This window comes from Triticum dicoccoides, chromosome 3B (assembly GCF_002162155.2).
Source record: "Triticum dicoccoides isolate Atlit2015 ecotype Zavitan chromosome 3B, WEW_v2.0, whole genome shotgun sequence".
Taxonomy (NCBI): domain Eukaryota; kingdom Viridiplantae; phylum Streptophyta; class Magnoliopsida; order Poales; family Poaceae; genus Triticum; species Triticum dicoccoides.
Genome location: NC_041385.1, coordinates 314,377,239 through 314,449,327, shown reverse-complemented (window position 1 = coordinate 314,449,327; position 72,089 = coordinate 314,377,239).

Sequence of the window (72,089 nt, the reverse complement as noted above, 5' to 3'; positions counted from 1 at the left end):
TTGAAGAAACGTTTGGTTACATCCACAGTGCTGATTCTCCCAGACCAACGCAAGGATTACCAAGTATATTGTGACGCTTCACGTCGAGGACTGGGAGGTGTGCTTTTGCAGGAAGGAAGAATTGTTTCATATGCCTCACGACAGCTTCGACCTCATGAGTTGAATTATACTACACATGATTTGGAGTTAGCAGCCGTAGCGCATGCGCTGAAGACATGGAGATATTTTCACATTGGAAACCATTGTGACGTATACACGGATCATAAGAGTTTGAAATACATCGTCACGCAGAAGGAGTTGAACCTCAGGCAAAGGAGATGGTTGGACCTCATCAAGATTATGATATGAAATTGCACTATCATCCAGGAAATGCCAATGTCGTAGTAGATGCGTTGAGCCGCAAGAGTTATGTTAACACGCTCATAACCGAAGGATTACCAAAGGTGTTAGAAGATGATCTTCGAGAGCTATGCTTGGAGATAGTACCGAGAGGTTATGTTGTAGCATTGGAAATTCAGTCCACTCTTTTGGCAAAGATCAGAGAAGCCCAGAAGACTGAGAAGGAGATTGCCGAGATCAAGGGAAGGATGAGTAAAGGAAAGGCTAAAGGATTTCGTGAGGATGAGCACGACACCTTATGGTTTGAGGATCACATATATGTGCCTAATGACCCCGAGATCAGGAAGTTGATTCTGCAGGAGGCCCATGAATCACCATGCTCGATTCACCCAGGCAACACTAAGATGTATCTGGATTTGAATGAAAGTTTCTAGTGGACAGGAATGAAGAAGGATATTGCCGAGTATGAAGCAGTATGTGATGTATGTAAGAGAGTCAAGGCAGAGCATCAGAAGCCAGCAGGATTGCTACAGCCACTGCCGATACCCGAATGGAAGTGGGATAAAATTAGCATGGATTTTATCACTGGATTACCCAGGACTCATTCAAGCTATGGCTCTATCTGGGTTGTAGTCGATCATTTGACAAAAGTAGCCCATTTCATCCTGGTGAAAACAACCTATATGAGTGCTAAGTTGGCAAAGATATACATGACCAGGATCGTATGTCTGCACGGAGTTCCGAGGACCATTATATGAGATAGAGGAACCCTATTTACTTCAAAGTTTTGGAATCAGTTGCATGAAACCTTGGGTACCAGGCTAGAGTTCAGTATAGCCTTTCACCCAGAGACAGATGGACAGACTGAGAGAGTCAATCAGATTCTGGAGGACATGTTGGGAGCTTGTGCGCTAGATTATGGATCTAGTTGGGATGACAATTTTCCCTATGCAGAGTTCTCTTATAACAAAAGTTATCAAGCCAGTTTGAAGATGGACCCTTTCGAAGCTTTGTACGGAAGGAGGTGCAGGAGACCGTTATCGTGGGATGAAGTTGGAGACCGACAGTTGTTCGGAACAGGCATAATCAAATACTCAGAAGAGAAGGTTAAGTTGATTCGTGACAGACTCAAGGTATCCCAGTCCAGGCAGAAGAGTTATGCGGATAATAAACGTAAGGACATAGCTTACAAAGTCGGAGACAGAGCATATCTTCGTGTGTCCCCACTTTGAGGAGTGAAACGTTTTGGAGTCAAGGGAAAGCTAGCACCACGTTTGTGGGACCATACAGAGTTTTGGAACGCATGGGAGAAGTTGCATACAAGTTGGAATTGCCAAAAGGATTGTCAGGAGTTCATGATATGTTTCACGTTTCCCAGTTGACGAAGTGCCACGAAGAGATGCCTGATATTCCTCTGAGAGATACAGTGCCAGTGGAAGCAATTCAGTTAGACAGTGATTTGACCTATGAAGAGAAGCCAGTCAAGATTCTTGAGTTTTCCCATCGAGTTACTCAAAGCAAAGTTATCAAGTTTTGCAAAGTTCAGTGGAGCCACCATACCGAGGAGGAAGCCACCTGGGAGCGAGAAGAAGATCTTCGCAAAGACCACCCAAACCTTTTCGCCGACTGCTACGTGTTGAGCTTGCATTGGTTATCCTTGAAGAGGAAAGGGTGATGCAGAAATAGTAGCGTAAGTATTTCCCTTAGTTTTTGAGAACCAAGGTATCAATCCAGTAGGAGGCTCCTCAAAAGTCCCACGCACCTACACAAACAAACAAAGAACTCGCAACCAACGCAATAAAGGGGTTGTCAATCCCTTCACGGCCACTTGCGAAAGTGAGATCTAATAGAGATAGTATGATAAGATAAATATATTTTTGGTATTTGATAATATAGATGCAAATAAAAGTAGATTGGAAACTTATATGATAAAAGATAGACCCGGGGCCATAGGTTTCACTAGAGGCTTCTCTCAAGATAGCATAAGTATTATGGTGGGTGAACAAATTACTGTCGAGCAATTGATAGAAAAGTGAATAATTATGAGATTATCTAGGCATGATCATTTATATAGGCATCACGTCCGTGACAAGTAGACCGACTCCTGCCTGCATCTACTACTATTACTCCACACATCGATCGACTCCTGCGTGCATCTAGAGTATTAAGTTCATAAGAACAGAGTAACGCCTTAAGCAAGATGACATGATGTAGAGGGATAAACTCATGCAATATGATATAAACCCCATCGTTTTATCCTCGATGGCAACAATACAATACGTGCCTTGCAACCCTTTCAGTCACTGGGTAAGGACACTGCAAGATTGAACCCAAAGCTAAGCACTTCTCCCATGGCAAGAAAGATAAATCTAGAAGGCCAAACCAAACTGATAATTCAAAGGGACTTGCAAAGATAACTCAATCATACATAAAAGAATTCAGAGAAGATTCAAATATTTCTCATAGGTAAACTTGATCATAAACCCACAATTCATTAGATCTCGACAAACACACCGCAAAAAGAGTTTACATCAAATAGATCTCCACAAGAGAGGGTGAGAACATTGTATTGAGATCCAAAAAGAGAGAAGAAGCCATCTATCTAATAACTATGGACCCGAAGGTATGTGGTAAACTACTCACAACTCATCGGAGGGGCTATGGTGTTGATGTAGAAGCCCTCCATGGTCGATTCCCTCTCCGGCGGAGCGTCGGTGAAGGATCCAAGATTGGATCTCGCGGATACAGAAGGTTACGAAGGTGGAAATTTTGTTTCGTTGGCTCCCTGGATGTTTTCGGGGTACGTAGGCTTATATAGGAGGACGAAGTACATTGGTGGCCGCCTGAGGGGACCACGAGACAGCGGGGCGCGCCCTATAGGGGTGGGCGCGCCCTACCCTCTCGTGGCCGCCTTGACTTCTTCTTGACTTGCACTCCAAGTCCTCTGGATCATGTTCATTCCAAAAATCACGCTCCCGAATGTTTCATTCCGTTTGGACTCCGTTTGATATTCCTTTTCTTCGAAATACTGAAATAGGCAAAAAAAACAGCAATACGGGTTGGGCCTCCGGTTAGTAGGTTAGTTCGAAAAATGATATAAATGTGTAAAATAAAGCCCATAAACATCCAAAAGGGGTAATATAATAGCATGGAACAATAAAAAATTATAGATACGTTGGAGACGTATCAAGCATCCCCAAGCTTAATTCCTGCTCGTCCTCGAGTAGGTAAATGAGAAAAACAGAATTTTTTATGTGGAATGCTACCTAGCATAATTCTCAATGTAATTTTCTTTATTGGGGCATGAATGTTCATATCCAAATGATTCAAAATAAAAGTTCATATTGACATAAGAAATAGTGATACTTCAAGCATACTAATCAAAGTAATCATGCCTTCTCAAAATAAGATAGCCAAAGAAAGTTATCCCTACAAAATCATATAGTCTGGCTGTAGCTCTATCTTCATCACACAAAGTATTTAATCATGCACAACCCCTATGACAAGCCAAGCAATTGTTTCATACTTTAATAATCTCAAACTTTTTCAACTTTCACGCAATACATGAGCGTGAGCCATGGACATAGCACTATATGTGGAATAGAACGGTGGTTGTGGAGAAGACAAAAAGGAGAAGATAGTCTCACATCAACTAGGCGTATCAATGGGCTATGGAGATACCCATTAATAGATATCAATGTGAGTGAGTAGGGATTGCCATGCAATGGATGCACTAGAGCTATAAATATATGAAAGCTCAACAAAAGAAACTAAGTGGGTGTGCAGCCAACTTGCTTGCTCACGAAGACCTAGGGCATTTTGAGGAAGCCCATCATTGGAATATACAAGCCAAGTTCTATAATGAAAATTTCCCACTAGTATATGAAAGTCACAACATAGGAGACTCTCTATCATGAAGATCACGGTGCTACTTTGAAGCACAAGTGTGGAAAAAGAGATAGTAGCATTGTCCCTTCTCTCTTTTTCTCTCATTTTATTCTTTTTCTTTTTCTTTTTCTCCTTTTTTTTCTTTTTTTCCTTGGCCTTTCTTTTTTTCCTTTTATTGGACTTTCTTTCTTTTTTGTGAAGTCCGAAGTCTCATCCCGACTTGTGGGGGAATCATAGTCTCCATCATCCTTTCCTCACTGGGACAATGATCTAATAATGAAGATCATCACACTTTTATGGATTTAAACTCAAGAATTACAATTTAGAACAAGATATGACTCTATATGAATGCCTCCGGCGGTGTACCAGGATATGCAATGAATCAAGTGCGACATGTATGAAAATTATGAAGGTGGCCTTGCCACAAATACAATGTCAACTACATGATCATGCAAAGAGCAATATGACAAAAGTAATGCGTGTCATATGAACGGAACGGTGGAAAGTTGCATGGCAATATATCTCGGAATGGCTATGGAAATTCCATAATAGGTAGGTATGGTGGCTGTTTTGAGGAAGGTATATGGTGGGTGTATGGTACCGGCGAAAGTTGCGCGGCACAAGAGAGGCTAGCAATGGTGGAAGGGTGTGGGTGCATATAATCCATGGACTCAACATTAGTCAAAAGAACTCATATACTTATTGCAAAAATCTACAATTCATCAAAAACAAAGTATTACGCGCATGCTCCTAGGGGGATAGATTGGTAGGAAAAGACCATCGCTCGTCCCCGACCGCCACTCATAAGGAAGACAATCAATAAATAAAATTGTGCTCCAACTTCATCACAAAGCGGTTCACCATATGTGCATGCTACGGGAATCAAAAACCTCAACACAAGCACTTTTCATAATCCCCTCAACTAGCATGACTTTAATATCACTACCTCCATATCTCAAAACAATTATCAAGTATCAAATTGATCATAGCATCCAATTCACTTTCTATGATAGTTTTTATTATACCCAACTTGGATGCTCATCATTCTAGGACCAAATTTGTAACCATAGCAAATACCATGCTGTTCTAAAAGACTCTCAAAATAATATAAGTGAAGCATGAGAGACTAGAAATTTCTTCAAAATTAAGCCACCGCCGTGCTCAAAAAATATAAGTGAAGCACTAGAGCAAAAACTATCAAGCTCAAAAGATATAAGTGAAGCACATAGAGTATTCTAGCAATTTCTAATCAAGTGGGCTTCTCCCAAAAGGTGTGTACATCAAGGATGATTGTGGTAAACATAAAAGAAAAGACTAATATAATACATAACGCTCCAAGCAAAACACATATCATGTGGCGAATAAAAATATAACTCCAAGTAAAGTTACCAATGAACGAAGACGAAAGAGGGGATGCCTTCCCGGGGCATCCCCAAGATTAGGCTTTTGGCCATTCTTCAATATCTTGGGGTGCCATGTGCATCCCCAATCTTAGTCTCTTGCCACTCCTTATTCCATAGTCCATCAAAGTTTTACCCAAAACTTCAAAACTTCACAACACAAAACTCAATAGGAAATCTTATAAGCTCCGTTAGTGAAAGAAAACAAAACCACCACATAAGGTACTGTAATGAACTCATTATTTATTTATTTTGGTGTTAAACCTACTGTATTCCAACTTCTCTATGGTTTATAAACTATTTTAATAGCCATAGATGCATCAAAATAAGCAAACAACACACGAAAAACAGAATCTGTCAAAAACAGAACAGTCTGTAGCAATCTGTAACTATCGAAAACTTCTGGAAATCTAAAATTCCTACCAAAATAGGAAGTCCTGGATAATTTGTCTATTGATCAGCATAAAAAATAATCAACGCAAAACAACTTTTGTGTGATTTAACAAAACTAAATTCGTGTGTGCAAAGTTTCTGTTTTTCGGCAGAATCAAATCAACTATCATCATAGGTTATCCTATAGGTTCTACTTGGCACAAACAATAATTAAAAGATAAAAACACATCTAAACATAAGGTAGATGCAAGATTTATTACTAAACAGGAACAAAAACAAAAAACACAAAGAAAATTCTGTTGCCTCCCAACTAGCGCTATCGTTTAACGCCCCTAGCTAGGCATAAAGGAAAAGATAGATCTAAGTAGTGCCATAGTAATAAGATAGATCTTGAAAGCTCATCTCATATTCTCTACGTTCGGCAGTAAGTTTTCTTTGAGGCAAGAAAAAGTAATCAAAAGGGCTAAATTTAGAGGGACAAAAGTCCCCAAGATCAATCTCAGGAGGAACTGTTTCCTCCTTTGGCCCTTCATAATGCACAACTAATTCATCACTAAAAGCATTCTTTTGGCAAAATCTCGTGAGCCTATACTCAAGAGAGTATCCTAGCTCATTATTTCTAAGGGCAAAATCATTATTAAGTTCGGTAATTCTATCAACCAAGACATTCGTACGAACCTTTTTTCTAAGGTTTTCATTGAAAGCAACATAGTCCAAAGATTGAAAATGCCTAATTTCCTCTTGATCAAAGAGGACCTCCTCTATGGGAGGACGACCGGCGTCCACCCTATAGTGCGCAAAGATTTCTTTGGCCTCTCTTATTATAAATTTAAACTCATGAGCCAAAAAGATAGTAACAGCGCATTTAACAGAAGAATGCTCAATATTGGAAAATTCCAGAAAAATTCTTTGTATGCAAGGAAGCATATGCATAAATTGTCTTTCAAGTTCAACTACAAGCATAGCAATGGCATCCGCAAGACTACTAGTTCTATGATGAATAGAACCACCCATGGAAGGTAAAGCACCGGCACAAGTAAAGAAATCTTGAATAACACTTTTTCCAATAATGTTACCACTACCGATTCGAAACTTTTAGTATGAAAGATAGGGGGTTCTTTAGCCGGAGCCTCGGAATTTTCCATGTTATAATTATTGTCCATATCGACGATAATCTCCCCAATTTCAGACATAACGGCAAACAAAAGCAAGGAAGAAGAAAGCAAGCGAGAGACAGAGGAGAATATTGGGAAAGAGAGGGTGAATAAAACGGCAAGGTTGAAGTGAGGGAGAGGAAAACGAGAGGCAAATGGCAAATAATGTAAGTGCGAGGGAGATGAGTTTGTGACGAGTACTTGGTATGTCTTGACTTGAGCGAAGACCTCCCCGGCAACGGCGCTAGAAATCCTTCTTGCTACATCTTGATCTTGCATTGGTTTTCCTTGAAGAGAGAAAGGGTGATGGAGCAATAGTAGCCTAAGTATTTCCCTTAGTTTTTGAGAACCAAGGTATCAATCCAGTAGGAGGATCCTCAAAAGTCCCACGCACCTACACAAACAAACAAAGAACTCACAACCAACACAATAAAGGGGTTGTCAATCCCTTCACGGCCACTTGCGAAAGTGATATCTAATACAGATAGTATGATAAGATAAATATATTTTTGGTATTTTATAATATAGATGCAAAAAGTAAATATGCAAATAAAAGTAGATTGGAAACTTATATGATAAAAGATAGACCCGGGGGCCATAGGTTTCACTAGAGGCTTCTCTCAAGATAGCATAAGTATTACGGTGGGTGAACAAATTACTGTCGAGCAATTGATAGAAAAGCGAATAATTATGAGATTATCTAGGCATGATCATGTATATAGGCATCATGTCCGTGACAAGTAGACCGACTCCTTCCTACATCTACTACTATTACTCCACACATCGACCGACTCTTGCCTGCATCTAGAGTACTAAGTTCATAAGAACAGAGTAACACCTTAAGCAAGATGACATGATGTATAGGGATAAACTCATGCAATATGATATAAACCCCATCTTTTTATCCTCGATGGCAACAATACAACACGTGCCTTGCAACCCTTTCTATCACTGGGTAATGACACCGCAAGATTGAACCCAAAGCTAAGCACTTCTCCCATGGTAAGAAAGATCAATCTAGTAGGCTAAACCAAACTGATAATTCAAAGAGACTTGCAAATATAACTCAATCATACATAAAAGAATTCAGAGGAGATTCAAATATTTCTCATAGATAAACTTGATCATAAACCCACAATTTATCAAATCTCGACAAACACACCGTGAAAAGAGTTTACATCGAATAGATCTCCACAAGAGAGGGGGAGAACATTGTATTGAGCTCCAAAAAGAGAGAAGAAGCCATCTAGCTAATAACTATGGACCCTAAAGTCCGTGGTAAAATACTCACAACTCATCGGAGGGGCTATGGTGTTGATGTAGAAGCTCTCCGTGGTCGATTCCCCCTCCGGTGGAGCGCCGACGAAGGCTCCAAGATGGGATCTCGCGGATAAAGAAGGTTACGGCTGTGGAAATTGTGTTTCGTTGGCTCCCTGGATGTTTTCGGGGTACGTAGGCTTATATAGGAGGAAGAAGTACGTCGGTGGCCGCCCGAGGGGCCCACGAGACAGGGGGGCACGCTCTATAGGGGTGGGCGCGCCCTACCCTCTCGTGGCCGCCTTGGCTGCTTCTTGACTTGCACTCCAAGTCCTCTAGATCACGTTCGTTCCAAAAATCACACTCCAAAAGGTTTCATTCCGTTTGGACTCCGTTTGATATTCCTTTTCTTCGAAATACTGAAATAGGCAAAAAAACAGCAATACAGGTTGGGCCTCCGGTTAATAGGTTAGTCCCAAAAATGATATAAATGTGTAAAATAATGCCCATAAACATCCAAAAGGGGTAATGTAATAGCATGGAACAATCAAAAATTATAGATACGTTGGAGACGTATCACTGACCAACCCGAATCTCGAGCGCGAGATTCATCTTAAGGGGGGTAGGTTTGTAACATCCCAATTTTCAATTTGGATGTTATACATAGATCATCATATGCATATCATATTTATCCTTGCATTCTATTGGGGTCATAGAAATCTCAAGAAACTCAAGGACCCAAGGAGAGAGTTGAAGGTTTCACAAAATTCATATTTGAATTTATTTCACAATTGAAGAAAGGATCAATTTGATTTTATTATTTTTCTCTCCAATTATTTCCAACATTAAAAATAAATGAGAGAAGATAATATGAGTTCTTCAACCTAAGAGAAATATTGGATAAAGAATTTTAAAATCAAATTATTTATTTATTGGCGTTTTATTTGAGTTAGAAAAATATTGCATTTTTGAAATTGCATCTTAGTCGAGAAAAATGTTCATCTTGTCTTAAATATTAGGTTTGGACGGTGAAAATTGTTTCTGGAATTTTTGGAATTTTCTTTATATTTATTTAGGATATTTTTTCCATCACGGCGAAATTGTTTTATAAAAAAAGTTTCAGACCGACTCGGCCGAAGCGCAGCCAGCCCAGCAGCCAGCAGGCCGCCTTTGCCGCGCCGCATACGGGAGCAGGACACCTCGGAGTCCGGGTCGGCCTCGCGCCCCCTCGCCCAAGGCAAGCCCCCCGAGCCCCTTTATAATGCACCGCCACCCCGCGCCGCCGTCGTGCCGCTTCCCACCGCCCGCGTCGCAGCCCCGCGCCGCCGTCGCTTCGCCTCGCCTCGCGCCGCCGCTGAGTCGCCGCCGCCGTCGTTGATCCTCGTTCGGTAGTTTTAGATCGGTTTTTTAGGTTTTCTTATTTAACGAACGTTCGTTCGTTCATTCGTTTTAGCTAACAGTTTTCATTGAATAAGTTCTATTAGCGAACGTTCGTGTCGTAGTTTTTTTCTTTTTACTTTATTTTCGGCCAGGGACCTATCCGCAAATAGTTTTATCGCGATTTAGCCCCTGACGTTTAAACTATCATAACTTTTTACTCGTTTATCCAAATTAGATGAAACCAACGCCTAAATCTTTGTATCGTTCTGTTCTTTCCAGTTAACCAACTTGAACATGGTTTTGGTACTGTAAAATTTGAGTTTAGTCCAGATTAGTAAACGATCTTGTTTCGTTCATATTTTGAGTTTCGTTTCTCCAATTAAGTTGAATCTTTTTGCAAATCGTAGCTAATGACATGTACCTATTATTAATATCTAATTCACATGATAATAATGCTGTTAGGGTTGACTTTTGGTTAGTTTTAGCCGTTTGCTTGTTTCATGTTTGATTTGGATATTTTCTCGGTTTTCTCATTGCTTCGTTTGAGTGATTGCTTATGTATGCTACTGTTTGTCTATGCTAGATTACCTGGAGTGCGAAGCTTGTTACTACGAATATCAAGAGTTTGTAGATCGTCAGCGAGGCAAGTTACACTTCGATCATACCCTTTCATACCCAGTTTCTACTATGCATTAGTATTGTTCCGCAAACATTTGGATGAGTAGGATTGGGAATATGTGGTTTGGTTGTAGTGCTTGATGTAGGAACCTAATACCTTTTGATCACCCCGGGAATATATGTTATGCTTATTTATTGCTTAGCCATGTTCGTAGATGGGGATTGGTTCGACATTTTCACATGGAAGTTTGAGAGTTATTTAATCATGGATAACATTAAGGTGGCAACTTTTATATACATCTGGGTGGATTGGTTGAAGCACCTAGGAAACCTAGTGTTGCATGTTTCACGGATATCCCGGAGTACCCGTGTGATTTTTCCTGTGGTTCGCCACCCAGGCTCAAAGGCATCATAAGATTATTCATGCTAGAAACTTCCGTGTGCAGCCACAAGCCATTATGGGCTCTGGCATAGTTGAGTAAGTTGCATGAGCTCTTGAAGAGGTGGACTAGCAGATGTAGGGGAAAGTACGTGTACCGGTCCGCCCGGAGTAGAGAGTAAGTGCTTCAGAAAGACTATGTCTCAATCATCCAATCATGGATGCGGCCGAGTCTTGTGCGGAAAAGTGCGCAAAACTCTGCATAATGTACAAACTAATCATGGTTAGCCGTTTCCCCGGTTATGGACATCTTGAGTATCTAGTACTTGAATCTATTGATGTGATCTCATCACTTTACTTAATGAATTTATTGGGTTAATGATGTTACTTTTAATTGGGATTTGAGTTGGGGTTACCTTCTCAAATATTGGGTAACTTGGGAGTAGTTAAGTAAATTTATTCCTTTGTTGTAGGGAAAAACTAGCTTTATGCAAAACCATAAACTTACAGCCTCCACCAGCCCAATATTGCATGTAGATATAGTTCTTGCATTTCATTGCTTCACAGTGTAACTCTGCCAGCATATTCAATCTACTGACCTACATGGCTGCAACATCTCATGTTGCAGACTATTCAAATGACGAATAAGGTGCGATAGGTCGTTGTTTTGCACTCAGCTATGCCTCTAGAGTTGGTGGACTCATTTACCTTCGAAGCTTCTGTAATTTTTTAGTTTAGATGGCCTTCACCCATGATATTTTTATGTAATCATACTCTTTATGAGGACTCGATTTAATAAGTGTGTTATTGAACTCTGTTATAATTCCTCGAGTGCTGTGCGTGTCAGCATTACCGATCCAGGGATGACACTGATGCACAGAGGCTTGACCGTTTGAGGTCGGGTCGCTACAATGTTGGTTATGGAATCATCATTATAAAATAGATTGTGCTACCTAGACCATTTTCCTGGTGCACTCTTTGATCAATGAGTTAGGATTGCCAACCCCTTGCTTATTTGATCATATCGTCTTTCCCTAGAGAGCAAGATTGATCTCGAGCTTAGTAGCACATCGGTGGTTCGCGATTTTCCAAATATCTTCTCGGAAGTATTTCCAGATTGTCACCAGACCGCTATGTTGAGCTCGTGATCAAGTTGGTTTCTTGTAAACCACCCCTTCTCCAAGAATCTATGTTGGATACCCTTGAACTAATTGGTTAAGCTAAACAACAACTTGGAGAGTTGGAAGATAAAAGCTTAATCCACTTAGTTCACTCCAAAGGGATATCTTGTGTGTGTGTGTGTGTATGTTGAAGAAAGATGATATCTTCATCGATTGATCCTCGTGATCAACTGTCGATGCTGTTATATTATCCCATCCTTGATTTGAGTATGGGCTATCATCAAATCAAATCTGAACCAATGATGTTCGTAATGTTGTCTTACTAGCGGTTGTCCCTCGAGCATACATCATTATATCTTTTGGGTCTGACCAATACTATGGCCTTGTTCACATAGTTGTGGAATTCTATCTTCGTGGGATTCTTGATGACTTGGTGAGCTCATCAGTAGTATTTTATCTTGTCCATGATTTATGTTGAACATCTAAGTTAGTGTTGGAAACTTTTGAAAGCATTTTTTCATGCTAGCTCATGAAGTTTATGATTGATGGAAGAAGTGACTTCCCCTAATTCATGTGCATATGATGCAAGTTGCTGCCGTGAATCCGAGAAAGTCGTTTTTCTTCATTTGGAATTGTCCCAAGTTAGTCATGCATGTGCGAAGTATTATATGGTTTGATGGACAGATCATCCCCATTCCATATGTATTCCTAGCACACAAAGCCACTGATTGATTCGTTCCAGGAGAAGAAGTTCCTTCTTAAGAGCATGCCTTATGCAAGGACTTCGATATCCTTGATGATGATTCCCAACCAGAACTCGATAGTGTTTTGTTGTAAGACTTCTACATGGTCATGGTTGTCTTGGATAGCGTGTTCACATGTATGTAACACTGTTCAAGAAATCTTCTGATTCATCGATTAATCTTCCGATTTATCGCTAATCGGGGGGTGACCGATAAAATTGTACCTTATCTTTGTTGTTTATCTATTGGACTGATTTATCGTTTTGACAAGCAATTTATCGGGAATCTATCGATAAATCGGACCTATTCATAGCATGATGTTTGCAAAAACTAGGTTTATTTATGTTTTGTGGACCTTGTTATGGAATATGTACTATTGTCCTATTTTGTTTGGCATTATACAAGGATTCAAAAGCTAGAAATCAAGGTAACACTTCTATCAAATATTGTTTTGGTGTTGAATATAGCGTATTTTAGTGTTGGGAACCTGATATTTGCAAAAAATATCCGATTAATAGTCCACCGATAAAATCAATTAATCGACCGATTTCTGATTAATATCTAATTCCTAGCTGATTGAGACGATAACGATGAGCGATATCCTGAACATTGGTATGTAAGAGAACCTCTCATGCTTTGGAGCTTGATATCGTAGTTCATTCCCGAGAATCTCGCAACGCCATCTTGTCGATTTGTGTTGCAAACTTTCATTTTTCTTTCTAGACTTGATGAGTCTGGAATATCCTGACACCAAGTAGATCTAAATCTCAGGCAGATATGATGCTTGGAACGTTTCCCAAGAATTATAATATTGGTCTCTCGGTAACCTGGTAAAGTGGGTGTCATGGACAACACGCCCAGCCGGAAGACGTATTATTGTAGTATCTTGATTGAGGAAGTTGGCCACCTCCACATAAGGATTTCATGTGCTTTACTCGAGTAGTTGTTCCTTATGGATTCTTGTGCTCCCGAAGTCTGACCTTTTACTTGATGTTCCAGATACCGAACCATACCTATAAATGGGTTACGCTAGCACATCAAGGAGAACATTAGAATCGGAGTGCTAAACGTCTCTCGGTCGATCATCCAGAGTTTGTTTCCTTGGCCTTGCTAAGGTGAAATTTGAGAAGGTGTTACCTTCCTTTGCATCTACATCCTCCACAAATATTCATCATCGTAGTATAAGATGTCACCAAGATCTTGGCATAGATGTTGGCAAACCTTGATGAATATGGAATTCCTCAAGTTCTTGAGAGCACGTGCAAGCACTAGGTTTTATCGTCGATATTAATTGGGATTTTCTCTCAGTTTCTTTGATCATGCTATAACCATTCAAACAGTGGAATCACTCTCTACTGTTGAGTTTTCCGCTAGTTACTAGAATCATTCCAGCACTTGCATTTTGTTCCCAGCTTGCACCCGCCATTGTGCTATTTTACTATGGTCTGCCTTCTCAGTAATTGTTACTCAAGATCATCCTCAAAAGTGGTCATACCCTGGGCCCTATCCTTTCTCGATGATAAGACTAAATAATACATCACGTTGTCTTCAACAAGGTAGTCCACATCATCCATTCCAGCCTGAGTATATCATTCTCTCGAACTCCATCAAACGATCATTCATAAATTGTCTTAGGCTGTTATGAAGATTCCAATGATCTATGTAACAAAAGTAATTCTTTTTGCCACTTAAGAGAATAATTCTATGAGTCACCTTCCCTGAGGTGCCCCATTACGGAATCATGGAAATCAACTCCTCGCTACCTTGAAACCTATGCACCATCCTACTTAAGTGTGGGAGTGTTGTCTACCCATCTGTTCTCTCCATCCCTCCGGGTGTGTGTTGTGTCTCAACTCAAGTGATGAGTCAACTCGGTGTTTTGTGAGTTCACCGTGAGTTGCTCGACATTCAAGAAGATTGATTCTTCTAGAGTTTTCCCTTTCTTCCGTTGTCATATTGGATGGAGTTCTCAGAGCAAGACATCGAGACAAAGATGATGATTGAATCAACATTCTTATGAAGTGCAACCTGGAGCGTGAAGATTGTGCTAGCTTTATGTCCCCTCTATCTTCTTACCTCACGTCTTGAATATCGGGACGAGATTATTGTTTAGTGGGGGTGAGTTGTCACAGCCCTGGTTTATTGCTTGCAAATAGTTGCATTAGTGAGAATCATCATGCATCACGTTAATTCAAAGAAATTGGAATTGAGGAATATTTGGAAGCCTTGGGAAATCGAAATAAAAGAAGGGCAAGAACCCTAAATATTTCATTCAAAGTTTCCAAAAGTTTCTTCTGTAATGTTTGATAATTTTGGCAAGGGTTTTGGTCGCAACCAAAAATAGTGAACATTTTTGAGGAATTATTTGGGCTTTGAATTAAAATAAATATTCTATTTGAGTTTGGATTTATATTGATAATATTTAGAATTTAAATTCAAAATACCCTAAAATAATTTATGTACATTTGTGAATGTCCAAATGAGCAACATAAATTATACTCAGTGGTGTTCGGCACTTATTTGAATTTTTATTAAGTTCAAAATAGTGGCAAATGAATTAAATGAAAACAGAATAAAAGAAAGCAGAGAAGAACTAACCTGGCATCCCACTTCCCTCAGAGGCCCAGCCCGCGAGGAGCACCGGGGTCTTCATCCACCTATGCCATTAGGCAGAGGCGTGTCACCCGCGTGCGCCCGAGGAGTCCACCTCCTCCCTGCCTGCTTCCTGCCGACGGCCTAGACGCCGTGGAGACGCCACGCTAACCCCCCAGACCCGTCTGGATCGCTCTTCCTCTCCCCCATTCTCTCCCTTGTCTGCTCCGTGCTGTGGCCGAAGCCACCGCAACCTTGTTGTCGCCGTTCGTGTAGCCACCGCATCCCCCTCAACCTCTCGCCATGTCTGAGAGCTCCGCCTCGACGTCCTCGTCCTCTCCGCCGACTCACGCGATGGCGGAAGCCTCGTATCGTTGTCCTTGGCCTTGCCTCGAAGCTCCGGCCGCCGAGATCGCCTGCGCCGTTTTGCCTCATCACACCCTCCCTGAGCTCACTGACAACGCCTCTGGATCCTTTGTGAGCCACCAAGTCGACTCGCCCTTCACCCCTATCCTCCTGTGCCCTCTAGCTACCCTGCCACACGAGCCGAAGCTCAGCTCCGCCATTCCCGCAGCACGCACACTACTTGCGCTCTGTTCGCTGCCGTCGTGCAAAGGGCGTGCCCTAGAGCGCCCCTGGCGCTGACGTGCAGCCCAGGCAGCTCAGTACTAAGCCCTAGCACAGCACCCGCACACCACCGAGCTCCGCCGCCACATATGCTCACCGCCGCCCCTACACGCCGTCCCCGGCATTCCCACGACTACCATTGGATGCCCCGCACCACGGGCTCTCCAACGCGCCTAACCGTGCGCACAGCAGTGGCCGAAAATGGCCGGTCGGTGATCGTCACCGCGTCGGGTCATCACTGACGTAACCGCGCTGACGTGGCACAGCCATTAGGGGCTAATCCCACTAATTAGCTGCCCTTCGGCCACTGAGAGTGGGCCCCGCGAAGAGTCAAGGTATGAGTCAACGCGGGATTAGTAACCGTGTCACTAACAGTGGACCCCACTAGTAGGTTTGACTCAGTTGACCGTTGATGTCACACTGATGCTAGGCTGTCGCAATAAATCCTTTTCTGGATTTATTCTAATACGAAATAATCATAAAATTCCAGAAAATAGCTAAAACTTCCAAAACTCATATAAAATCAACCGTAACTCCAAATGAAATAATTTATATATGAAAAATTATCTGAAAATTATGAAGAATCTGTTTATGGCACTTTCATGCATGTTTGAATAAGCTAACCTCACTTAATAGGATAAATCATGATTAGGGCAATTTATGAATTAGCATTTGGAGTTGGAGTTTAACATTGTTTGAAGTCAACTTCTCTTAACCTGGCTAAATGATGCACTACGTCAATTCAGTAGCTTAATATGACATATCATTCATTTGGGTGTGCATTGCATTGAATGTGTGCTACCTTCCTATTGCCAGTGCTTGTTCCCTCTCGCTAGCAGACTTTTCCGATGTTGTGATCATTGACACCGATGACAAGCTATACTATCTTCAGAAGTGCTAGGCAAGCAAAACACCCTTGATCACTCCGATACAATCCCACTCTCTCTCTCCTACTCTCTTTTACTTCATTAGGACAACAACAATTCAACTATTACATGTTGCGGTAGTTGAACCCCTTTCCTCTGCATGACCTGTCTTTGCCATAGTAAATAGTTGAAACCCACTAGCATGAGTGGGATTTGTTTGAGCCATGATGTGCCTACTCATTCATGCTTGGTTGTCATGCCTGCTGCTGCTTAGAGTTGAGTCAGGTCCGATTCCTCGGTGACGAATTGGAATGTTGTGAACATGTCCTACTGTTAAGAGCTAAGTGTGTGAACACGATTTGGTAGAGGAAGGAGTGAGATGCCATGTAGGAGTACATGGTGGGTTGTCTCATTCAAACTGTCCTGAGGAATTGAGTTCCATATGATCCAAGAACAGCTACTACCACACCGTGGGCCCTGAAATATGACCCCGCTTGACTTATTAACCCCCCTTGTCCTATGTCCAGGAGTTGCAAGTAGTTTTTTGTGTTTGTAGCATGGGTCGAGGTTTCCACTACGACCCTGAACGATGTGTGCAGGGTTCCCTAGGCACAAAACGGGCGACTCGGTACACCGTGCCACTTCCCTACCACATCATAGCCCACCCCTCTGGTCAGCACTATGCACAGCCTCCAGCATGCCTCAAACACCAGAAACTACTTGCAACTCCTAGACAGAGGACAAGGGGGGTTAATAAGTCGAGCGGGGTCATATTTCAGGGCCCATGGTGTGGTAGTAGCTGTTCTTGGATCATACACATGGAACTCGGTTCCTGAGGACGGTTTCAATGAGACAACCCACCATGTACTCAGTGCGCCACCTTAAAAGAGCTACCAGCTATTGCAGTATAGGATGGCCACCGAGTCAAAGCTGGCTTGCTGTAGTTAAACTCCACCACCCTTTTTGTTGATACTGATGCATATGTAGCTAGTTTGATGTAAGTTTTGTTGGGTACATTCTTACTCACGTTTGCCTAATTTATGTTTTTGGAGAGATACTTCAGTCTGACTAGTAGTTTCGCGTGGACTTCGATGTTTAGCTTGTTACCTCAGCTACGATCTTGTACCCTTGGGACGGTCTTGTAGATAGTCAGGCTTCTAAGCCCTTTTCATTTGTAGTTGTCCGTACTCAGACATGTTATGCTTCTGTTGCCTGTATGCTCTGTATATTGGGTCATGTGACCCATGATTGTAATTATTACTATGTCTGACTCTTCGGAGCCTAATGAATAAATACTTTGAGTCATAAAGTTTTGTAGTGATGCCATGTTGTATTTGCACATATCGAGCATATTGTGTGTATGTTATTGAAATGATTGGTCTGTGTGGGATCCGACAACCTAGTTGTTTATTCTTGGTAGCCTCTCTTACGGGGAAATGTCTCCTAGTGCTTCCACTGAGACATGGTAGCTTGCTACTGCTCCAAAACACTTAGGCTTGCCAGCATGTGTCCTTCGTTCCTGTGTCTGTCCCTTTGGGGAAATGTCACGCGTTGTTCCTTTAAGTCCTTGTAGCTTTCTACGACTTGGGTACATACGTTGATGATCGACACATTCATTGTTGGGTCATGTATGCCTGTTGCTGTAAGTTAGCGCCACCTTGGGTTTACGACTAGTCATGTCGGCCTAGGTTCTTTGTCATATGGATGCTAGCGACATGATCATACGTGAACCAAAAGGAGCAAACGGCCTCGGGCCAGGTAAGGTGGCACCCATGGGAATACCGTACGTGAGGCTGCAAAGTGATATGATGTGTTACATGCTAGATCGGTGTGACTTAGGATCGGGGTCCTGACATCGGCAGTAATTTGTTCACCCACTGTATTATTTTCTATCTCGAGAGAAGCCTCTAGTGAAATCTATGGCCCCCAGGTCTATTTTCCATCGTATAAGTTTCTGATATACCATTGTTGCAATCTATTACTTTCTGATCTATAAAACAAAAATACCAAAAATATTTACTTTATCATTTATCTATCTCTATCAGATCTCACTTTTGCAAGTAACCATGAAGGGATTGATAACCCCTTTATCGCGTTGGGTACAAGTTTGTTTGATTGTTTGTGCAGGTATTCGGTGATTTGTGCGTTGTCTCCTACTGGATTGATACCTTGGTTCTCAAACTGAGGGAAATACTCATCTCTACTTTGCTGCATCACCCTTTCCTCTTCAAGGGAAAAGCCAACGCAAGCTCAAGAAGTAGCAGGCTTCCACTAGGCGTGGACATAGTCGCTGATTGACCATCTCGTCCGCCAGCCCGGAGCATGGGGCTTCCACTTGGTCATGGGTGGGAGCCCCCGTAAGGCTCAAGGGCAACACTCAGGAGACTCCGGGGCATGTACAGCCCCACTCATTATTACGAGAGAGTGTCACAGTCGTAGACTGGAGGGGTGCAAGGCGGCCGCCTTCCTCCCCTGCGAGGACCCCACAACTGGCCTACGGATCGCGCGCCGGCGAATCCGATGCGTTGGCATCCCTAGGCGGAGTCGCCGACCTAGCGACCACTAGCAGGAGGCACAATGCGCCTTCTTTCCGGCCGCGGGCTGCCTGACTGGCTCACGGCGGAGGTTTCAGACTCCTCCTGAGACTTTGGCTCTCCGAGCCCCCAGCGTTGAGCGGTTGCGGTGCAGGAGACCCCGGAACATCGTGATGCGCCCTTGCCTCATCGGCCCCTCAGGTCCATGGCTCCCCTGGGGCCCTTCCCTTACTCGGGGCGGCGCCATACACCCGGCCTGCCTTGGCACACCTAGTCTGGCCGCTATTTCCCCAGCGCGCTGCAGAAAACGTATTTCACCTGCATCCAAAACTTAGCAAACACGTTCTGAAAATACTTGTTGCAGCGGGGGAAGGGCGTTTAATAGCGCGGTCGAGGCCCTAGCGTGGGCACGCTTGTGCCATCCGGGGCGTCGCCCTTCGGCTTCGCCAACCGCCACCCCTGTCATCGGGTCACGACGGCCACGAGGTTGCCCGTCATGGCGCCTCCCATGGGGGGCATCCACCTTGCCAAAGCTCGGGAGAGCGCTTCTTGGGCTGGGGGAAGGACCCCGCTGGCCTCCCTTTCACCACTCGCCCTACCAGGTCCTCCTTCGTGGGGTGATCAAATGCAGGAAGGGAACACCCAGGCCCATGGCGAGGATCACGGCATGGGCGGGGGACACAGGGGGTATGAACCCTGGCAGACGATGTCGAGTAGCTCAGCGACCCGGTTGAGCAAAACGGTGTGGTTATCGCTGGCGGGGCGATAGCACAATTATTTGGGCGTCGCGAGGAGCGCAGCTTTGCCGCCCGTTTAGCCCCCATGCGACACGGAGGGACGACGCTGCGGCGACGCTGGCAGGAGGCGTAGTGGCACACCCACCATGTCGCGTGGGGGGGGGGCTATGGCGATGAATCCTGCCGTTGGCGACGGCGTGATGAGGAAGGCAGGGCCCGGCGAGAAACGTCACGGTCGTATGGTGTTGTCTGATCAGAGCGCATGGCCCACCGCTCGGTGCGGGCTCGGCTGCCCCTCTTCATAGGTGTGGCAAGGCGAGGATGGACCGTGGATGATGAGGACGCAGGACTTCGACTCATCCCTACCTAGCGCGGCAAATGTCGGAGTCAGGGCTCTGCAGACCCAAGAAGGTTCGAACTGAGGGCGTGTATAAAGATCTCAACCTCTCAAGCTTCGAGATCGGCGCCCCCACGGCCTAGCCTAGACGGATTCGTGAGAGTGAGGAAGAAGATGGACACGACAGTTTACCCAGTTTTGGGCCACCTTGCGGTGTAAGACCCTACTCCTGCTTTGTGGTGGATTGGCCTCACGAGGGGTTGAGGATGAGCTAGTACAGTGGATGAATAGCCTCATGAGGGCTATGATGGTGAGGGTGGAAAGGATTCAATCCCCTCCTACGGTGGTGGCTAACCTATATTTATAGTAGCCTTGGTCCTCTTCCCCCAAAACTTACGCCGGATGGGATCCCACAACAGCCAATTTGAAAGGGGACAAATAGTACATCTAATCCTGACAAAAGGTGCTCTTTGCCTGCAAAGCTTCTGGTCATGACGCAGCGGTGGGCTCGGTGATGACCTCCTTCCTGCCGAGCATGTGGTCTTTGGTCTTGTAGCACCGGAATGGAAACCTTTGGGAGATTCCTCGGGAAACCACGCATGTCCGTGCCTCCTTAGCACCAAAGAGGAAATTTCCTCCTCTGCGCTAGCTGGCGCCCGCCTGTCCTTAGTAGTCATGGCTCACGTCATCGCAGCCTCGTGTGGCTGCGTACCTACATAGAAATCTCCGCTCCTCGGGAGGCCACCTGGGGAGGCTGCTCCCACGGCAGGTCTTGGTGTCGTCAGCCTTACGAGGCCTGGCCCCTCGTGAGGGTCTTGTCTTGGTGGTCCTGTAGATGGGTCGTACCAGGCCGTTGAGGGAGCCATGTTGTGGGCTGCAGGCAAGCAAGTCTGGGTACCCTGGTTCCCAGAGCACCGGCAGTGACATAAGAAAAATTGGCAACAAATTAAGAGTGGCGAAAACTAATTTTCCCTAATATAATTAGACATATATTTCTTAAGTTCCATATAGCATCTAAATGTGCACGCATATAGTGGCACTTAAAGCTTCACATGAGTTCACATTTTCTGACACTTAGGACATCACAAAAAGTTCAAATGCATATCTTGCCACTTCAGCAATGGCAGACAACAAACATGCATAAACATAGCCTTGTACATTACTAGTTCCATAAAACAATAGGCATAATTACTAGGGTTCAAGCATCTCCAGCATCTCCAGCACCTCCAGCATCGCCAGCCCCCGCAACAGCACCTCCAACACCTCCACCATCGCCAGCCCCTACAACAACACCTCCAGCATCACCTTTAGTGTCTTCATCATCTTCGTCATCAAAAGCATTATGAGTGACATGCATTTTATGACAATCCTTGTGATGTTGTACAATTCCGGGGGTTTGTGGCATCATGTAACATCCCAAAATTCTAAAATTTGGATGTTATATTAATTAAATAAATATGAATGATTGTTTGATTGTTTGAGTGATTGATTGTGTGAAATTTGAAACTTTTGAATGTTGAACGAGAGGGAATGGAATAACTTTCCCAAACTACCACTTTGCATTATGATCACCATGAGTTCAAATTCATTCCCAATGCAAAACCCTTGAGTAAAGACAACATGACCTCTTCCATTTGAAATGAAAAGGGTTTTTGAAAATATTTGAATTCCATCTGAAAATATTTCAAATTCAGAAACATTATGCAACTCAAGTATTTTCATGAGAGAAGATAAAACGACTTCTTCAAATTATGTGAAATGTGAGTTGGAAGTTTAAAAGAATCAAATTGAAAGTCCCATTGAAGGTATTTTGAAACCTACTATGAATTTGGAGTTATTTGAATTCCCAAATTCCAAAACCTCTCGAAATATTCAAAAGAGAGGAGTAATATGACACTTCAAAAATTCAGAGGCATTTGAAATATATTTGGCTAAGAAAAAAAATAAAGTTTTTGAAATTGGTTTGAAACTAAAATTCAAACCTAACTAGGAGTTATTATGTTTGTATTCAAATTATTTTCATACAAAAATAAAATATATGGAAATTTGGATAAAAGGATTCCCTTCAACAGAAAAATGGAGAAAAATAAATTTGAATTCATTTTGGTATTTTAAAATAATTTTAATTTGAATTTTTAATGCAGCAGTAGCACTGTTTGCATTATTTGAATTTGTGCATATTTGATTTGAACTTGAAAAATAGTTCATGTTTTGGGATTTACTTTTCTGAAAGTTTTGATATATTATATGCCTGTATAGTATTTTTATTTTGTTTTTTTCTTTTGTTTTTATTTTTGTCTGAATTTTTTTTGAACAGTGTTAGGCCATAGCCCAGCACTGCTCTCTGTCTCTCCCATCACCCCATTGGCCCACTAGCCACCACTCGCTGGCCCAGCAAGGCGCACATTCCCGGATTCCCTTCGGACCGATCGCCCGCACCTCTTCCCCGCGCCCGCTGCCACTAATGCCTGGGCGCGCCTTCTTTCTTCTTCCTCCCGATTTCCTCGAGATCGCGATCCCCGGCTTTCCCCTCGCGCCTGTCTATGTCCCTATAAAAGCCCTCATAATCCTCTCTCGAAACCCCTTAAAACACACACGAATTTCCGCCCCAAATCGCCCGTGCTTGCCGTTCGGATCTCGGTGGAGCCGCAGCCGTTCGTTGTTGTTTCCCACGCTAGTGAGCTTCCCTGATGCCCCTCCCTCTGTCATTTGTTTCGCTTCGCCTTTGCGCATCGCTTTGACATCTTCTTGACCCCTCTCCTCCACCATAGCATCGCCACCGTCAATCCCTAGCATCGCCGGAGCGCCAGAGTTCACCTGAGCAACCCCGAGTTCGCCCCGATCGCCACAGTCATCCCCGAACCTAGCCGTCGCCATCCACGATCTCGCCGGGCTCCACCACATCCACTGAGCCGCTCCACTATCACCGAGGACCCCTGGAGCCGCAGCTCCCTTCACCACTGACGCCATCGCCGGAGCTAAAGCTTGTCGAGCTTTGCACGCCACCGTTCATCGTCTTCGACCTGTTTCGACACCTCCTTCAGACGCCCCTTGCTCCGCCGCATAGCCCCGACCACTCCACCGCCGCCAACTACCACCAGAGACCCTGCCACCTCGACCACCGAAGAACCTCGCCGGCGACCTCGTCCCTGCCTCCGTGGTACGTTCTCCTCCATTAGATCGCCGATGTACGGTGTAGATTTACATTTTTAGCAATTAGGTTTTCTTCTTTAGATCAGATTTAGCTATGGTTTTATTCTGGTTTAGGTCGAACTATGTCGCAATTTTTCTTTTTCTAGCCGCCGTTGCTGAGTCTCTTAAGTACCGACCGTTCACCCGTAAGCTCTAGCACACACACCCGACTGCCACTCATAACTTGCCACATGCACCCAGACTGATCCGTAGGCTTTTTTTGATCTGTTTTATTTTCATAATTTGTTCTGATCTTAGATCTTTAATATCTTTTAGGATATTTAGTGTTTTTGAGTGATTCCAATTGCACTATGTCACAACATTTATGAAGTTTCTCTTGGTGCACTTAGTTTTCAAATTTGATTAATTTAAATTTGAATTATTCCAAACTTGTTCAAATCACTATTTTGGCCATATCTTGAGTTTTAAAATATTTTTTGATTGATTCTTTTTGCTACTGTATTATTATTGTTTTGTTCACGCATTTGCATATAGTGATTTATTTTTAGTTTGTTTTAAATTAGGTTTATTGCAAAAATTGTACTAGTTTGCTTATATAGTTGTTTTACTCATTAAATTATTGTTTTTATTTACTTTTAGTTAATTCTTTTTGTAGCTTTTTACATGTTGTTCTATATTTCTGTTAGACTACAGTGGATAAATTTTTATATTGAATTATTTGTATTTAGCTACCATTTTTGTATTTTTTTGCTTCGCTCACAACAATAGTTGATAGAAATAGTTCTAATAGTTTCAAACTAATACTTTTTGCCACTTCAGCTTAAGTTATCATTGTTTTTTATTTAGAAATAAATTAGGTTTTATAATTATTTTATTATTGTTTAATTTTGTCTTAGTGTTTTCCTCATTGTTAGAATTGTTTTAGTGTTAACTAGATAGTTATAATAGCTTTTAAAATAATTATTTTTGCTAGATAATAATTTAGTAGATACTGTATGTTGTATTATTAAAAGTGTATTTTCTTTGCTGTAGAAATGTTATTTAGAATAATTTAGTGTTGTTATGAGAGTTATTTGCTGATATTGTGTGAGTTGATTTTCCCTAGTTTTTTCTTTAAAGTTTTCTTTGGATTTTTATTTTTGGCTTTGTTTGATTTCGTTTTTGTTTTTTTATTACTTTTATTTGATGGAGTGTTATTTTGTTTGATCGCATTACTTGCTAGATGTGATTGCTTATGTGAATACTATGTTTGATTTTATATAGATTTTCTCGGAGTGACGAATAGTTTTATCAAGTTTCTGAGAGCGTTGTTATCTTCATCAACTTTCCTCGCAAGTTCACCTTGACCATAATGTTTTATACGTGTGGTTCTACTTGCATTTAGTGCCACTTTTTCATCAATTCCTCCAGTAGTGATATTGAATTCTTGTAGATGACTAGAATGCATGAGGTAGGAACCCATCTCCCTATAACTAAGCCCGAGACATTGTTTAGTTTCGATGCTATGCTATAATAGACGGGGTTTGCTATGAGTGTTCGGAACTGGTGTGAGAAAGAGCACTCTACATCAAGACGACTACTTCATGATGGCATCTTCAAGGTATGCATATTTAGGACCTCAAGACTTCAAGACTCAAGACAATATTTCAATACACACTATTGGGTGAAGGATGGATTTGATGGGCACCCTGGAGCAAGCAGTGGATGGCCGGGATGCCTGGAGAAGCACCATGGCATCTAGAGATGGAAGAATACTTAATGCCCAGAAGCTTACCTACGCAGCCACAAGTCACTATGGGTTCTGGTTTGGTTGACCATAGTGTGACTCTAGCTGGGACAGTGCCAACAGATGTAGAACAACAGTAGGATAAGATAGGCATTGGACCAAGGTTGTCAGAATCGAGATTCTGAATCGGATCAGAGCTCTAATGGCAGGATCGCAAATCACAGAATCTTCACTATCAGGATCGTAAAAACATAGATTCTATGAACAAAAATCATAGAATTAGAGGGGTTAGTTTGGATCGTAAAGTCGTAGAATCGTATTACAAAATTGCGATGCTAAGAACCTTGCACTAGACAGTGGTTAGAGGAACTCTTTGGAAGACCATGTTTCGTTCGCCCCGTTCTCAAACACTGATACGTCCATTTTGCAACATGTTTTCCTACTGTTATTTATAGTGTTTTATGCAATATAATACTTTGTAGAGTAATTATAATGGCTTTTCTCTCATAATATGCAAAGTTTACACAAAGAGGGAGAATACCGGCAACTGTAATTCTGGACCTGGAAAAGCTATGTCAGATAAACCTATTCTCCACATCTCCATATGAGCTAAAATTTTACGGGGAATTATTTTGAAATAAATAAAAAATACTGGAGAAATGAACTACCGGAGGGACCACCTAGGTGCCCACTAGGCACCAAGGTGCATTGATGTCGCTCGAACTACGTCGTTATTTCCCAAAAGAGAAAGGGATGAAGCAGCACAGCTATGGTAGGTATTTCCCTTGGTTATGAAACCAAGGTATCAATCCAGTAAATGGTACATGCACACAAAGAACAAATACTTGCAACCCGACGCGTATAAGGGGTTGTCAATCCCTTCTCCAGGTAACGGCGCTAGAAATTCTCAAGCTGACGGGATAAAATTGTGATAGATTGGATAAATAGATCTCGATAATATGCTAAATGAAATAAGTAACAAAAAAGTGCAGCAAGGTATTTTTTGGTTTTTGGAATAATCGATCTAAAAATAAAAGTGGCAAATAATAGATCAGAAAGCAAATATGGTAAATAATAGACCCAGGGGCTATAGATTTCACTAGTGGCTTCTCTCAAGAAATAACACACGGTGGGTAAACAAATTACTGTTGGGTAATTGTTAGAAAATCGAATAGTTATGACGATATCCAAGGCAATGATCAGTATATAGGCATCATGTTCAAGATTAGTAGACCAACTCCTACCTGCATCTACTACTATTACTCCACACATCGACTACTATCCAGCATGCATCTAGTGTGTTAAGTTTATGGAGAAAAGGAGTAATGCAATTAGAATGATGACATGATATAGACGAGATCTATTCATGTAGGAAAATCCCCCATCTTGTTATCCTTAATAGCAAAGATACATGCGTGTCTTGCTGCCCCTTCTGTCACTGGGAAAGAACACTACACGATCGAACCCATCACAAAGCACCTCTTCCCATTGCAAGAAAAATCGATCTAGTTGGCCTAACTAAACCGAAGATTCGAAGAAGAAATACGAGGCTATAAATAATCATGCATATAATAGATCAAAAGAGGATTCAAATAATATTCATGGATATAGATCTGATCATAAACTCAAAGATCATTGGATCCCAATAAACACACCACAAAAAGAGTTACATCAAATAGATCTCCAAGAGACCATTGTATTGAGAATCAAAAGAGAGAGAGAGAGATGAAACCATATAGCTACTGCCTACGGACCCGTAGGTATATGATGAACTACTCACGCATCATCAGAGAGGCACCAATGAGGATGATGAACCCCTTCGTGATGGTGTTTAGATTGGATCTCGTGGTTCTGGAACTTGGGGTGGCTGGAATTATGTTTCGTCGACTAACCTAGGGTTTCTGAAATATTTGGGCATTTATAGGGCGAAGAGGTGGTGCAGGAGGCTACCGAGGTGGGCACAACCCACCTGGGCGCGCCTGGGCCCCCAGGCGCACCCTGGTGGGTTGTGCTCCCCTCGAATCCCCCTCTGGTACTTCTTTGGCCCAACAGGTCTCTTCTGGTCCACAAAAATTCTCCAAAAAGTTTCTTTGTGTTTGGTCTCCATTTGGTATCGATTTTCTATGAAGTAAAAACAAGCAAAAAACGGCAACTGGCACTGGGCACTATGTCAATAGGTTAGTCCCAAAAAATGATATAAAATTGCTATAAAATGATTATAAAACATCGAGGAATGATAATATAACAACATGGAACAAGAAAAAAATTATAGATACGTTGGAGACGTATCAGCATCGCCAAGCTTAATTCCTACTCGTCCTCGAGTAGGTAAATGATAAAAACATAATTTTTGATGTGGAATGCTGCCTAACCTGTTCGTCATATTTTCTTTTCTTTTGTATCATGGACATTTGGTCTTTTATATGGTTCAAAGCAATAGTCTAGTTTCTTTTTATTTCAACATGATCAAATTAACTATCACCCAACATGATCCCAAAGGCTTTACTTGGCACAAATACTAATTAAAACATAAAAAACAAAATCATAAAAGTAGCATAATTGTGCAAACACTCAAGAACAGAAAGAAAAAGGCAACAATAAATTTTATTCATTGGGTTGCCTCCCAACTAGTGCTATCGTTTTATGGCTGAAAGGATCAAGAAGAGGTGTCTAGAAGGGGGGTGATTAGACACTCAACAAGCAAAAATAGCAGTTTTTAATTTCTTCAAGTTGAGGTTGTAGATTAGCACAATTTTAAGCATTACCAACACACTTCAAGCAAGCATGGCAAGAGTATAAGCAGCAGAAATAGTAAAGCATGCTAGTTGCAAGGAAGTAAAGGGATGTGATTGGAGTGTGTAAACGCAATGAAGACATGAAGATTTTTGGCGTGGTTCCGATAGGTGGTGCTATCGTACATCCATGTTGATGGAGACTTCAACCCACGAAGGGTAACAGTTGCGCGAGTCCACGGAGGGATCCACCCATGAAGGGTCCATGAATAAGCAACCTCGTCTATCCCACCATGGCCATCACCCACAAAGGACTTGCCTCACTTGGGTCGATCTTCGCGAAGTAGGCGATCTCCTTGCCCTTACAAACTCCTTGGTTCAACTCCACAATCTTGACGGAGGCTCCCAAGTGACACCTAACCAACCTAGGAGACACCACTCTCCAAAAGGTAATAGATGGTGTGTTGATGATGAACTCCTTGCTCTTGAGCTTCAAATGATAGTCTACCCAACACTCAACTCTCTCTCACAGATTTAGCTATGGTGGAAAGATGATTCGAGTGGAAAGCAACTTGGGGAAGGCTAGAGATCAAGATTCTTATGGTAGGATTGGAATTTCTTGGTCTCAACACATGAGTAGGTGGTTCTCTCTTAGAAAATGAGTAGTGGAAATGTAGGCATGTTCTGATGGGTCTATCACAAATGGAGGAGGGCTGGAGGGGTATATATAGCCTCCACAATAAATCTAGCTGTGACACACATTTTAGAAAACTTGGTTAGACCGAATAGAGAAACTCGGTGAGATCGGTTCATTTAAAAATGTGAACGTTAGGAATGTCGGTGGGACCGACGAGATCAACTCGGTGGGACCAATGTGCTAGGGCTAGGGCAAAACCTCATCTCAGTGAGACTGATCGCATGAACTTGGTAAGAACGATTTCAGCAAGTAATCAAACAGAGAGTTGGTCAAGCAAACTCGGTAGGACTAATTACACATTTCGGTTAGACCAAAATAGTTGCACTAGGCAACAAAGAGTTTACAAGGCCATCTCGGTGAGACCGAGATCCATATCGATGTGACCGAATTGATTAGGGTTTCTGGCAGTGGCTATGTCAAGTGAACTCGGTGGCGCCAGGTGGATCAAATCGGTGGGGCCGAGTTTGACTTTGGGTTTTGGAAAAAATTGGAAATGAGAAAGTGGCTCAAGGTTTTAGAGCAATATCACTAAGCATTTTAAGTAAGCAAGCCATTAAGCAACAACTCATCTCCTTTTAATATTATTGGCTTTCCTATGGACTCAGTGTGATCTTGGATCACTAAAATGAAAATGAAGAGTCTTGAGCCTTTGCCAATCTTTGCCCTTAGCATTTTGAAGGGGTTCCACATACTCTTGTCCTTGTCACTCCAATGTTGGACTTATCTGAAATGCACTTGATAAAAACATTAGTCCAACAAGATATATGTTGACATTAATTACCAAAATCACCCAGGGAGCACTTGTGCTATCAATATCCCCTTTTTGGTAATTGATGACAACATACATCAAAGCTTTAGATAAAGATATAAATAGCAACAGGTAAAGCTTTGGAAAGACATGTAACATGCGTAGGCTCCCCCTACATGTATGCAATCATGTAATGATGTAATGTAAGAACATGTGAATGCATAAGCATGTCAGAGCAAGCAATGAGTTACATGTATCTTGGCTATATGCATCAGAGCAAATGATGTAGATAGAATAGGTATACCTTCATGTTCATGAATCCTTCTTGCAAACAATATGTGCAGTAGCAAGAGATCATCATGCAGATGAGTGTGATGCATATACTTACCTTGTGGTCTTGAGCTGGCTTTGGAAGAGATGAGCTTGAGAAAACAAGGTTAGATAACACAAGAACACTCTAAATAAAGTAAGTTCAGGAAACCACAAGAGTACCAAGACTGGGATGACATGTAATGGGTGAGTACTTAGTAATCTATTTGGATATAGACATGTCCCCAAAGTTTAAAGATATGCAATTAGATGCAAAGATTTTCTTCCCTTCGATTTGAGCTCTTTCTCCCCCTGAATCTGATATTGGATAATGGTAGAAGTTAAGGTAAGAGAAAATCAGAGAAAAGAAGAAAAATAAAATCAGAGCAAGAACCAATAAAAAAAGAAATGGTTCAAACAAACAAGTCTCAACATGTCTTTCCCCTCTTGAAGACATGTGGCTTCTCTCCTCCATTGACACCACCCGGGGAGGCTAAGATGTCTCCCTCTCCCATGTGATAAGCTTTGATGTGGTCTGTCTCTCCCCCTTTGACATCCATTTCCAAGAAGGGATCTTCTGGAGTATGAGTCATTTAGGTTTGGTACTCGAGACACAAAGCAAACCAGCATGTAGATTATGACGTGGGTTGAGGATAAGAATCATTGAGTGGAGCTAGAAAAGATGTGCAGAATGCAATGGCAAAAAGTTTTCTGCAGCACTGAAATCGGTAATGATTCGTTTACGTCGGTGACACTGAGTTGGCGGGGTCACAGAAGATCCTGATTAGTGCAACTGAGTTAGACTGTGTTAGTTGGACCGATGATCTATTCACAAGGATACCTTGTGTTTCAGTTAGACCGATAGGTTTGTATCGGTTAGACCGAGTTCAACACAGAGTAAACATTTTATCATCTCACCTCACTAGGCAAATAAGATCACTTAAGGATTTGCAAGGAATTTGGCAAAAAGAAATAAAGAAGAAGGGATCAAGATGAAGTTTTTTTTGAAAAATAGAAACACAAAAATGGAAATAAACAAAAACAACAAGCAGAAACACTAGAGAACTTCATAGAAGGGGTCGGCGACAATGTCACCTATGTTAGAGTATACTGACTTAGGAGTCAAGTGAAGTCACTTGATCATAGGTCATACTCATCGTTTAGGCTCAAAATGGGGTTACCATTTTTCGTTTAAGCACTTTGATGTATTCACATCTTGTTGAGTTGCTTTAACTCATGACTTGGGTTAAAGCTTCTCTATGATGGAATGACATACCTTGGGTTGTGTTGATCTTGGTCATGTAGTTGAACTTGTGTTGGAAGATCAAGGTTGATGCAGTCCATCAAGAGTTGAGAGCATCACTTGAAGTTTGACTTCATCTTTCTACATGGGTTAGTCTTGTAAGGAAGAGCACTTGTGTATCTAAAAATGTCACATGTAACTTGATACCAAATGAAATTTGATATATAGAAATTGTCAAAGGATATATTGAGTGAGATAATTCTTCCTTGTATTTCACAACCATATAGTAGAAACTTGGTGATGTAGAGATTGCTTAAGATGTGAGTGACTTGCAATCTCATGGATTTGAGATCATCCAAGTACCTACAAGGGTTAGATAACATGCAAGGGTACAAGTATAGATCCAAGACATATGATCATTATCATAAGAGAAATATCAAGGATTAATCATAGAAAGGCGCATGCCTTGCATGCATCTAGATAAAGTTTCTACTCCAAGTTTTAAGCATCAATGATGTTCAATTCACCTCTCAAACAACAAAACACTTTCTCATAAAGCAGTTTGGTGAAAATATCCGCCAATTGCTTATCGGTACGAACATCCTTAAGATTGGTGTCACCTTTAGCAACATGGTCTCGAATGAAATGATGAAGAACTTCAATATGCTTAGTCCAAGAATGTTGCACGGGATTATAAGCAATCTTAATAGAACTTTCATTATCATGAAGAAATGGAACATGTTTCATATCTATCCCATAACCTTTAAGAGTTTGGGTTATCCAAAGTAATTGAGCACAACATGATCCAGCGGCAATGTATTCTGCTTCAGCAGTGGATAAGGATACCGAGTTTTATTTCTTGGAGGACCAAGATAGAAGAGATCTACCAAGAAATTGACAAGTACCCAAAGTGGATTTTCTATCAACCTTGTCTCTGGCATAGTCCGAGTCAGAGTAGCCAACAAGATCAAGAGAAGACCTCTTAGGATACCAAATGCCAAAGTTTGGTGTATGAATTAAGTATCTCACTATCCTTTTCACAACCTTAAGTTGACTTTCTTTGGGGGCCACTTGATATCGTGCACACATGCACACACTTAGAATAATATCGAGACGGGAGGCACATAGATATAACAATGAGCCAATCATAGAGCGGTAAACCTTTTGGTGAACCAGTTTGCCATCCTTAGTCAAGTCAAGATGTCCACTAGTAGGCAAGGGTGTTTTCATACCTTTTCTCTCTTCCATGTTGAACTTATTGAATAAGTCCTTGGTATACTTTGTTTGGGAAACAAAGGTACCTTCCTTAGTTTCCTCGATTTGCAAGCCAAGAAAGAATTTGAGTTCACACATCATAGACATCTCAAACTACTCCGACATTAGCATTTCAAACTTTTCGCTAGAAGGAGGGTTAGTTGAACCAAATATGGTATCATCCACATAAATTTGGCACACAAATAATTCACCATCAACCCTTTTAGTAAAAAGTGTAGAATTAATTTTTCCCATCTCAAAGCCTTTTTCAATAAGAACTTTAATTAAGCATTTATGCCATGCTCTAGGAGCTTGTTTAAGAGCATAAAGAGCTTTGTGAAGTTTGTAAACATGATCAGATTTCTTAGGATTAACAAAGTCGGGAGGTTGTTTAACATAAACTTCCTCCTCAATTTCACCATTTAGAAAAGCACTTTTCATGTCCATTTGATATAAAGTAATGTCATGATGATTGGCATAAGCAAGTAAGATGCATATGGACTCAAGTATAGCAACGGGGGAATATGTCTTACCATAGTCCATACCTTTGACTTGGGTGTATCCCTGAGCAACAAGATGAGCCTTGTTGCGCACAACTTGTCCATCTTCATCTTGCTTATTCCGAAACTCCCATTTGGTTCAATGACATTTTGCCTCTCATCGGGCTTTTCAACCAACGTCCATAGTTGGTTCCTCTCGAAATTGTGTAGCTCTTCATGCATAGCGTTCACCCAATCCGGATCATCAAGAGGCTCTTCAACCTTCATAGGTTCAATACTAGAAATGAATGAGTAATGTTCACAAAAGTTAGCCAAACGATTTTTAGAGCGAGTAATTCTCCCGGTTTGAATATCATCGAAGATTTGTTCGACGGGGTGATCTCTTGAGGCTCTTGCTCGAACTCGTGAGAGCTTTTGTTTGGGTGGGGGTGGAACATCCTCTTCATTGCCTTGTTCTTACTCTTCTCTTTCTTCATTGCCGTTGGCGTTGTTGTTCTCTTGTGGACGTGGAGAAGGAGGTCGATGAGGTTCATCTTGTTGTACATCCTCGTTTCCATCATCTTGATGTGTTCCACTTGTTGATGCCTCCAAGTCAACGTGTGGTTCACCTTGGCATGAAGTTGAGGCTTCCACTTGAACGGACGAGGTACTCTCCTTCACCTCCGTTGGGCGAATCTTGCCAGTAGACAAGTCTTGAATTGCTTCCGAGGGATCTTTATCTCCTACATCAATCGACAATTGCTCTACTTGCGAGTCGTTAGATTCATCAAACTTCACATCTACCGTCTCTTCAACCTTTCGGGTGAAATTGTTGTAGACATGGTAAGTGTGAGAGTTTGAGCTGTAACCGAGTAGAAAACCTTCATGAGATTTAGGGCCAAATTTCAAATGTAGATGCTTATCAAGAATGTAACATTTTGAGCCAAATACTTGAAAGCAACCAAGTTGGGGCTTGTTACCAGTGAGAAGCTCGTACACCGTCTTGCCAAGAAGCTTGTGAAGATATAGACGATTTGTTGCATGACAAGCTGTCTCAACCGCTTCTGCCGAAAAATGTCTTGGCGTCTTGTATTCATCAAGCATCATTCTTGCCATCTCAATGAGCGTCTGGTTCTTCCTCTCAAAAACTCCATTTTGTTGAGGCGTGTATGTAGCCGAGAACTCATGTGACATCCCTTCCTCATCAAGAAAGGTATCCACATTGGCTTTCTTGAACCCCGTTTCGTTGTCGCTTTGAACCTTCTTGATTTTCACTTCAAATTGATTTTGGGCCTTCCTAGCAAAGTTTTTGCAGATCTTTTGGACCTGTGATTTATCATCAAGAAAGAACACCCACGTAAATCTAGAAAAATCATCAAAAAGGACCAAACGGAATGAGTTACCACCAAGACTGTTGTAGGCGTTGGACCAAAGAGATCCATATGAAGCAGCTCGAGTGGTCTTCTCGTGGTCATGATGTTCATCACGGGATAACTTCCTCCAACTTGTTTTCCTTCTTGACAAGCACTACAAAGTCTATACTTGCCAAATAGAACATCTTTAACTCCAAGGATATGATCCCCTTTAATAAGCTTATCAATATTTCGCATGCCCATGTGACCTAACCTTCTATGCCACAACCATCCTTTAGAAGATTTAGCAATTAAGCAACTTCTAGGTTGAGCCTTTTTAGTGAAATCAACAATGTATATATCACCTCTATGTATACCGGTAAAGACCATATTATGATTATCTCTTTGAAACACTTGACAATCTACTTTAGTAAAGAGGACATTGAAACCGAAATCGGCTAGTCTAATTATGGAAAGAAAATTGTAGCCAAGAGATTCAACAAGCATAACATTTTGAATGGAGTTGTCATGTGAGATGGCCACCTTACCGAGGCCAACCACCTTACCCTTTGAGTTATCACCAAAAGTGATATACTTTCAGGGACCATTGTTTTCAACAAGCTCACGAAACATATCCTTGTCACCGGTCATGTGATCGGTACATACACTATCAAGAACCCATTCCTTTCCTACGACCATGTAACCGCGAAGGTTAGCCATAAGACCAAAGTGTCTCATAGACTCATCGAGATCAAAGTCACTATCATCATCCTCATCATAATATCCATGTTCAACATCATCTTGGGATTAATCATCACCTAGAGAAGGAGATTCATTAGATTTATGTTCATGACAATGTGCATCTTTGTGAATTCTAATGACTTGAGAAATGATGCTACTAATGACTCCAAAATCTCCTTTGGCACGCATGAGATCACAAAGCTCAAATAGGCAATCATCAAATTTAGGATCACTAGGTTTCATCTTATGAAAATCTATGGACTTTTGAAGAATCTAATCTAGATTTTTCAAAGAGTAGTTTGGAAAGCGTTCCCCTAGATATTTCCAAATAGTATAAGCACAATCAAAGGTAGGCAAGCATGCAAGCAAATTCTAGGCAATCCTCTTATGATAAGATTGATAGTCCTAAGATTACGGGTCATGTCAATATACTCATCAGGGGTAGGATGCAAGGGATTAATAGGAGGCGCACAAGGCTAGTAATGTACTTGCTGAAATCATATTCATTGAAAATCTCAAGCATCTCATATTTACAAGAAATAAAGAACTCTCCCAAGCAGAGGCACTCTATGTCTTATACTCCCAATCGTAGACTCATACATCTTCCTCCAATGGTGATTAAAACAAAGCAATGGAGACCAATGCTCTGATACCTATTGAAAGGATCGAGAAGATGTGTCTAGAGGGGGGTGATTAGACACTCAACAAGAAAAAGTAGCAGTTTTTAAGTTCTTCATGTTGAGGTTGTACATTAGCACAATTTTAAGCAATCCCAAAACACTTCAAGCAAGCATGGCAAGAGTATAAGCAGCAGAAATAGTAAAGCATGTAGTTGCAAGAAAGTAAAAGTATGGAATTGGAGTGTGGAAACGCAATGAAGACACGGAGATTTTTTGCGTGGTCCTGATAGGTGGTGCTATCATACATCCACGTTGATGGAGTTTTCAACCCACGAAGGGTAACAGTTGCGCGAGTCCACGGAGGACTCCACCCCTGAAGGGTCCATGAAGAAGCAACCTCGTCGATCCCACCATGGCCATCGCCCACGAAGGACTTGCCTCACTTGGGTAGATCTTCATGAAGTAGGCAATCTAGTTGCCCTTACAAACTCCTTGGTTCAACTCCACAATCTTGACGGAGGCTCCCAAGTGACACCTAACCAATCTAGGAGATACCACTCTCGAAAATATAATAGATGGTGTGTTGATGATGAACTCCTTGCTCTTGTGCTTCAAATGATAGTCTCCCCAACACTCAACTCTCTCTCACAGATTTGGCTATAGTGGAAAGATGATTTGCGTGGAAAGTAACTTGGGGAAGGCTAGAGATCAAGATTCTTGTGGTAGGATTGGAATGTATTGGTCTCAACACATGAGTAGGTGGTTCTCTCTTAGAAAATGACTAATGGAAGTGTAGGCATGTTCTGATGGCTCTCTCTCAAATGGAGAAGGGGGTGGAGGGGTATATATAGCCTCCACACGAAATCTAGCCATTACATACATTTTACCAAACTCGGTCAGACCGAATAGAGAAACTCGATGAGACCGATTCAGTTCAAAATGTGAATGTTAGGAATCTCGGTGGGACCGATGAGATCAACTTGGTGGGACCGATGTGCTAGGGCTAGGGAAAAACCTCATCCCGGTGAGACCGATCGCATGAACTCGGTGAGACCGATTTCAGCAATTAATCAAATAGAGAGTTGGTCAAGCAAACTCGGTGGGACCGATTGCACATTTTGGTGAGACCAAAATAGTTGCCATAGGCAACAGAGAGTTTACAAGGCCATCTCGGTGAGACCGAGATCCATATCGGTGTGACCGAATTGATTAGGGTTTCTGGCAGTGGCTATGTCAAGTGAACTCGGTGCCACCGGATGGATCAAATCGGTGGGGCCGGGTTTAACTTCAGGTTTTGGACAAATGTGGAAATGAGAAAGTGGCTGAGGGTTTTGGAGCAATATCACTAAGCATTTTGAGCAAGCAAGCCATTGAGCAACACCTCATTCCCTTTTAATAGTATTGGCTTTCCTATGGACTCAATGTAATCTTGGATCACTAAAATGAAAATCAAGAGTCTTGAGCCTTTGCCAATCTTTGGCCTTAGCATTTTGAATGGGTTCCACATCCTCTTGTCCTTGCCACTCCAATGTTGAATTTATCTAAAATGCACTTGAAAATACATTAGTCCAACAAGAGATATGTTGACATTAATTACCAAAATCACCCTAGGAGCACTTGTGCTTTCAATGCCCCTAGCTAGGCATTGATAATTTTAACGATGCTCATATGAAAGACAAAAAATTGAAGCACAAAAGAGACCATCATATAGCATGTGAAAAACAAGTTTAATTCTAACATACTTCCTATGCATAGGCATTTTATAGGGATTTTTTTTATCAAGACAAGCCATTTCTAGCATATGCAAATAGGAAGAAGGAAGCATTAATAATTTCAACACAAAGAGAGGTGATTTAGTAACATGAAAATTTCCACAACGATATGTTCCTCTCTCATAATAATTACATGTAGGATCATAATGAAATTCAACAATATAACTATCATATAAAAGTTTCTCTTCATGATCCATATGCATAAAAGTTTTAATATCTTCCAAGATAGTGGGATCATCATTAAATAAAGTCACGACCTCTCCACACCCACTTTTAATATTATCACAAGCATATTCATCATGAGGTTTAAGTAAATTTTCAAGACCATAATAATCATTATCACCCCAATCATGATCATTGCAATAAGTAGCGGACATAACGAAACAAGCATCCCCAAGCTTGGGGTTTTGCATATCACTAACACAATTGACATTAATAGAATTTATAATAACATCATTGCCATCATGCTTTTCATAAAAGGAGCTATCATGAATCACTTTATAAATTTCTTCGTTTAACACTATCACAATTTTCAGATTCATTAATCTCAAGCAAAACTTCATAAAGATAATCTAGTGAACTCAATTCACTATCAATTGGTTCATCATAATTGGATCTTTAGAAAAGATTAGCAAGTAGATGAGGATCCATATCAATAGGTATTTAGCAAGCAAATAGAAGGCACATGGTAACACAATTAGAGATAGAAAACAAGAGATCTAACAAGAAAAAGGCAAACAGAAAAGAAGGCAAATATTTTTGTGCTTTTGTAAAATGTTTTAGAAATGGGGGAGATGAGAACGAGAGGCAAATGGCAAATAATGTAATTGCAATGATATGAGATTTGTGATTAGGAACGTGATAGATGTTGATGATCTCTCCCCGGTAATGGCGCCAGAAATTCCTTTTGATGTCACTTAAACTACGTCGGTATTTCCCCAAAGAAGAAGGGATGATGCAGCACAGCTATGATAGGTATTTCCCTCAGTTATGAAACCAATGTATCAATCTAGTAGGAGAACCAAGCAACACTATGTAAATGGTACCTGCACACAAAGAACAAATACTTGCAACCCGATGCGTATAAGGGGTTGTTAATCCCTTCTTTGGGTAACGTCACCAGGAATTGTCAAGTTGACAGGATAATATTGTGATAGATTGGATAAATAGATCTCGATAAAACGCTAAATAAAATAAGTAATAAAAAAGTGCATCAAGGTATTTTTGGATTTTTGGAATAATTGATCTGAAAATAAAAGTGGCAAATAATAGATCGGAAAGAAAATATGATAAAGAATAGACCCGGGGTTGTATATTTCACTAGTGGCTTCTCTTGAGAAATACCACACGGTGGGTAAACAAATTCTTGTTGGGAAATTGATAGAAAATCGAATAGTTATGACAATATCCAAGGCAATGATCAATATAGAGGCATCACATCCAGGATTAGTAGACCGACTCCAACCTACATCTACTACTATTACTCCCCACATCGACCGCTATCCAGCATGCATCTAGTGTATTAAGTTCATGGAGAAACAAAATAATGCAATAAGAACAATGACATGATGTAGACGAGATCTATTCATGTAGGAATAGCCCCCCCCCCCTCCATCTTGTTATACTTAATAGCAATGATACATGTGTGTCTTGCTGCCCCTTCTGTCACAAACCACCTCTCACTACATGAATCAGGGACTTTGTCGTCTACCATGGCTGACGGGAAAGGCATGGCTGGTGGACGACAAAGGCCTTCGCCGTCAGCCAGCAGATGGCAAGACATCCGGCTGAACTGACTACGACAAAGGGCTCTTTGTTGTTTGCTGGCGGAAGGCAAAGATGCAAAGGTCTTTGACATCTGCCAGCAGATGGCAAAGGGCCTGGACGGCACACGTGGCAGCTTAAGTCCGTTAAGAGGTTAACGACGCGCTTTGTCGTCTACCATGAGAGGCTAGCCCAGATGCCCCCAAGTAGCTGACACGTGGCGTACTTTGTTGTCTGCTGGCGGACGGCAAAGACCTTTGCATCTTTGTCGTCCACCAGGAGACGGGAAAACATGCCATATATGCAAGCCCAATGCACCCCAGGTTGCACAGGTGGCTGACACGTGGCATATTTGCCGTCAGCTGGCTGATGGCAAAGCTGTTTGTCGTCTACCAGCAGATGAGAAAGTGCCTGTATAGCCCCTGTTTTTTCTGTTTTTTCTTAAATTCAATCAATTTCATAGAATTTCACAGATATATATACACACACATATGAAAATACTTTCAACAAGCATAGCAACACATATACATACCAAATCATATCCCTGCCATATGGATATGATTATCAAACACATATACATAGCAAATCAAAAGTCCATATGCAACATATATAGCTAGCCAACATATCCAACAACAAGCATACAATGGTTTCATCCATACATACATATATAGGTAGCAAGTTTCACATTGTTCATCCTACAAAATCAAAACAAAAAGGAAGCATAAAGAGAAGAGTAAACTCCATCAACGCAAGCTTCCTCATCTAAAGCAATTCTGCAAATTGGGAATGAAGAAAGTTTGAAGAAGAAAGTTAGAAGAAGAAGAAGAAGACTAGCTAGAAGAAGAAGAAGAAGAAGAACAAGAAAAGGAAGAAGAAGAAGAAGAAGAAGAAGAAGATTTTTTTTCTCTTTCTTTTTCTCCTCTCCTCTTCTTTATCTTGTTCTTCTTCTAACTAAGGTAGGTAAAAATGCCATTTTATTTCTAAGCTAGGTAAAAATGCTAAGTGTAGGTCATTTTAGAGCTAAGCTAGGTAAATAGGTCATTTTGGAGCTTAGTAAGGTTATTATGTCATTTTCGAGGAAAATAAGCTAAATCTATGTCATTTTGGAGGTAACAAAGATTATCATGCCATTTTTGACCTAAGTATGCTAAGTATGCCATAAATGAACTAAAGAAGCTAAGTATAGCTCATTTTTTTATCTAACTTAGGTAATTATGCCATTTAGAAGGAAAGTAAGCGTAGTATGCATTTGTTAAGCAAAACGCTAGAGAAAACTAACCCTCATCACAACAAATGCGATAAAGATCGCAACTAAGGTAACAATTGATCCAACGGCATAATGATGCCAAGCCTCATTATCAATGGCATATTTTCTAATCTTCTTAATCCTCAAGCGCATTGCGTTCATCATCACCTTGTGATCATCGACGACATCGGCAACATACAACTCCAATTTCATCTTCTGTTCTTCAATTCTTTTATTTTTTTCTTTCAAATACTCATTTTCTTTTTCAACTAAATTTAACTTCTCGACAAGAGGGTCGGTTGCAAATTCCGGTTCACACACCTCCTAGATTAAAATATCTCTATGTCAACTTGAAAGCCATAATTGTCATAAATGCGAAATGCAACAAATAGTTATAAAACAAAATTTACCACATCTGAATCATAACACGGGCGAGGGCCAATGTGTCACGACCGGATTTTTGGGGTATTAATTTCTCAGAAAATGGCCCTTGTGCTCACCAGCCCCAAGATTACTGTTAGCTGATGAGGCACCAACTTGATACAGAAACTCCAAGAAAAATACATAATATGTAGTACAAGACCATTCTGGCCTATGAGTACAACAATTGATTTCTAGTGGCTGATGGCGGAAGCGGTTTGTGGTTCATCAGCGACTATGGGACTCCATTTCCCACAGGAACAGCTGATCTGGATAACTCCTATCTTCGCGAGGTTGCTATGACCATTGCTTAGGTTCTGGGGTTGTCATCGCAACACTCCTTTCCATGCAAGAATCTGGCCAAGACAATAGCCAGGGACAAGCCAGTGAGTACTTTGAATGTACTCGCAAACATTATGAACACGGGTATAATATAACAAATGATAATCATGCTCTGAAATATTCTATGATCACAACGTCAGTCATAAAATAAAATCCCTGATGCATGCAAGCAGGTTATTTATATACAACATGAATATGCAATAACAGAGTAGAAATAAAATGCACCGATCGGGTGTCTGAAGCGACGCCTCGAAAGGATAATAATTTAAAGCATGCCTCAGTCAGGCGTCTGAGCGACACCACATAAAGGGCTTATAAATAATAGAAATAACAAGCATGCCATAGTCGGGCGTCTCAGCGACACCACATAAATGTCTTATAAAGTAAATAAATAACAAGCATGCCACAGTCGGGTGTCTCAGCGACACCACATAAAGGGCTTATAAATAATTTAATCACAGTGAATATCCAGGAGGTAGAACCGTCCCAGGGATACTCAATAATTCAAATAATGTAAATGGTTAGTCCATAATAATAATAATCATAATCATCATAAGTCACAAGTCATGATCCATGTTCTGGTTTAGCAGTTTCTCCTTCGAAGACCGACACTAAGACCGACGCTTGACCCATCGCAGACTGTAGTCCTTAACCATGGACACGGCTATTCGAATAGATTTAACCTCTGCAGAGGGTGTACTCTTTACCCACGACTAATGGATTCCTTTAGTCCAACGGGACTAATTCCATTTACAGTCTTTTAAATGAAAACACACCTGACCCGCACACACCAGCTTAACTTACCGTTGTCTGGAATCACCCATGACACCTGTCAAGCAAAACTCTAAGCGGGGACACTACAACCTCGATTAGCATGGGATCAAATTTATACCACGCGCTACTAAGGGGTTCCCCCCTCTCGGTCCCAACTGGAAACACCCATGCCCCCGGACCAGGTGGCCTGCCTACCGGATGCAGCCGGTATCTTCCACCATGGCCTCTCTGTACGGTATGTGCCAAGAAAGGGGTTGACAATTTACTGAACTGTACCCTACCTGCGGCGGGGACAAGTGGTAGTACAAAACAAGTATGGGGGTTACTGGAACAAGACTCGATCTATGGTCGACTCAGGAGGTTTAAGTATTCCCTGCATGCTTAGTATAGCAAAGTATTTCAAACAACAGACAGAATCACCACTCATCATACCCCGTCATGCCATACCGGACACAATCGTTTCTACAAGGAACTAGGGACAAGCTCGTGTCTACCCATGACAGAGACTTTCCCGGCTTCCTTCCGGTAGGCAGGAAAAGCATACGAGGATGATTACTATCACAAGCATATCCATTTCCAACAGCAAAGAATCTTCCTTATGCACTCATGCGTATGATCGTATCATCATATAAAATAACGAATGCTCCATGTCAAAGTGGTGTTGTTATCGTATCAAACAACACACAAAAATATTATGCCAGGGTTCAGAATGCTTGCCTTCAAGAGTATGCAAGTGGGGGTGCATTTTTGAAAGTTGTCTTCTTCTTCAAAATCCTATTTTTGAAAATATTCAAATTAACACAAACTTTAAAAACAGTGCAAAAAGTTTTCCTAATTATTTTTGAAATAAATCTTAAAATAAACTAGCTGAAATTTGAGAGAGGTAGGAAAAAGAATCAACTCATTTGGAGTTATATTTAAAAAGTTATAGCCAGTCAAAGTTTAGTCAAATTTCTGTTTTTAAATAAAACAGAAAAAGAAATAAAAACGTTTCGAATAGAACACGTAGGAGACGTACTCTGGATTTACGCCTCCACTTATGCCAGCGTGGACCGATGCTGGGTCACTGATAGTGGGTCCCTTGGGCCCACTGGTCAGGTTTGACTAGTCGCCCCCGCCTCCTTCCTCCACTGGCCGAACAGAGGCGGGGCTCTGGCGATCGACGCCGGTGATTGGCGGCTCCTCGCGGGGTTCTGAGGGCGGGGATGGAGCCGCCAGTACTGGGCGGTCCTCCCGGTGGTCGACAGGGTGACGGGGATGAAGGGAATCGCCGGCGGCGAGCTCCACAGCGGAGGTGGCTTCGGGAGGATTTGGGGGTCTGGGCTACGGTGGTTCCCGGTCGAGGCTGAGGGGTTGGGCAGCTCCGCAAGTGCAAGGGGAGTCGGGTGGTGGTGCTGGATGGACGGGGGAGGGCCTGCTCGCAACAAACGGAGCCGGAGAGTGGCGACGGCCGAACCTGCCGGAGATGAGGAAGGGAAGGGCTTCTGGCCAACTGGGAGGCAGGGGGGCTTCCTACTGCTCGAAAGAGGCTGCTGACGAGCTTAGGCATGATCGAGAGGGCTATATATAGCCCGGAGAGGTCGGTTCCGCAACGGCCGGGGATAAGCTCGACGGCGAACCGCCGTTTTGTAGTTGGAGGGCGACATGGCGGCGACGTGCGCTAGTGGACGAGCTTGCGGATGAGCTTGAGCTACTCCAGAGGGCAGCTGGCGCGCGGCTGTGGCTCGGGCGGCGCCGTCAAGGGCAGGAGTCTGCTGTGGCCGGCCGCTAGTTGCCACGGCCGACCTGACGGCGGCGCCCTGGGGCTCCAGGGACGGCTCTGTGGCGAGGGAGGGGGCGGGCGTGTTGGCTGCGAGTGGGAAGGGACCAGAATGGGCGTGGGGAGGCGGCAGTGAGACGCGGCGGCTCGGTGCATGCGCGTGTAAAACGTGTGCTTTGGGGGCGCCCAGCGCACGCACGTGAGGTGTTCGGCAAAATGCCAATGCCTGCCACGGGGCTCTAATCCACATGAGGTTTAGCCGGGTGGTGTTATGGACTAAGATAGAGTCATGAGACATGCTGTTAAGGCAAAGCAAGCAGGTTCAAAATGTAAACTAGGTTCTATGCCAATTCTGTTCATGCACTTAAGGTGTTTGACAGAATGCCAAGGACATCTAGGCAACTCTTGGGGTGGCCAAAATCTCCAGATCCTAGTCTCATTAGGTGATGAAGAGGTTGGCAAAGTTAGTTTGGCAAAAACAGAAACTTGTTAGTGCAAGTTTTTGAGAAAACCCATTCTGGACAAAAGCTAGAGGGCATAGTTTCATGGACCAAAAATACTCCAATGGGTCCATTCTCCTGGACTTAAGGGTTTTGTAGGGAGGACTATAAGCAGGAAAAAGCTCATGGGCACTAGAGCAAAATAAATTAAGGTTGCAGTAGAAAATGCTAAACTGGACCAGAGAGCAAAAGAGGATGATTTGCTCATTTTTTCAAAGAACACCAGTGGATTTTTACACAAAGTTGAATAATATACTCCTACTAACATCCCCTAATTTTGGTGGAAGTTTTAAATGAATATTTAAATAGGTTGTAGTGTAAAAGTGCAGGCTGGGCCAGATTTGAAAACATGGGTTAAAGCTCAAAATCTCCAAATTACTAAAGGATATTTTTGCATAAAAGTGATCTAGGAACATCACATGTCATCCCCAAGTTTTGGTGGGATTTTTGAATAAATTTATCAAAGGGTTGTAGTGCAAAAGGGGCTCTAAAGCTCAAGAAAAATCATTTTTAAAAGAAATAAAGTCCAGGGGAAAATAATCATATAAATAATTTTACTGATAAAATAAATGTTTCTTGAGAGGGTATACAAGTCCACAACATTTTGAAACGTTTTTACTTGGGGTGGAAAGTCCACAATATAAAAAAAAAGAGGTTCTGAAATCAAACAAAAATCCAGAAAATAAAAATTTAATTTCCTGGCAAAATTTTAATAAAAAAATCATGGTTAAATTTTTGGGGTGTTACAACACTACCCCCCTTAAGAAAAATCTCATCCTCGAGATTTGCTAAGGGTTGTTTTGAAAATATTACTCCTATTAGCTGAAACCAAATAGTTTATTCAGAACACATACTTTGTGTCATCGGGGTTGGTTTTTTGTAGCTATGCCCGGAATTAAAAATGCAATCGTACACCCAACATACTTATGCATGGCTACTATTTGAAAATAGGGGTGCACAAGCAAACAACATTTTATTATGGCGATATAGGATCACACAATTACAGGGCGGACATACTAAAACTCGGTACTACTCGAGTGACTTTAGTCTACCTCGTTAATATCTAAGCGGGCGTGCCTTGTGGACGTCGAGGCTTCTCCATGGGTTTCACCATCGGGATTAGCTGGAGGGGGTTGAGGGGCTGCAAGGTTGGAGTAGGGATGATGACCATGCCGGGGGTTGTTGGCCACAATCCCGTTGGAGCGTGTTCCAAAAAGGTGACGAAGTACTTCTAGGGACACCAACGCATTTTGGTCGATGGCTGGGGCTGACTTCAAGGACTCGATCGGTTGTCCGAACAGGACGACTGGGTTTTCGGTGTCGGTCTCATCTTCTCTTCTTGCCGAGGCTCGGCGGATCAGTTCTCCACGAGCTGCGATCAGATCGAGGGTGATTTGATTGAATAGTCCCTCTAGTGCACTTACATAGCGCACCAAATGCAACAATGCAGGGTCCGTCTCGTGATCTCCGTTGGCAACCTGGGGTGGCCTACCATACCTGTCACGGCTGGGGTAGTAGTAGAACGAGTGGCAGTTAACTCTGGGAGACAAGTGCCTGAGTTGAACTATAGCCTCTCGAGCAGCTAGTTGGATGGCTTGTGACTCAAAGGAAGTTGTACTTCCAGTGAATCTGTAGGGGCGTTCTGGTGATAGACCCCTACCATAGACGTGCACAGTGGCCCAGAATTGACGGCTCTCACCGCTCATGGGTCCTTGGTACACAACATATTATGGGGGCTCTTCTAATGCAAAGGCACGGCGGGTGAGGTTAGCTAGCATGGTCACAAAACTTCCAAGGTTGGTTGTTGTGGTCTCATTGTGCACGACGGGGCCAGGCATTATAGCTCGGTTTGGGGAAGAGGCTGTGATGTGCTGTGTTGAGGCTAGCGTGCCCTTTTTATAGAAAAAGGGGACAGAGTCTTCCTTCGCACGCTTGCGAATGAGACAATTTAGGTCTCGGTCACTGGCGCGTGATCGATAGGCTAGGCTGATCGGTTGGGCACCGACTGCCAAAAGGTGTCGGGGTCACTGTGTGGCTATCTTACACGAGAAGCTTGGCTGGGGTTAGGTTAAGGTCTAGTGTGTTTGTTAACCTAGGTTTTTCGACCTGGCTAAGATAGGATTTGCCAATGGTCATCCTAGCTCTGATACCAAGTTTGTCACGACCGGATTTTCGGGGTATTAATTTCCTAGAAAATGGTCCTTGTGCTCACCAGCCCAGGATTACTGTTAGCTGATGAGGCACCAACTTGATACAGAAACTCCAAGCAAAATACATAATATGTAGTACAAGACCATTCTGGCCTATGAGTACAACAATTGATTTCTAGTGGCTGATGGCAGAAGCGGTTTGTGGTTCATCTGCGACTATGGGACTCCATTTCCCACAGGAACAGCTGACCTGGATAACTCCTATCTTCGCGAGGCTGCTATCACCATTGCTTAGGTTCTGGGGTTGTCATCGCAATCCTCCACTCCATGCAAGAATCTGGCCAAGACAATTGCCAGGGACAAGCCAGTGAGTACTTTGAATGTACTCGCAAACATTATGAACACGGGTATAATATAACAAATGATGATCATGCTCTGAAATATTCTATGATCACCACGTCAGTCATAAAATAAAATCCCTGATGCATGCAAGCAGGTTATTTATATACAACATGAATATGCAAGAACAGAGTAGAAATAAAATGCACCGATCGGGTGTCTGAAGCGACGCCTCGAAAGGATAATAATTTAAAGCATGCCTCAGTTGGGCGTCTGAGCGACACCACATAAAGGGCTTATAAATAATATAAATAACAAGCATGCCACAGTCGGGCGTCTCAGCGACACCACATAAATGGCTTATAAAGTAAATAAATAACAAGCATGCCACAGTCGGGCGTCTCAGCGACACCACATAAAGGGCTTATAAATAATTTAATCACAGTGAATATCCAGGAGGTAGAACCATCCCAGGGATACTCAATAATTCAAATGATGTAAATGGTTAGCCCATAATAATAATAATCATAATCATCATAAGTCACAAGTCATGATCCATGTTCTGGTTTAGTAGTTTCTCCTCCAAGGACCGACACTAAGACCGACACTTGACCCTTCCCAGACTATAGTCCTTAGCCATGGACACGGCTATTCGGATAGATTTAACCTCTGCAGAGGGTGTACTCTTTACCCATGAGTAACGGATTCCTTTAGTCCAACGGGACTAATTCCATTTACAGTCTTTTAAATGAAAACACACCTGACCCGCACACACCAGCTTAACTTACCGGTGTCTGGAATCACCCACGACACCTGTCAAGCAAAACTCTAAGTGGGGAGGCTACAACCTCGATTAGCATGGGATCAAATTTATACCGCGCGCTACTAAGGGGTGCCCCCTCTCCGTCCCAACCGGAAACACCCATGCCCCCGGACTAGGTAGCCTGCCTACCGGATGCAGCCAGTATCTTCCACCATGGCCTCTCCATAGGGTGTGTGCCAAGAAAGGGGTTGACAATTTACTGAACTGTAGCCTACCTGCGGCAGGGACAAGTGGTAGTGCGAAACAAGTATGGGGGTTACTGGAACAAGACTCGATCTATGGTCGACTCAGGAGGTTTAAGTATTCCATGCATGCTTAGTATAGCAAAGTATTTCAAACAACAAACAGAATCACCACTCATCATACCCCATCATGCCATACCAGACACAATCGTCTCGACGAGGAACTAGGGACAAGCTCGTGTCTACCCATGACAGATACTTTCCCAGCTTCCTTCCGGTAGGCAGGAAAAGCATACGAGGATGATTACTATCACAAGCATATCCATTTCCAACAGCAAAGAATCTTCCTTATGCACTCATGTGTATGATCGTATCATCACATAAAATAATGAATGCTCCATCTCAAGGTGGTGTTGTTATCGTATCAAACAACACACCAAAATATTATGCGAGGGTTCAGAATGCTTGCCTTCAAGAGTATGCAAGTGGGGGTGCATTTTTGAAAGTTGCCTTCTTCTTCAAAATCCTATTTTTGAAAATATTCAAATTAACACAAACTTTAAAAACAGTACAAAAAGTTTTCCTAATTATTTTGGAAATAAGTCTTAAAATAAACTAGGTGTAAGTGCATCTAGTGCCCCTTAGTGATTTTGGTGTATTGAAGACTTATAGGTTAAGCGACTAATGCGTTTGTGAGTATACACAGGTCTATAAGTCTATGAGGAGTTTGATATTTACAGAGAAAGTCGACCCCTAAAAATGAAGTTCTTCAACTGAAGACTTTGATATTCTGAAGACTTTCTGAAGACTTTGAAAGTGAAGAAATTGGTGTGACCTTGAAGACTTGGTATTCATTTGTGGAACATGAAGCGTGAAGACTTTTGTTTTCGTAGTTTCATTTTCTCCTTCTTGAGTCATAGGAAACACCGTACTGTTAAAGGGGGTCGAGGAAATACTAAGGAAAAATTTCCATGTGATGCTCAACTCAAAATCCTACACCTACCAATCCCTTCGAGTGAAGCCTTTGGAAATCTCATACAGTTCAGTCACTTTCTTCAGTGACAGAGACGAAGTTCTTCTGGTCACTGATGAATTTGTTCCGACTGAGCAGTTAGGAATTCGTCAGTGCGAATTACCTACACAGTGAGGAACATGATAGCCCTGAGAAATTTGAAAGTCAAATTTCCGACCGTTGCTGTGCTGCGCGCCAGCTGCCCCAAAATATCTTATCCACCTAACGGTCATATCATTGAGGGGCATTTATGTCTTATCATGTCAGGCTGCTCCCTAGGCTATAAATAGCCGCCCCCTACAACCACTAGCTGGTTGGCTGCTCCGAGAGAACTTGACACTTGTCATTTGAGAGCAACCCATCCTCCGAGGACTTTGAGCGAAAATCATCGAGTGAGGAAAACCCAAAACCAAACCCCTACAAACCCAAAGTGATTGAGCATCACTGAAGAAATTGATCCTGCGTGGATCCGACGCTTGTTACCTTTGAAGACTGTGCTTCTTCCACACGGTTAGGCGTCAAGGTCTAGAGCATCCAAGAGGAATTGTGGATCGCCAAGTGACCAAGTCTGTGAAGGTTTGGAAGTTGCCTGAAGACTTACCATGAGTGATTGGACGAGGTCTGCGTGACCTTAGTTCAAGGAGAATACGGTGAGGACTGGGTGTCCTGAGCTGCGTGCTCAGCGACTGGGTGTCCGGGACTGCGTGTCCTCGAGTTTAAATACTCAGCCGCTCCAACCAGACGTACAACTGAGACAGCAGTTGGAACTGGTCTACCAAATCATTGTCTTCACCAACCTAATTGGTTCTATTTCCTCAACCCTTTCATTTCCTTATTACTGTGTTGAGTGTTTGTTCATATCTGTGTTTGAAGACTTTGACTGAAGACTTTCTCAATTTTCTCAGTTCAATTTCTTCAGTCTGTTTGTCTTCATCTTGTGTTATCCTGTGATTACGCTTCCTGTACTCTGTGCTAGTTTTCATTTCATCATGATGACCATGCTTGTATTCTGTTATGCTTACTTCTGAGTACTTATTCCGCTGCTAATAGTTCTTCTCTAAGGAATTTCCTCACCAGCAAATTCCTCAGTGAAGAATTCATAAAAATCGCCTATTCACCCCCCCTCTAGTCGACATAAGGCACTTTCAATTGGTATCAGAGCAAGGTACTCCCTTGTTCTGTGTGATTTTGGTTTAACCGCCTAGAGTTTTAGTTATGTCGACCGCAGGTATGAAGAAAGTGACATGCCCTATCTTTGACGGTCATAATTATCCCAAGTGGAAGGCCATGATGAGGAAGCGCCTCATGGCAAGGGACAGCGAGCTGTGGACCGTCACTGAGATTGGTCTTACTGATCTATGCAAGTCGGCAAACGCAGATGATATTCGCAAATACACTCGACTTGACTTCATGGCGAAGGATATCATCTGTTCCTGCCTATCCAGAGATCAATTCAGGCACATTATGCATCTTTGCAATGCAAAGCTTATCTGGGACCGAATCTCCGACGTCTATGAAGGTCATCGAACCCGTCATGACCCTTGGTTTGAGGACTTCAAGGAATCTCTCAAAATGATGACTTTCGAACCAGAATCATCATCGTCTGCATCATGTCTCATGGCAAAGGGTGACGAGGTAACCGAATGTTCCTCATCTGAATTTAGTGACTGTGAATCTGATGATGATGAATCTGATGATGATATTGAACCTAGCTATACCAAACTTGTTTGCATTGCCACCAAACAACAACATGCCTTGGAAAAGGTTCAAAACATGCTAGAAAAAAGTGATGATATGTTGGGTGAAGAAATGGATCGCACTAAAGCCCTGACTGAAAATCTTCAGAGACTTCAGTCAAGGTTTGATAACCTTCAAAGTCATCATAACACTCTCTTATCTGATCATGAGAAACTTTCTTATGAATTTCTTCAAAGAAAGCAAGATCTTGAGAAGCTAAGAGTGAGTTATGAAGATCTTCAGAAGGAGCGTGATTCATTACTTGCTCAACAAATCAGCACTTCTCAGGATGAATTTGTTCCTCCATGCTTAAAGTGCATTGAACGTGAATCTGCTAATTCTTCACCTGAATGTTCAAATGCTTCAACTGTTACAAATTCTTCACCTGCCTCTGCTATCACTAATTCCTCATCTGAGGACATTGCTAGTATCACTGACGTTGCAGTGCTGAAGGAACTATACACGACAGGCATGTACAAAAGCCTCAAAGGGCATCAGATTCTTTGTGATGTGCTCAGAAAGCAGATCCTTAACAGAAACCCTAGGAAAGAGGGTATAGCCTTTGAGAGGAAACTTAATGCTGATGGAACATATTGGAAGCCTGAGCAGTACCCCAAAACCTCATGGGCTGCTACAAAGGGACCTCCAGTTGATCCATCCAATTTATCTGGCTTTACATGTGAATCTCCTCATTCTTCTGATGAGTCATTTGACTCCAACTATAAACTGTTCAAAGATCAGAATGGTGAAGTATTTGCTAGATATGTTGGGACTAACTGCAGGAACGGTTCCCCTATGAAGAAAATCTAGGTTCCCAAAAGTTATGTTGAAAGTCTTCAGGTGAATGTCCTCATGACACCACCTGTGAAGAATAGGAACCCCAGAACAAACTCTTCATATGGACCTAATTCTTCATATGGATCCAAGTCCTCATATGGATCAAATTCCTCAAATGGATCAAAGTCCTCATATGATTATCATCGTGCTAACAACTCTGTTTCGCAGGGTAGAGCTAAGGGCTACGAATATGCACATTATTCTTCAAATCATTATGTTCATAAGTCCTCGAAGAATTTCTCTGCGTATTCATATGCTTACCCTAACCCCTCTTATGCGAAACGAAATGGTTTGGCCTCTATGCCACCATTCTCGTATGGTGCTCGCAGAGTGATGAACTCTTTGCCACCCCTTCAGATGTGGGTGGTGAAGAAAAAGAACTAATCTCTCATGCAGGGTCAGGTCTCCAGACGTGCCTTAATGTCTGAAGAATTTGCTGGGGACCTGACAAAAATGCCTGAAAGGACGCAGGCTAACCATGATGAAATGAACTTTCATTTCACCCTCATACTGCTATATTTGTTTACCGCTTGATGAAATTCATCTGATGAACTTGATATCATATTCTTCACTGATGAAGCATATGAGATTGTAAGTTACACTAATTCATCTGCAGGATGATCAACCCAAAACCACTGAATGGGTCCTCGATAGTGGATGTACAAATCACATGACTGGTGACAAGAATCTTTTGATGGATGCTCCCTTATCACCGTCACATCTGAAGCATATCATCTTTGCTGACAAAGGCAAAAGTCAGGTATTGGGTCTTGGTAAGGTTGCGATCTCTAAGGATAAACACATGGATAAAGTCATGCTTGTTGAGTCCTTAGGATACAACCTCATGTCAGTCTCAATGCTTTGTGATCTTGATATGGTTGTTGTCTTTGGCAAGTATTGCTGTGTTGTGATTATGGAAGCTGACCATTCCAAAGTCTTCGAAGGCTTTAGGAGAGGAGATTTGTATATTGTTGATTTCTCTACAGGACCACAACCAGCCGTGTGTCTACTTGCAAAAGCTTCAGAAGGCTGGCTATGGCATCGACGACTTGGTCATGCAGGCATGATGAATTTGCACACGCTTGCGAAGAAGAAGCATGTCATTGGCATGGAAAATGTCAAATTCCTCAAGGATCACTTATGCGGAGCCTGTGAAGCTGGAAAAATGACCAAGGCCAAGCATCCAGCGAAGACTATCATGACCACTACTCGTCCATTCGAATTGCTTCACATGGACCTCTTCGGACCTAATCATTACTCAGCAGTCTCTAATGTTGCATCTCTATATGGTTTTGTCATTGTTGATGATTACTCTTGATATACATGGGTACACATTGTTACTTACAAACATGAAGTGCAGGAAGTCTTCAAACGATTTTCCTCGAGGGCTTCAACCAACTTTGGTGTGAAGATCAAGCACATCAGAAGTGACAATGGAACTGAGTTCAAGAATTCCGGTCTTGATGACTATCTTGATGAACTTGGTATTACTCATGAGTTATCTGCTCCTTATACTCCTCAGCAAAATGGCGTCGTGGAGCACAAGAACAGAACTCTTGTTGAGATGGCTTGCACTATGCTTGATGAGTACAAAACGCCTCATCGTTTTTGGATTGATGCAATTGATACTGCGTGCCACATCATCAACAGAGTATATCTTCACAAATTCTTCAAGAAGATGGCCTATGAACTCCTCACTGACAAGAAACCCAATGTGAGTTATTTCAAAGTCTTCGGTGCTAAATGTTGGATTAGAGATCCTCACCACAATTCTAAATTTGCACCGAAAGCACATGAAGGTTTTATGCTTGGTTACGGAAAGGACTCGCACACCTACAGAGTCTTCAACAGCACTCTTCACAAGATTGTTGAAACTGTAGATGTGTGGTTCGATGAAACTAATGGCTCGCAAAGAGAGCACCTACCTTCTGTGTTAGATGAACCAGCACCTGAGGATTCTATCAAGTTCAAGGCAACTGAGGATGTCATTCCTACTGAAGAATTTGCTGAAGAATTCATTCCAGTACGCGAAGAACGTCGAGCTGACGCACCTGAAGATAATGCTGAAGACAATGGTGCTGAGGAAAATGATCAAATACCTCGACGATAACCAGCTCATCCTCGCGTTGCAAAAGAAGTACAAGTTGACAAGATCATCGATGACACTGAAGCGCCAGGAGTGGATTCAGGCTATGCAAGAAGAATTACATCAGTTCGAGCTCAACAATGTCTGGGAACTGGTCAAACATCCAGATCCTCTTAAGCATAATATCATTGGCACAAAGTGGATCTACCGCAACAAGCAAGATGAAAATGGCCTTGTGGTAAGGAATAAGGCACGACTGGTAGCTCAAGGCTACACATAGGTTGAAGGAATTGATTTCGATGAAACTTTTGCACATGTTGCTAGACTTGAGGCTATTCGCATATTACTTGCTTATGCTAATCATCATGATATCATCTTATATCAAATGGATGTGAAAAGTGCATTCCTCAATGGTAAGCTTGAGGAAGAAGTATATGTTGATCAACCCCCAGGTTTTGAAGATCCAAAGAATCCTGACGAAGTCTTCAGACTTAATAAGGCTCTCTATGGCCTCAAGCAAGCCCCTCGGGCGTGGTATGATACATTGAAGGAATTCTTCGTGAAGAATGGCTTCACACCCGGTTCACTCGACCCTACTCTCTTTACTAAATCTTATGATGGTGAACTGTTTGTGTTCCAAATATATGTCTATGATATTATCTTTGGCTGTACTGACCAACGTTATAGTGATGAATTTGCCTATATGATGAGTGAAGAATATCAAATGTCTATGATGGGAGAGTTGAAATTCTTCTTAGGTCTTCAAATTCGTCAACAGCGCAATGGCATATTCATATCTCAGGAGAAATACCTCAAAGATGTACTGAGGAAATTCCGCATGCAAGATTACAAAGGCGTCAAAATTCCTATGCCCACAAAAGGCCATCTATGCACTGATGAAAATGTTATTGACTTCGATCACAAGGTATACCGCTCCATGATTGGTTCTTTATTGTACTTATGTGCATCTAGGCCAGATATAATGCTTAGTGTTTGCATGTGTGCCCGATTTCAAGCTGCACCGAAGGAATCACACCATAAGGCTGTGAAGCATATTCTTCGATATCTAGCTCACACACCAACACTAGGATTATGGTATCCCAAGGGCTCTGCTTTTGATCTCATTGGATATTCTGACTCTGACTATGCTGGTGATCGTGTGGACCGCAAGTCAACTTCTGGCACTTGTCATTTCCTCGGACGATCTTTGGTCTGTTGGTCCTCGAAGAAACAGAACTGCGTATCACTATCTACTGCGGAAGCTGAATACATTGCTGCTGGCTCTTGCTGTGCTCAACTGCTTTGGATGAAGCAAACACTCAAGGACTATGGCGTCAACGTGAAGAATGTGCCTCTCCTCTGTGACAATGAGAGTTCCATCAAGATTGCTCACAACCCAATTCAACACTCTAAGACAAAGCACATTCAGATTGGTCATCATTTTCTTCGTGATCATGTGTTGAAGGGCGACATCTCCATCGAGCACGTGAAGACTAAAGAACAGCTAGCTGATATCTTCACTAAGCCCTTGGAGGAGAAGAGATTTAGCAAGTTGCGGTGTGAGCTAAATATCTTAGAATCTTCGAATGTTCTTTGAAAAGGACACACATCCTAACACTTATGCAAAATTGATGACTTAGATGTGCAACACATGAAGAAACTTTTTTCTTCAATCAATGAAGAATAACACTCTAAGTGTGAAGAAATTAATGAAGAATTTGATTCTCAGAGCCCTACGACAATTGTACGCGGTGTCTGAAATCATCATTCTTATACGGTGGGTCATGCCACCACAAAAAGTTGAAAATCTTCAATTTGAGTTTTTCCTCAGTTTTGAGATTCTCTCGTTTCTCAAATTCTTCAACTTTACGAAATCTTCACTGTTTCCCTCGTTTTTCTTCATTGGCTATATATATATATGAGATTATGTCCTCTACAGCATTCACTTATAGTTATTTCTTCAAGTTGTTTTTTTTTTGCTAAGTGAATGTGATCGGACCCTTCCCCCTCTATGCTATACTCAACCCAATATATTCACAAATTCTTCATGTGCGTTCTATTTGAAAATCGTTCAAAATCTTCACTGTGTCCTGGTCAGCTGAAGAAATTGCGAACGAAACTTTAAAACAAATCTTATCCAAATTTTCGGTTTTGCCGCTCAAACTATTCCGCATCCCATGATGCATTATTCTATTCACCCACGATCGTACACGATCTCCACTACACAGTACGTGGGTGACACATGTCGCGTGAAGGAGAAAGGGCAGGGGCACGTTCGTCCCAAATCTTCGGGCAAATAGTTTTTCACCGTGTCTATAAATACCCCTCTCCCCTTCCTCACTTCATTTACTCCGCTCGATCGCTTCTCTCCCGCTCAAGCTCCTCAAACCCTAGCGCCGCTGCTACTCCATCATCGCCGGTGAGGAAGAGCTTCGCTGCTTCGACCTCGTCGCCATCGTACTCGCGCCGACCGCGGAAATCTTCACTCCTCCGCCGCCGTAGCTGTCTTCCTCCACCGAGTTAGGGCAAGGAAGATCTAACCTGACGAACTTCCCATCTATTCTTCTCAGTTCGTCGTGTTCTTCACTTCGGGTAATTAAAAGTTACTTTTATTACTCGCTTTGATTCTCAAGCTTTCCTGAAAATCTTCCAAGGTGTTTATTCTTCAAATCTTCACACATATGAACACCACACACATCATATGATCTTGAACTATTTCTCTAAGCTATCATTTTCTTCAAGATTCCTTAATTGTGTGGATTTTTGATCTGTACAACTCTGGAACCTAAGACAAGAACGCTTAGTGAAATTCCTTAAGGTTCATCTGGTCAAATTCCTCAAAACTTGTTCTTTTCGAAAAACCTTCTCAGAACGCATATGACCACTCCGAATTCCTCGCACCTGTACTCTGTTCATAGGTACTCATGTCTGCTGCTGAATCACTAGGTTCTCATCAACTTAACTCATTTGCAGCATTCCTCGAAGAAAAACTGCATACTTCTTCAGAGAACTCAATTGTTCAAATTCCTCAACTGAAGAATATGGCAGACGGTAAGAAGCCGCAGAAGGGAGGAAAGAAACCTGAGGTTATGACTGCGTTTGAAATCCCTGAGGAAATTTATGCTGACTATTGCACAACAGATGAAGCAAAATTTGGCAAAGAAAACAAAAATCAGCGCAAGGTGCGCATTCAGATGATTGAACGGAGATGGGCAAGGGAATGGAGGGAATACAGATATGTGACTCCAAAATACATGAAGAAATTGGCCCTCAATCCACCATGATCAAGAGCTCCATTGGCACCTGGCCAAGTAGCTGATCCCACAAGCATCAAACGTGGTGAGGACTTTCCTAAGGAATGGGCTAAGTGCCAAGCTAAATTGGCAAGACAAGCCAAGGAGGCAGTGAAGAAATTCAATGAGGATTCTGCCACTTCTACTGCTACTGAGGCCTCGGTCAAACCGAGGAAATCCATGCTAAAGAAGCCTGCTCGTAAGCCAAGTGCTTCACCAACAGCGCCCTCACGACAAAGTTCCTCAGCAGTGCCCTCACGGCAAATTCCCCACACTGCTACAGCTCCACCAAAGTCCTCAACAGCTCCTTCAAAGTCCTCATCTCCTGTGCATCTGGCTACATGTCAAAGGACTGCTGGTTTCTCGATTGCCTCTGGTGTTTCAGCAAGTTCCTCGGCTGCACCAAAGTCATCATCTGGCCCGACTCTGCTGAAGACCAAAGCAACAGCTGGACGAGGTCCTTGGCCAAGTCCAAAGAAGAAACAGGTCGCATTCCATGTGCCTTCTGATGATGAAGCTTCTGATGATGAACTTGCAGAAATCATCAGAGACAGACAGGTGAAGGCCGCTAGAGCCAAAGGCACATCTATGCCACTGCTGTTGGATCCGAGGAAAATCCTCGATTATATTGATCTCTGGCACAAGGATGGAAACACCCCGATGCCTGATTTTCATCTGACCCCTGGACAAAGTCATATGTTGACCCATTTCATCACTGAAGAGAAATGGAAGTTTGAAAAGGCAAGAGAGATCAAGAAAGCTCAATACAAAAAGGAGAAGCTCCTGAAGAAAAACGTTGTCAGAATGACACCTGAGGAACTTCTCCAGGCTCAGTCTGAAATACAAGCCCTCGGCAAGGATTTTGATGCCTACTATGCTGATTGGCAAGGAGCCAAAGTCAGATTCGTCAACCTGACAAAGAAATTCACCAATGTTGCTGCCCCAACGCAACATGAAATTCCTCAGGCTGGAGTCTCAGCTCAGCCGACTGAAGAACATGCCAGCACCGCTGATGAAGTTCAGGCTGCTGATGAAAATGCTAGTTCCAGGGCTGATGATCCCATTTCAGCCGCTGAAGAAATTGCCAGGGCATCCACTAGTGGTGCGCCTGAAGAAACTGAAGAAGTCAGGGCAACTGCATCAGTTGCGCCTGAAGAAAATCAACCAGATTCCTCAGCTCCATCTGCACCTACACCAACACCAATTCTTCCATGTGCATTTGATGTGAAGAAAACCAAGGCTGCAGAGCGAGCTGCAGTGAAGAAAAGGAAGGCATCAACTGTGTCAAATTCTTCGGCTGCAAAGAAAATGAAGCCAATGACCAGCTCACTCGAAAATCCAATTGATGCTGTTCCGATTTCCTCCATGACATCAATGGACCTTGTCCCTTTTGGAGAAGACTATGAGATCCCAGTCGGATCTGATGAAGAACATCATTCTGCTGCTTCGTCAGAGCAGATTGATGAAGAAATTGAAGTGGACGCAATCCCTTCAACGCCAGTCATTTCCTCACCTATGCCTCAGTTCACAGCTGAAGAGGCTGGTGTTGAGGAAACTGAAGATGAAGATTTGGATATTGGAAACACAACGCCAGTAATGAAAGATGACTTTTGGGAAAGTCAGCATCCAAATTCTCCAGTCTTCACCCCACTACAACAAATCCCTCAGTCCCCTACACCAACAGTTCAAATGGGCTCTGAAGAAACTCAACCCACTCTCTCTGTCCATGAAGAAATTCCAGCCACTAGTGCTGATGAACCTGCTGCTGCTGATCCTCAGACTGCACCTGTTGAGGAACAAGAAATTCCTCAGCCTGAAGAACCTGAGCTCGCAATTCCTGAGGTGGTGATGCAACTCACTGACACCCCTCTGCCAAAGCAAAAGAATCCGTTCTCAAGCAAACAAAAGTTCAAGGCTGAAGATTTCTTTGCCGAGCATGTATTCTTCACTGATTATAATCCATATGATTCTGCTCGCATAAGGAAGAGGCGTTTTTGGACTGCCAGCCAAGCCAATTTCTATTCCTCCGTGCTCTTCAACAAAGACAAAGTCTTCGATCATGCACATATTCCTCATGTGGACATGGAGTCGCTGCCCGGCTTTGAGCCAGTCCTCAGTGTTCTTCACGACGCAGGACTTCTGAATTTCTGCATTGATATCTGTGACTGGAATGAAGAACTCATTCTTCAATTCTACGCAACTCTGCACATCACCGGAGACGCTGAAGACGTGAACTCATGGCTACTAGACTGGATGACTGAAAATACTCACTACAAGGCACCAGCAACTGAATTGCTTCGTGCTCTACCACTCAGTCCTCCACTTGATGATGCTCGTTATATCTACAATGAACCAGAACTTTCAAATCACTATACGCAAGTGATGATGAAGCCTTTGAAGCCAAGGCAGGCCCCAAGAACCAAATTCCTCGTCAAGGAATTACTGTATGTGCCTCGCACTGTCTATCGAATTCTGACGAAGACAATGAGTCCTATCAAAGGCCACGACTCAAATGATGAAGAAGTAATTGGCATCATGAAGAATATGCTTTTCAACATCATTCATGGCGTTCCCGTCAACTTCCATGATTTCTTCATGAGGACTCTGGCCAATATTGCTATGTCACCATTCGAGCTGAAGCCCTATGCTCCTTGGATTACGAGATTCATCAGGGCAAGATCCTCACTGAATTACAAAGCTGACACTCTGAACCACGGTAGCTACTTGCCTCCCATTGAAGTCCTCAAACGGACAGTTTCATCAGCTGATGATAAAGGCAAGGCCGCTGCTGTGATCGATGAAGGCATTCGTCCATTGGATGGTCAATTTCGCAAGGCTGCATCTTACTCTACCAATGACGATTCCGCCACACATGACTCTGCCGCAAATACCTCAGCCAAGCAAACTCCTCAAGCCACAGCACCCAGGGTGATGATTGATCGTGAATTACTCCTCAGTCTTCATCAGAAGGTTGATCGCAATCATAAATGGGTCAAGTGTCAGTTTGGTTCAATTCTTCACAACATGACCTCAACACACAATGCAGTGAAGAAAAACCAATACTACCTCCATGAAACCTTCAACCTTACCTGGGCTGTTCTCTCTCATGTTTACAGCGCTGCAGATCTGAAGAATATGGGTCTCAAGGAAGAATTTGACTGGTCTGCACCTCCACCGAAGAAATTCAAGAAGGTCAAAGTTCCTTCGTTGGTGGCCAGCTCTTATTCTTCATCGCGTGACACTGATGAGTATGATGATTTGGACGACACTGCGGTAGGCCCTGCTACAACAAACAACCCCGACAATGCTGGCGCTCCTCCATCGACTTGAAATTCTTCAGGGGCGTTAGTCCTGAGTTTCAATCCCTTTGGTCATTTGATGACAAAGGGGGAGAAATCTGAGTTAGTCTTCAAGCTGGTCTATATTAAGGGCATTTTTTTAAGTTACAACTCTCGTTCTTCTGCAACTTTTATTGGGATCGAGTTGTAATCTTAAACCCGATGGTGCGCTGATACTTTTGTTGCATTATGCTCTGCATGCTTATTCCTTGTTAATGACATTGCACGCATGCTGAATCTCATCAGGAACCATATTTCATCATGCATTTCAAATTCTTCATATTATATATCAAATGCGTGTATGAATTACAAGATATAGGGGGAGATCTCCATGATTCAACTCTTCAAATGTGCATTGCCTCAAAAGCAAATACCTCACTATGCACATCTTTAGGGGGAGTTCTACTATATCTTGTAATCAAATTCCTCAATATCAGTGTATACACTTCATATGTTTATCCCCGTTGAAAACTTAACCTATGTTGTCATCAATCACCAAAAAGGGGGAGATTGTAAGTGCATCTAGTGCCCCTTAGTGATTTTGGTGTATTGAAGACTTATAGGTTAAGCGACTAATGCGTTTGTGAGTATACACAGGTCTATAAGTCTATGAGGAGTTTGATATTTACAGAGAAAGTCGACCCCTAAAAATGAAGTTCTTCAACTAGAGACTTTGATATTCTGAAGACTTTCTGAAGACTTTGAAAGTGAAGAAATTGGTGTGACCTTGAAGACTTGGTATTCATTTGTGGAACATGAAGCGTGAAGACTTTTGTTTTCGTAGTTTCATTTTCTCCTTCTTGAGTCATAGGAAACACCGTACTGTTAAAGGGGGTGGAGGAAATACTAAGGAAAAATTTCCATGTGATGCTCAACTCAAAATCCTACACCTACCAATCCCTTCGAGTGAAGCCTTTGGAAATATCATACAGTTCAGTCACTTTCTTCAGTGACAGAGATGAAGTTCTTCTGATCACTGATGAATTTGTTCTGACTAAGGAGTTAGGAATTCGTCAGTGCGAATTACCTACACAGTGAAGAACATGATAGCCCTGAGAAATTTGAAAGTCAAATTTCCGACCGTTGCTGTGCTGCGCGCCAGTTGTCCCAAAATATCTTATCCACCTAACGGTCATATCATTGAGGGGCATTTATGTCTTATCATGTCGGGCTGCTCCCTAGGCTATAAATAGCCGCCCCTTACAACCACTAGCTGGTTGGCTGCTCCGAGAGAACTTGACACTTGTCATTTGAGAGCAACCCATCCTCCGAGGACTTTGAGCGAAAATCATCGAGTGAGGAAAACCCAAAACCAAACCCCTACAAACCCAAAGTGATTGAGCATCATTGAAGAAATTGATCCTGCGTGGATCCGACGCTTGTTACCTTTGAAGACTGTGCTTCTTCCAGACGGTTAAGCGTCAAGGTCTAGAGCATCCAAGAGGAATTGTGGATCGTCGAGTGACCAAGTCTGTGAAGGTTTGGAAGTTGCCTGAAGACTTACCACGAGTGATTGGACGAGGTTTGCGTGACCTTAGTTCAAGGAGAATACGGTGAGGACTGGGTGTCCTGAGCTGCGTGCTCAGCGACTGGGTATCCGGGACTGCGTGTCCTCGAGTTTAAATACTCAGCCGCTCCAACCAGACGTACAACTGAGACAGCAGTTGGAACTGGTCTACCAAATCATTGTCTTCACCAACCTAACTGGTTCTATTTCCTCAACCCTTTCATTTCCTCATTACTGTGTTGAGTGTTTGTTCATATCTGTGTTTGAAGACTTTGAATGAAGACTTTCTCAATTTTCTCAGTTCAATTTCTTCAGTCTGTTTGTCTTCATCTTGTGTTATCCTGTGATTACGCTTCCTATACTCTGTGCTAGTTTTCATTTCATCATGATGACCATGCTTGTATTCTGTTATGCTTACTTATGAGTACTTATTCCGCTGCTAATAGTTCTTCGCTAAGGAATTTCCTCACCAGCAAATTCCTCAGTGAAGAATTCATAAAAATCGCCTATTCACCCCCCTCTAGTCGACAAAACGCACTTTCACTAGGTGAAATTTGAGAGAGGTAGGAAAAAGAATCAACTCATTTGGAGTTATATTTAAAAAGTTATAGCGGGTCAAAGTTTAGTCAAATTTCTGTTTTTAAATAAAATAGAAAAAGAAATAAAAACATTTTGAATAGAACATGTAGGAGACGTACTCTGGATTTACGCCTCCACTTACGCCAGCGTGGACCGGCGCTAGGTCACTGACAGTGGGTCCCTTGGGCCCACTGGTCAGGTTTGACCAGTCGCCCCCGCCTCCTTCCTCCACTGGACAAACAGAGGTGGGGCTCCAGCGATCGACGCCGGCGATTGGCGGCTCCTCGCGGGGTTCTGAGGGCGGGGATGGATCTGCCAGTCTAGGGCGGTCCTCCCGGTGGTCGACGGGCTGGCAGGGACGAAGGGAGTCACCGGCGGCGAGCTCCGCGGCGGAGGTGGCTTCGGGAGGATTTGGGGGTCTGGGCTACGGTGGTTCCCGGTCGAGGCTGAGGGGTTGGGCGGCTCTGCAAGTTCAAGGGGAGTCGGGTGGTGGTGTTGGATGGACGGGGGAGGGCCTGCTCGTGACGAACGGAGCCGGAGAGTGGCGGCGGCCGAACCTGTCGGAGATGAGGAAGGAAAGGGCTTCTCGCCAATTGGGGAGGTGGGGGGGCTTCCTACTGCTTGAACGAGGCTGCTGACGAGCTTAGGCATGATCGAGAGGGCTATATATAGCTACACAGGTCGGTTCCATTGCGGCCGGGGATAAGCTCGACGACGAACCGCCGTTCTGTAGTTGCAGGGCGACGTGGCGGCGACGTGCGCTAGTGGACGAGCTTGTGGATGAGCTTGAGCTGGCGCGCGGCTGTGGCTCGGGCGGCGCCATTCAGGGCAGGAGCCTATTGTGGCCGGCCGCTAGTTGCCACGGCCGACCTGACGGCGGCGCCGTGGGGCTCCAGGGACGGCTCTGCGGCGAGAGGGGGCGGGCGTGTTGGCTGCGAGTGGGAAGGGACCAGAACGGGCGCGGGGAGGCGGCAGTGAGACGCGGCGGCTCGGTGCACGCGCATGTAAAACGTGCGCTTTGGGCGCGCCCAGCGCACGCGCGCGAGGTGTTCGGCAAAATGCCAATGCCTGCCAGGGGGCTCTAATCCACATGAGGTGTAGCCGGGTGGGCTTATGGACTAAGAGAGAGCCATGAGACATGCTGTTAAGGCAAAGCAAGCAGGTTCAAAATGTAAACTAGGTTCTATGCCAATTCTGTTCATGCACTTAAGGTGTTTGACAGAATGCCAAGGGCATATAGGCAACTCTTGGGGTGGCCAAAATCTCCAGATCCTAGTCTCTTTAGGTGATGAAGAGGTTGGCAAAGTTAGTTTCACAAAAACAGAAACTTGTTAGTGTAAGTTTTTGAGAAAACCCATTCCGGACAGAAGGTAGAGGGCATAGTTTCATGGACCGAAAATACTCCAATGGGTCCATTCTCCTGGACTTAAGGGTTTTGTAGGGAGGACTATAAGCAGGAAAAAGCACATGGGCACTAGAGCAAAATAAATTAGGGTTGCAGTAGAAAATGCTAAACTGGACCAGAGAGAAAAAGAGGATGATTTGCTCATTTTTTTTCAAAGAACGCCAGTGGATTTTTGCACAAAGCTGAATAATATACTCCTACTAACATCCCCTAATTTTGGTGGAAGTTTCAAAGAAATATTTAAATAGGTTGTAGTGTAAAAGTGCAGGCTGGACCAGATTTGAAAACATGGGTTAAAGCTCAAAATCTCCAAATAACTAAAGGATATTTTTGCATAAAAGTGATCTAGGAACATCACATGTCATCCCCAAATTTTGGTGGGATTTTTGAATAAATTTATCAAAGGGTTGAAGTGCAAAAGGGGCTCTAAAGCTCAAGAAAAATCATTTTTGAAAGAAATAAAGTCCAGGGAAAAATAATCATATAAATAATTTCACTGATAAAAAAATGTTTCTTGAGAGGGCATACAAGTCCAACAACATTTTGAAATGTTTTTACTTGGGGTGGAAACTCCACAATATAAAAAAAAAGAGGTTCTGAAATCAAACAAAAATCCAGAAAATAAAAATTTAATTTCCTGGCAAAATTTTAATAAACAAATCATGGTTAAATTTTTGGGGTGTTACACAACGGGGACGGATATCAAGACCATGGCACTATGTATAACAAACAATCATACAAAGTAAGAAAATTATACAAGTAACTATATAAATCATACAATCATACAAGTAACTATATAAATCAAGTACAACATAAAAAAATGAATACCTAATAATAATCTGGTCGTCCAGTTCAATAAATGCTCAGGGATCAATAAATACATCATCATTATCACTATCAGTAATGATGTGCTCTTCATCATCATTAATAAATGCATCATCATGTGGAAGGCCACCTCTACGTAATCGGTCAAGCATTGACAGGTCATCCGCAGCAGTAACCTCTTCTAGTTCAGGCTCTTCTTGTTGCGGCTGAGGGGTGAAGTCGGGTTCACTTTTGCTGTCTACTTTAATGTTCTGGGGTGAATTATAGCAGTTCTTTAAACATTTTTTTGGAAACACGTGTTTCTTGGAAGAATTCTCCTTCATATGTGTCTGGGTTAATGTGAGGTTCATAATGCTCTTCATTGGGGGGAGGTGGTCTAACACATGGCGTGAACGACATCCCAACCATCGAGATTTGTATCACTTTGACAGGCCCACAGTAGATAGAAAACTTGGGTTGCATGTTGAGCCATAATATAGATATCGGGAACATCCAAATGGGTGCTTTGTTTGATTTCCACTAGCCCTATATGTTCATGAGTCCTTCTAGTCTCCTTCGGCTGGAACCAATAACATTTGAAGACTATGACATTTGGTGGGTTTGCAGCATAGAATTTAGGTTCATAAATTTGTTCAACTCTTAGATAATACTAGGTATCTCCTGCGCCGATAGCAGAGACACAACAATTTGTAGACTTTCGAACAGCCATAGATAGCTCTTTGCCATAGGTACGAAAGTGATACCCGTTGATGTTGTATTTGTCAAATGAATGGACCTTAAAGTCAAAACCATTAGCAACTTGTCTCAGTTCGGCGTCCATAATCTCTGAATTAGCCTACAAGTTTAATACGAAAGGGATTGTTGCATTAGCCACAAATTAGATGAAGAAATGAAATGGTCTAATGGAAATTACCGTTTGTTTGAACTAAGAAATGAAACCGGGATAGCCGCCTCCATGCTTTGCCAGAAGCTCATACTCTTCATCAGAATCGTTTTGGATCACCGCTCCATATGAGATTTATGCAGGAATAAGAGCAGTTCAAAGGAATTAGAAGTTGTGAAACAATGTACACAGAACTTACTCGATGTATGCCGCACTTTTGTTAGGTTGTTGAAGATATACAACAAAATGGTCCGCCATTCTTCGACATCCAACGTTAAGGAATTAGAAGCACCGGCTGGTGTGAGATCCCTTTTGCATAGGCTGAGTTTGGATCCACCCTTTTTAGGGTCGCCAGCATTGTACCGAGGCGTCGGATTATGCAAATGACGATTTTTGGCTTCGTAGTGTGTTGTCACGAAGTTTGCCGCCTCCTCAGTAATGAATGCCTTGGCCATCGTTGCTTCAATTCTATTTTTATTTTACATTTTGCTCGAAGCGTCTTCTGCATCCTCTCAGTTGCGTAGCACCAACGATTTTGCACGGCCACCCAATCTTGCCTCGGTTGGGAGATGCAAAATTAAGTGCTGCATTGGATTAAAGAAGCCCGGCGGAAATATCTTTTCTAACTTGCAGATCAACTCCGGCACCAACTCTTCCATTTCTTCTAGCAGGCCAGGCGATAGTTCTTTCGCACAAAGAACACGGAAGAAATAGCTCAACTCTGCCAGTACAAGCCATTCATCCTCAGGGATGAAGCCACACAACATCACTGGCATTACCCTCTCAATCCATATGTGCCAATCATGACTCTTGAGACCAAATATCTTCAATTTATCAAGACTCGCTCCCGTCTTTAGATTCACTGCATACCCATTGGGGAACATCAACTGTGTTTTCACCCACAAGATAATTTCCCTCATAGCTGGCCTTCCAAGATTGAACCATGCCTTTGGCTTTGTCTAGTTCTGCTTTCCTTTTGGTTGTCGCATGTTTTGTAACGGTCTATGACATAGCCCTCCTGATCCATTCTTGCCTTAGGATTATCCTTTGACTTCCCATCTATGCCGAACAATGTACCAAAAAGTGCCTCGGCGATATTCTTCTCAGTGTTTATCACGTCGATGTTGTGTGCGCAAAGGAGGTCTTTGAAGTAAGGCAGACCCCACAAGCATGTCTTGTGAGTCTGAATCATACCCCTTGAAATACCCTCGACGCTCTAGATCTGGGTTGAGAATGTTTAATTAATCTAGGATCTCTTGGCCTGTCAACAGAGGTGGTGCAGAGTTTCTGACAACTCTACCTTTGATGAAGTTCTGCTTGTCTTTCCTGAACTTATGGCGTGGATGCAGGAACTGTCTATGCAAGTCAAAGCAAGAAAACTTGCAACCGGCTTGAAGCCAACGAAACTGAAGAACTCCCTTGCATGTGGGGCACGGGAACCTTCCATGCACACACTAGCCAACGAATAGCGCATACGCCGACAAGGCATGTGTCAAGTACATATACCGAACACGCATTATGAAGTTCTTTTTGCTAAAGGCGTCGTATGTCTTGAACCCATTATCCCAGGCTGCTTGCAATTCGTCCTTCAGCGGATGCATGTACACATTCATATTCTTACCCGGATAGTTGGGCCCTAGAATTATAAACGTCAGGAAAAGGTTCTTTCTTTGCATAATCTGTCTGGGGAGATTGAGTGGAATGACAAATACGGGCTAACAACTGTATTGGGCTGCCGTCAGACCAAACACACTGAACCCATCCGTGTTGATGACGACTCGAGGATGAATCGGATCTGCAGCTTTGTTTTCATTTAATGCATCAAAGCGCTTCCACGCTTCACCGTCCGATGTGTGTACCATCATCAGCTTCCCATCTGCATCTAGTTGGGTTCTTTTGCCTGTTTTGTGCCATGACATCTGTTTGGCCGTCTCTTCGACCATGAGAAGACGTTGAAGACGATTAGCATATACCAAAGAACATTAACAGCGATTTTGGTCTGCGTCTTCTCACCCATACCATCGTCTACCACAACATACCTGGATGACTTGCAAATGGGACAATAGTTGAATTCCGCATACTGAAGCCTAAATAAGGCACATCCTTTCTCACAGGCATGTATCTTCTCATAGGGAATCTTAAGAGCATGGAGGATTTTCTCTGACTGGTATAGGTTTGCAGGTAGTACATGGCCTTTGGGTAGAAAACTCCCAAATATTGTCATGATCACGTCGTAGCATTCTCTGCCCAAGTTGAATTGAGCCTTCAGAGCCAGTATTTGTGAGATGGCATCCAGCTGATAATGCTCAGTGTGCTCGTGGAGAGGATGTTTTGAAGACTCCAACATTTCATTAAAGTCCTTTGCAGATTCCTCCATCTCATTGTTCGAGTCCCGAGTATCATCAAAGTCTTGCATCGTGTCTTCCATCCCGGTAGATGCCCATCGGTGCGACAATGAAGCACCTTAGCTCTGGCATGTTGGGCAGACTCGCCATGAAATGTCCACACTGTATAATCTAGCATAAAATTCCTCTTCTGCAGGTGTTTGCAAATTTCATCCTCTGTCCTCTTGTGCCAATTGTTGCACTTGGCACAGGGGCACCAGGTTGTCTGTTGGCCATTTGAAAATGCGGCTCTCAAAAACCCCTTGGTTTTTGCTAACCATTCACTTGTCATGTCTTTCTGACTAGTGTGACTGGTGTACATCCATGCATGATCACTCATCTTGCCTAGCTACTGGACACATAATAAATATATATATATATATATATATATATATATATCAACATGTATGTATTCATTAGTTAATGGAGTTGGTCACTTTTATTACGTCCAGGCAACCTAGATGCTAATAGGTAAAGATAGGTCCTAATCCCACCCGAGTATGTGTAGATTGGCTTCGTTTTCCCATGCTCTACTTTGGATCCGACGCAAAATTTCGGCAGCACCTCCCCGCTATTCTCCTGATACACGTCTCGGCAATAAGCAGAGAGGATGTGTACCCAGAGAACAATAGGGAGGCACTAACAAAATACTACATCGGATCCGGAGCAGAACATATGGGAAAACAAACCCAATCTACACATACTCAGGCCATCCATGGATAACGTTGGACAATTCGAAAGAATCACGATTATAAATATGCAAATGCATGCATATTTATAGATGTAACCCTTTCAAACGGGAGACACATAGTGGTCACGCATACTGATGATTGAAGACACCTATAGCTAGCAAGTTTCGTCGGCACGAAGGCCAGAACAGAGCAAATGAAGGGGAGACGAGGATATGACATTTGTGCTCACCCACGAATGCAGAGGCGGAGCTCGTCGAACACTAGACCCTCGCAGCGACAAAAAACTGCACATTTAAATCGAAAGATGAGTAACATAGCAATATTTACAACAGGACGAGCGGTTTAGGGGGTTCCTCGGTGTCAATGGAACCCTAAATAGCATGTATCATCTGTGCGAGATACATGTGGTGGTCGGTGCTGAACACTAGATCCACGTCCCACAAGTGACGCCGGCGCCGGGCGTCATGCAACAATAGTTCTGGCCTTCTAGAGGCCGATGATGGTCGAACACCTCGGCGAATTTGTCTGGCAGCCTCTGCGACGAGGATTAAAGCCAAGTTTTGAAACTTCAAACAACCAAACCGACAAGAGTCAGTTTGGGTGTTTCAAGTTTCAACACTTGGCTTTTAATCGTCATCGCTGAGGCTGCAAGACAAATTCGCATAGGTGTTCGACCGCCATCGACCCCGAGAACTATTGCTTCGGGACGCCGGACGCCGACGTCACTTGTGGGATGTGGATGTAATGTTCGACACCGACGGACACATGGCAATGCACAATCGACGGGTCAACACTCGGACCGGGGGATTCTCGGCATGGGCGACGGCGTCGGGACTGGCAGGAGCCACTGGCTCCACCATATGTCCCCTCTACGACCGGTGATCCACAACCCTCTTCCTTTTTTCCTTTTTCCTTTTATTCTACCTATTCTTCTTTTTTCCACTTTCTTCTTCTTCTAATTATCTAAACCTAAACCCAGCACTAACCTAAACCTACCACTAACCTAAACCTATTAATAACACCTAACCTAAACAGCAAAGAACATAGAAAAAAACAGAAAAAATCTCACCTTCGCTCCGGCGGTGGTGGAGGAGGCGACGGCCGGCCTGAGCAGCAGGGCGGTGGGGCGGGGCGCCGGGGTGGCCGGGCTAGGGAGGGTGTCAGTGTCAAAACCGGCGGATCTCGGGTAGGGGGTCCCGATCTGTGTGTCAAGGCTGATGGTAACAGGAAGCATGGGACACAGATGTTTACCTAGGTTTGGGCCCTCTTGATGGAGGTAAAACCCTACTTCCTGCTTGATTAATATTAAAGAGATGGTTAGTACAAGAATAGATCTACCACGAGATCATAGAGGCTAAACCCTAGAAGCTAGCCTATGATGGTATGATTGTAATTGTGATCGGCCTTCTAAGGACCAACCTCTCCGGTTTATATAGACACCGGAGAGGGCTAGGGTTTACATGGAGTCTGTTGCAAGGAAGGAAATACAATATCCGGATCGCCAAGCTTGTCTTCCACGCAAAGGAGAGTCCCATCCGGACACGGGCCGAAGTCTTGAGTCTTGTATCTTCATGCTTCAATAGTCCAGACGATGTATACAGTCCGGCTTCCGGGTACCCCCTAATCCAGGACTCCCTCAGCGGGACTGCAGGGCGGCGGGGGTGGCGGCGTAGGTGTGATGAGGGGAGAGAGAGAGGAGTGGGTCGCGGGCGATGGCCGCTTTTTAGTTAGGTCACAGCTCTTTGCCCTCTGCTAGCAGACGGCAAAGAGCCTAGCTAATAGACATTAGGTTGGACACTTTCTTTCCTGTCTGCTAGCAGATGGCTAAGCTTCTATGTCGTCCACTAGTAGACGGCAAAGAGTTGGCCGACGGCAAACATGATCTTTGTTGGCAACTATTTCTTTGCCGTTAGTTTTATGTTAGCTTATGGCAAAGACCTTCTTAGCCGTTAGCTAGCTGACGGCAAAGAGCTGGCTGACAACAAAGTTCATGATTCTAGTAGTGTCTTCCCATGGCAAAAAAATTGATCTAGTTGGCCTAACTAAACCAAAGATTTGAAGAAGCAATACAAGGCTATAAATAATCATGCATATAAGAGACCAAAAGAAGACTCAAATAATATTCATGGATATAGATCTGATCATAAACTCAACGTTCATCGAATCCCAACAAACACAACGCAAAAAGAGTTACATCAAATAGATCTCCAACACAACATTGTATTGAGAATTAAAAGAGAGAGAGGAAGCCATCTAGCTACTGCCTAGGAACCCATAGCTCTATGATGAACTACTCACGCCTCATCGGAGAGGCACCAATGAGGATGATGAACCCCTCCGTGATGGTGTTTAGATTGGATCTCATGGTTCTGAAACTTGCGGTGGCTGGAATTGTGTTTCGTCGACTCCCCTAGGGTTTCTGGAATATTTGGGAATTTATAGGGTGAAGAGGCGGTGCAGGAGGCCACCGAGGTGGGCACAACCCACCTTGGCGTGCCTGGGCCCCCAGGCGCACTCTGGTGGGTTGTGCTCCCCTCGGAGCCCCCTTTTGGTACTTCTTTGGCCCAACAGGTGTCGCCTGGTCCACAAAAATTCTCGAAAAAGTTTTGCTGCATTTGGACTCCATTTGGTATTGATTTTCTGTGAAGTAAAAACAAGCAAAAATGACAACTGGCACTGGGCACTATGTCAATAGGTTAGTCCCAAAAAATGATATAATGTTGCTATAAAATGATTATAAAACATTGAAGAATGATAATATAACAACATGGAAAAAGCAAAAATTATAGATACGTTGGAGAAAAAGCACGCGCCACCCCCACCAAGCGTGCCCTGGTGGGTAGTGGGCTCCTCGGCCCACCTCCGGTGCACATCTTCTAGTACATAAGGTCTTTTGACCTAGAAAAAATAAGGAGAAGACTTTCGGGATGGAGCGCCGCCGTCTCGAGGCGGAACTTGGGCAGGAGCACTTTTCCCCTCCGACGGAGCGATTCTGCTGGGGCAAATTCTATTCAGGAGGGTAAATCGAAGCCATCTTCATCACCAACAACCTTCTCATCTTTGGGAGGCCAATCTTCATCAACATCTTCAACAAAACCATCTCATCTCAAACACTAGTGCATCTCTTATGTTCAATATTTGTATCAAAACCTCAGATTGGTACATGTGGGTGGCTAGTAGTGTTGATTACATCTTGTAGTTGATGCTAGATGGTTTATTTTGTGGCAGATCATATGTTCAGTTCCATTATGCTATTTAGTATCCCTCTGATCTTGAGCACGAATATTATTTGTGAGTAGTTGCCCTTGTTCTTGAGGCCACGGGAGAAGTCATGTTGCAAGTAATCATGTGAATTTGGTATTCGTTCGATATTTTGATGATATGTATGTTGTGGGTCCCTTAGTGGCGTTATGTGAACGTGGACTACCTGACACTTCACCATATTTGGGCCTAAGGGAATGCAATGTGAAGTAGTTATTAGATATTGGGTTGCCGAAGTGACAGAAGCTTAACCCCTAGTTTATGCGTTATTCCGTAAGTGATTTGGATCTATGTGTTTAATGCTATGGTTAGATTGTTATCTTAATTCTTCTTTCATAGTTGCGGATGCTTGCGAGGGCGTTAATCATAAGTGGGAGTCTTGTTCAAGTAATAACAACACCCAATCGCCTGTCCACCCATATATCAAAGTAGTGAACGCGAATCAAACCAACATGATGAAAGTGACTAGATGAAATTCCCGTGTGTCCTCAAGAACGTTTTACTTATTATCAGAGACCTTTCCAGCCTATCCTTTGCTACAAAAAGTATTGGGCTACATTTCTGCACTTATTGTTACTATCGTTACTTTTTACTTGCTACAAATTATCTTGCTACCAAACTATGTTACTGACAATTTCAGTGCTTGCAGAAATCACCTTGCTGAAAATCACTTGTCATTTCTTTATGCTCGTCGTTAGGTTCAACACTCTTACTTATCAAAAGGACTATGATTGATCCCCGATACTTGTGGGTCATCAAG